This window comes from Diabrotica virgifera, chromosome 2 (genome assembly GCF_917563875.1).
Source record: "Diabrotica virgifera virgifera chromosome 2, PGI_DIABVI_V3a".
Lineage (NCBI taxonomy): Eukaryota > Metazoa > Arthropoda > Insecta > Coleoptera > Chrysomelidae > Diabrotica > Diabrotica virgifera.
Window position 1 is genome coordinate 146,181,170 of NC_065444.1, and position 72,089 is coordinate 146,253,258.

Below are 72,089 nucleotides of genomic sequence, written 5' to 3' on the forward strand. Positions count from 1 at the left end.
GGCAAGTAATTATTTATCAATAATTAAATATCTTGGTGAAATAAAAGCTTTCTTGGTATAGATTATAATTGCAGAAGCTGGTGAAATTTAAACGAATATCTATTTTAGCAACAATTCAATTGTTAATTAACAATTTACAGTCGCAATAACAACCAAAATAATCATGAGACATTGATCAAACTTAGAAAGATTATAAAGCCTATTTCATATTTTGTCGACAAAATATAAATTTTTAATTTTTTGCGCAATCTTTAAAAGTAAAAAAAATAGTTATAAACAAATTAACATTTCTCAAAAATTGTTTATTATATTATAATTTTAAAAAAATACTTAAAATGAGTATTTCAAAGGTCTTGAAAATGAATGCTTTAAAAATTTTTTCCAACCATCTGCAAAAAAGTTATGAAACAGAAAAGTAAACATACGATTACTCCGTTGTTTATAATTTATTTTAATTGTTTCAAAGCTTAAAAGTGAGTTTATGGTACAAACTAATTACTCTCAAAAAATAACAAACATTATTTCAGTGGTTATATTTTAATCAAAGATTAAAAATGTTTTTTTTGTAATTTTTAACGCGAAAGTAGGCTTGATACAGAGCCGGAAATGTTCACTCGAAGCGACTGACACCCTTTAAACTCCCGCGAGGTGTGTATGTGGACGGGTATAATACATAATACATAGCTACGGTACTGTATTAGTCTACTTTCGCGCGTGTAAATTACAAAAAAAAATATTTATAATCTTTAATTAAAATATAACTATTAAACTAATCATCGATATTTTTTGTAAGTAATTAGCTTGTACTTTAAACTCACTTTTACGCTTTGAAAGAATTAAAAAAATTATAAACAACGTAGTAATCGTATGTTCATTTTCCTGTTTCATAACTTTTTTACAAATGGTTGGAAAAAAGTTTTAATGCATTCATTTTCAAGACCTTTGAAATACGCAGTTTACCTATTTTTTAAAATTAGAATATAATAAAAACTTTCTGAGAAACGTTAATTTGTTTATAACTATTTTTTTAAACCTTTAAAGATTATTAAAAAAAATTAAAAATTTATATTTTGTCGACAAAATATTAAATAGGCATCTCATCTTTATAAGATTTCAAAGTTTGATCAGTGTATCATAATTATTTTGGTTATTATTGCGACCGTAAATTATTAATTAACAATTGAATTGTTGCTAAAATATTCGTTTAATTTTCAACGGCTTCTGGAACTATAAACTAAATCAAGAAAGCTTTCATGTCACCGAGTTATTTAATTATTGGTAGGTAGATAATTACTTATCTAAAACTTTATTTGAAATTTAAAGATTTTGTTTTGATTGATCGGGAAAAACATGTCTTTATGCAGAATTTAATTTCGGTAAATTTTTATTAGGGTGTTTTTGGTGTAAAGTTAAAATGTTCGGAGCTATGGAGCAAAAATTGAAAAACCACGATTTGGGGGCGCCATTTTGTTAATAACAAAAGTAGCACACTATCTGCGGACTTTGCATACCTATATTAGAGAGTTATTGCCAACGTCTTTTCAGTCCGCCTGTAATAAAAGATCCTTTATTTTGACATATAAGCATGCGCAGTATTGCGTCTTTTATTTTTGTCCTTTAATAAAATACAGGCCGCCTGTATTTAAGGAAAATTAGAGGACACCTTTCTTTTAATAAAAGTTCCTTTATTTTGACATAACGTGTCAAAAATGTGAATAAAAGTCTAACTTCACGTGTATTTTGAATATTTTGGGTTTTATTTATTAAAAAGAACCCTAAGTAATATTCTCAGATATAAATTATTGATGTTTTGACCCAAAGGAATATAAAAAAACAACATTTTATTGAAGCTTGACTGATTACAAAAAGTTGTAAAAAGGAATATTATGTAAATAATTTTAAAGTGTTACTAATTACAATGATCAGACATAGAATATCATTGCGTTTGCAATACAACTCTTTTAGACCCGTCCTGTATTTTTTATTGAAGTATCCTGTAATAAAGGATCCTTTATTTGCCGGTGGCAATAATTCTCTAAGATTAAGACTTCCTGATAACTAGTTATCCAGAGGTGAATAGAGAGCCATAATGGATCGTAATGAACATATTTTAAACGATAAAATATCAAACACCAGTAGCATGTATATATTTATAAATGTATTATTTAAAACCTGCTAATGATCATAAAATACTCAAAATCAGTCACCAATATAATATTTATATTTATTTATAAATTTATTAACAAACTGCGGTCCAATAAAAATAAAATTAGTTTAAACTAGCTTTAAATGTCGAACAATATTTTTATACAAACACACACACACACACACACACACACACACACACACACACACACACACACACACACACACACACACACACACACACACACACACACACACACACACACACACACACACACACACACACACACACACACACACACACACACACACACACACACACACACACACACACACACACACACACACACACACACACACACACACACACACACACACACACACACACACACACACACACACACACACACACACACACACACACACACACACACACACACACACACACACACACACACACACACACACACACACACACACACACACACACACACACACACACACACACACACACACACACACACACACACACACACACACACACACACACACACACACACACACACACACACACACACACACACACACACACACACACACACACACACACACACACACACACACACACACACACACACACACACACACACACACACACACACACACACACACACACACACACACACACACACACACACACACACACACACACACACACACACACACACACACACACACACACACACACACACACACACACACACACACACACACACACACACACACACACACACACACACACACACACACACACACACACACACACACACACACACACACACACACACACACACACACACACACACACACACACACACACACACACACACACACACACACACACACACACACACACACACACACACACACACACACACACACACACACACACACACACACACACACACACACACACACACACACACACACACACACACACACACACACACACACACACACACACACACACACACACACACACACACACACACACACACACACACACACACACACACACACACACACACACACACACACACACACACACACACACACACACACACACACACACACACACACACACACACACACACACACACACACACACACACACACACACACACACACACACACACACACACACACACACACACACACACACACACACACACACACACACACACACACACACACACACACACACACACACACACACACACACACACACACACACACACACACACACACACACACACACACACACACACACACACACACACACACACACACACACACACACACACACACACACACACACACACACACACACACACACACACACACACACACACACACACACACACACACACACACACACACACACACACACACACACACACACACACACACACACACACACACACACACACACACACACACACACACACACACACACACACACACACACACACACACACACACACACACAATTTAGTTGCATTAAATTAGCTCCTGGTTGAAAATGTACTGCCACAGCTTCTATATCAATATCAACAGTACACTCATTTGCCAGTCTTTCAACGTTTTCTCTACTATATACTGCAATATTATGTAAAACTGAACAAGCTGATATTATTCTTTGAACAAAAGGTAACTTGCATCTCATTACATATGTTAAAATGGGAAATCTCTTCAAAATACCAAATGTTCTTTCAATAACAATTCTTGAAGGGATTTGTGACTGATTATAAAACACAACTTCTGTCTGAATATTCTGCAATGGTGTCATTATGTAGTTGTAGTTGAGGACTGGATATCCACTAGTCCCTAATAATATATTCTGCAGAAATTCACCATTTTATATACCCATAAAGCAAAAGTATTTAAAAACTCCTAAAATAGTATTTCCAATTGCACTTCCATATTATTGAACGATGAGTATTATGGGATATTGTTGTTGTCTAAACATCTTTAAATAACAAAATAATTAAATTTAACGTTTTACTCTTTTCAGCTATCTTATTTTAATTTTTATCAACGAATGGAATTTTATAGGTTATTTTTATATTTACAAAAGACAAAAGTATTTCATGTCATTTGTCAAAATAAAAGATTCCTTAACTGTGTTTGCAATACCACTCTTTTATACCCGTCCTGTATTTGTCCTTTATTAAAGTATCCTGTAATAAAGGATCCTTTATTTGCCGGTGGCAATAACTCTCTATTATTAATATATAATCATAAGCTTCGATTTCAGCAATAAAATTGCTGGTAAATAACTTTTCCCAAAAATGGCCTATTCTCTGATAATCAGCCCAGACTATCTGGGTACATCCCAATATGGGAATAATTGGGAATGAAGAAGTAGATTTCTTGACAAGCAATGCAATAACTAACCAAAATAGTGTTATCATAAAACAAACATCTTGGACTGATCCCAACGTAAACATGAAAGGCCACAGCTACAGATCGTGGTAAACTACTTAAGATCACACTGCCACCAAACTCAAAGAACGTCTAGGTCAAGTAGAAACCACATTTTTACTATGTAATAGAAAATCATCATCCACTGACTGCAAATATGACATACTCTACTCATGCCCAAACATATCTAACAAGGAGACTGCACCGATGTGTACCAAGTGCAACACTCAATTATCAGTAAAACATACAAGTTATAGAATACCTCGTATACCAGAACGAAAGAATTGCGTGTGTCGTTACTGACAATTTAAAAAATTTGCTAATAACCCTTAGTGGTTGGTGCATTTTGCATACGTAGCGGCGCATTTTGTATGCAAAGGTGCATATTCAAAAAAAGGAATAACAGGAATTCCGCTTTATCAAGACTACTCAAACGTATAAAATTAATACTCTGATATTACTTGTTTATCATCATCATCACACGGTCTGTAGCGCTATTCATTCTTGCCACATGTCCGCCCCAGTTTTATTTCATATAACATGCTAGACTTTCTACAGCATCAGTAATCCCTATTATTCTGTTTTTTATAAAGACGATTATAGATATTTATGCTGTTGCTAGCGACTAAGTTAGTCTTGGTATTTATAAAATAATTTTTTACCTACTGTTACTTATTTTATTATTATTTATATTTTTTAACACTTATATTTAAATAAAACCACTTAATTTATAATCTTTTAATTACAAACACTTTGATTCATCAATATTTACAAAACAATTAATACTAAAAACAAACACTAAAACTAACTCATCTAATTGATATCTAATTACAATAGTTTATATCGCGCACTAAACATTTATTTTATATCTACCGCCAAAATTTGACTATTCCGTCTCAACACAAAAATACATTTATATGCCCCAAGATAATAAATCTAGAATGCTCGTGAACAAATATAGAAAAAAAGACATGCCGAAGTAAACAAATGAATAGGTCAGATGAGATTAATAAAGAACTTTCTGGTCTTTAAGCTAGGGTTCGCCGCAGGTAAGATCAGCTTTTAGGCCTGACGCCAAACCGTCTGGCCGGAGGGCGACTGGCGTAACATTGACCTCTCCTTAAGAGATCGTTCCTCCTGGAACCTTGTCAGGACCGGAACTGGATCTTGGTATCGGCAAATAGAGCCTCTTTTACAACTACCAGTTGTATAAAAGTGGCAAGGGACCGTTTTCTCTCCGCACGACTAAAACCTGGACGCCGGTGTCTTTAAAGATTTCTTCTGCTATATTTCGAAAAACCCTCCAATCTAATTAGCAAAATTCTAGCTTTTGGCATGTACAACTTTTGCACGTTGTACTCCAACACGTGCTCTCTCAATTGGAATAATGCATCCCATACATCTTGGTAGGTAGGTTGGTCATGGACAGCGTCTTTTGTTACCAGATATAAAAGGTAACGTGTTGCATCTTGGAGTTTCAAAGCTTTTCAGGGAGCTGTCAGTTGGCACTGAAGTTCTGCACCTTGACCAAACTTCCTTCGAAAGGCGGATGTCAACCCTCGTGCGTCTTTAATACCGGCCTGGATCGTATGGGCCAGTGAAGTCATCGGGAAGTACGAGTAGATCTTGATTTTCTACAGTGGTAACACCATGTCTTGCTTTCGAAGCAACCTCGGCCGCCGGTCTGGCAGTCAGGACTCGTTTAGGGCGTCGCGGGATGCTCGACGCGCAGGATGCTCCACGCGCTGCTCGCCAGGACTCTCGACGCCCTGCTCGCCATTCATCTCGTCGCGATTTTCGTTGCGATCGATATATTTAAGGGTCTTTGAAGTAAGTAATCCACCATCGGTTAAATCTTTAGAGATAATATTTTTCTAAGCGGTTTTAAATACAAAATGTGTTTCTACAATTTAAAAAATTACAAGATATTCTATTTTAAGGTTCTCCCCTACATTACCTTCAATTTCCAGCATTCTGTCTTTAAAATTATTTAAAATGATTAACATTATTATCATTTTAAAAGCAATAATTAGTCATTTTTTTGTGCTGTCTCTCTTTTCTTCTCCTTTCTAGTGACAGTCGCCGTTTTACTAATTTTGCTATTACCTATTTAATTTTTAAAGATTTCTATATATCTTAACTAATCTACTTTTTGCCCCTTTATAGAGCTTGTTCTATTTACTTATTATTAAACTTTCTATTTCTTGGTTTGTTTTTCTTCTACATCCAGTTTCTGTACATATTCCTCCATAAATTGCACTAACCCTTTGTGCAGATATTTCCAGCTGATCTACTTTGCCTTGAATCTATCAGCACATACCATTAAATTAAACTAAGAATTGACGGATTCGACCGTTACCTGAGGGAAGTTCATTTTATCTGATAATAAAACACTGAAAACTTTTGTTTTCAATACTCTGACAAAATTTATTACAAATTAATGTTACTACAGTTGTTTCGGCAGAGTGCCTTTCTTAAGTGATGTGATTTTATTATGCTCCTACACTTTATAGTCTTAACTGAATAAGTTGAGTAAGGAGCTGCTTGTCTAAAGTTGGTTTTACAAAATTATGTCTTTATTTTTAATTTATTAATTTCCACAGACTCTAATAAGGATAGCTTAAGGTCTTTATTTTAAATACGGATAACTTGAAATTGGTCATTAAAAGAATGATTATGATCTAGAAGGCAAACTGCGTACGTAGAATATGCCTTTATATAATTGACAGCCTTTTGTGTTCTGCTGTACGTTTATTAAAGGTTCTACTAGTTTGACCGACGTAAGTTTTTGGGAAATCACCTAAGAAATCATGTAAGTATATATACCACCACTGTGTACACTGTGTAAGTGCTTTTTCTTTTGGCTCTTGTTGTTCTTAATATATTTGCTGGAGTTGTTGTTTGGGCTGAAGGTTGGTGTTATTCTTTTCTTTTTTATGTGTTTGGCTAGTTTAGTTGATATTTTACCTGCAAAAGGTATCGATTTTTTTCTCCGCTTTCTCTGGTAGGGTAAAGACATAATTTCAGGGCGTTCTTATGCAGTTTTTGGTTTAAAATTTTGTTCATTATTTTGTTCCTTGAATCCATTGTTTACTGCTATTTGTTTCCCGATATTCAATTCTACCTCGTTTATTTTTTGACATGAAAACTTCTGTTAATCTAGCTAACATACTATGGTAGGCTTCCAACAGGCTACTTGGACATTTAATTTACAATAGGAACAGAACAGAATCAATCGATCCAAAATATTTGTTGGACTTAAAAGTTCTCAGACTTGAAAACAAACATCAGTTCTCCGTATTTCATAAACCTACTCATACCGGCACAATTATACGAAACTCATCATTCCATCCTACATAACACAAATGGGCTCCCTCAGGCATAAACATCTACTTGATACCCTTGGTACATAAATAATAATTATGCCTCCCATTAAATGAATTTATTGTTATCATTTGCTTCCTGACTTACTACTTACCAAGTAAGTCTTACTGTATTTACCTATTTTGTATTATTAATTAATTTTTTTTAATTACCAGAGACCGTCAGTTCTCGTCAGTGGCGCACACCAACACCTCCCTACACGCAACACTATATATACACGAAATTTTCAATTTTCTAAATCTGACTGATTTGAAAGATGGGTCAAGTCCTCTCTTAAAGTTCAGGAAAAGACTCATCCATTCCAAAGACTCAAAGAAATTGAGAATGTTTATACATTTTTAATTCATTTACTCTTTTGAGTATTAAGGAATCTTTCTTGTTGGAGCTTTACCATGCTGAGTAGATGAGTTGTGAATTATTTAAAATTCTCTCATCTTAATTTTCTCGGCACCTGTATGACTTATAAATTGTAAAAGTCTCAGGAGGTGTAACCAAAGAAAGTATTCCACCTGTTGTCAATCTGGTGGTACGGAGGCGATATTTATTGTCGTTTTCTGCGCTGCTTCGATTGATAACTTAGTTTGAAAAACTATACTTTGAAAATTTTGGTTTTTCGACAATTACTCAAAATTTCAACCTACCAATTGCGCCAATAACTGAGCGTTTGTAGAAGGACTCTAGACGAATCTAACGGTGTATACGTCATATCCGGGAAAATTCGAATTTTTAAGTTATAGGCTTCATAAGTATGATCAAATCTATTTCCTACGGGAAAAAAGGTTTCTCAAGCTCAATAATTCCTGTAATAGCTTTCAGTTATCATACTTGACCATAGATTCATCAGATACTACTGGTAAATACGTTTCAAACTCATGTTTACTGATCAAAATCGGTTAAGCCTTTTAGAAGTTATTAAGCTACAAAAGTATAATCCAATTAACGATTATTCCCGAAAGGGTTTATGTAGTTGTAGTGATTAAGACGCTTTTGATCTGGCAACGGGCAATCCGACTTCATTTACCGGTCATCTCAATATTTTTTTACCTATTTCGAATAGAAAAAAATCTAGTGTACATTCGATGGACATTAGATCATTTGGGAGATAATGCAACAAAGGTGACCATTTATAAAGCTTAACGAGTAATAGAGGAACGTTGCATTCAACTTCATACATTTAATTTATAAATTGTATCAGGAGTTTGAAAAACTCCTGATACAAGAATAAAAAACCGCTAAACGCCTTAAAAATGAGTGGCGCATACAATATTCCAGCTACAAAAGATCTGATATGAATATGACGTGGCGCGAAAATGTATTTTCATTTTGATGTAAAACAAAATTCTAGTTTTATTTTAAAATATTTTTCCATAATATTTGCTAAATTTGAAGTACTACTACTAAGGGAAAGGAGCTTTTGTTAGCCATTAAAGAACAGAGGTGTGAAGCACTATCAACTGGTAGACCAACCTACTGGCCTACGGATAGAAACAAGACCCCTGATTTAATAGACTTCTTTATTATTAAGAATATTTCAACTAATTTCATAGACATTGATGACTGTTGGGACTTAAATTCTGATCATTCCCCTATAGTACTAACCATGAGTGACAGGATTATTAAAAAACAAAGTAACCCCACATTAACAAATAAATGGACGGATTGGGATAGTTTTAAGCTAAGCCTTGAAGAGAGAATAAATCTAAGTGTACCAATACAAAACGCAGAGCAATTAGATAAAGAAGCAGAATTGTTGGTGAACAATATCCAGCAAGCAGCATGGGAAAACATTCCTACGCTGAAACCTAGGCTAAAAGGGAATAATTATCCAAAGGAAATAAGGAACATGACAATTGAAAAAAGAATACTGAGAAGAATCTGGCAACAAACAAGGTCTCCTCAAGATAAGACTAAACTAAATCGTGCAAGTCAACAACTCAAAAGAACTATCCTACAATTAAAGAATGACTCGATTAATTCTTACTTACAGGAGCTAACAGATGACGGTAGTACAGATTATTCCTTATGGAAAGCTACTAAAAGACTGAACAGACCTATTATGCACTCTCCTCCTATTAAACTAGAAAATGTTAACTGGGCCAGAAGTAGTGCACAAAAAGCAGAGCTATTTGCCATACATCTTGAAAATACATTCAAACCAAATAAACCTCAAGGGGATGAAGAAAGATGGGAGGAACCTGTTCAATTAGAGGAAGAAATTCGGCTAACTACACCAAAAGAAGTACTTGAAGAAATAAGGGAAAATATTAATCCGAAGAAAGCTCCGGGCTATGATCTAATTACGGGTGAGCTGTTGAAAAATCTTCCCCGAAGAGCTATCGTAAAATTAACAAACCTTTTTAACGGTGCATTCAGATTAAAATATGTACCAATGATATGGAAGATGGCGGAAGTCATTATGATTCCTAAACCAGGAAAACCAGCACATGAGGTTTCGTCATACAGACCGATATCTCTGCTTCCTGTAATATCGAAGCTGTTTGAGAAACTGCTCCTTAAGCGAATAAAACCAATTATTGAAGCAAGGAATTTGATACCGACACATCAATTCGGATTTAGAAATAAGCATTCAACAATTGACCAGGTGCACAGAATCACAAATATTATCGAAAGATCCCTAGAAGAAAAGAAAGTCTGTTCAACTGTATTGCTTTATGCTGCACAGGCTTTTGATAAAGTCTGGCATGAAGGTTTAACATACAAACTAAAATGTTTTTTACCTATACAGTACTCAAAACTTTTACAGTCATACATAAAAGAACGACATTTTAGAATTAAGCAAGAAGACTGTTTTTCAGATTTAAAAGAAATTAGGGCAGGTGTTCCACAAGGCAGTGTGTTGGGTCCGGTCCTATACCTACTATACACGTGTGATATACCTGTACTGGAAAACAACACAGTTGCCACCTTTGCTGATGATACAGCTATTCAAGCAGTAGGGACGACAAGTGAAGAGGCGACCAACAAGATCCAAATAGCAGTTAACCAAATCTATAAGTGGACACAAAAATGGAGAATCAGGCTAAATGAAGCTAAATCTGCCCATGTTAATTTCACCAACAAAAAAATACAATATATACCAGTTATAATCAACAATATCCCAGTACCATATGCAGATACTGCTAAGTATTTGGGTATAACATTAGATGCAAAACTACGCTGGAAGGTGCACGTTAAGAAAAAAAGGGAAGAACTAAATATAAGATATAAAAAAATGTATTGGCTAATTGGAAGAAACTCCACATTGTCGATGCATAATAAGTTACTAATTTACAAACAAATATTGAGACCTGTATGGACTTATGGATGTCCACTATGGGGGTGTACTAGACCAAGTAATATAACAGTAATACAAAGATTCCAGAACAAAATACTAAGAAATATTGTAGATGCTCCTTGGTATGTTACAAACAGTGATCTCCATAAGGACCTAGGAATGGAAACTGTGGATATAATCATCAAGAAGATGGCAGGAAGTCACGAGCAACGACTTCACATGCACGAGAATATTGAGGCAATCCAGCTCCTCGATACTACTGGGCAAGTTAGAAGACTGAAGAGGACAAAACCTTATGAACTAGTTTAAGTGATAGGTGATAGTGAAAAGCAGAGCATAGTGCTTGTGCGCGTTAGTGTGTATGCTAGAATAGTGCACTATCTTGTTAGGTTAGATAAGAGACGCTATGGGGCAAGCTCTTAATTTTAAGGAACAGTAATAATTTAGGTTAGATTAAAATTGCTCATTGGTCAAGTATGACCAGATTGTAATTGTAATAATCATCATCGTAGTGATGATTATGGGAGAAAAAAAAAATTTGAAGTAAACACGCCACAAAAGAGTTTTAAAATTCAAACTGTATCAAAGTTACTCTTTTGTGGCGCGTTTACTTCAAATTTAGCAAATATTATGGAAAAATCTTTTAAAATTAAACTAGAATTTTGTTTTGCATCAAAATGAAAATACATTTTCGCGCCACGTAATATTCATATCAGATCTTTGTGGCTGTAAATTAAAAAAAGCCACTCATTTTTAAGGCGTTTAGCGGTTTTTTATTCTTGTTTATTTATTACAGCAAATTTACAATCTACTCAGTATTACAGGAGTATTTAGCAAATATTCAGGAGCTTAGAGGAGTAAGGGCGAACCCGAAAAATGGTCATTTCAAAAACAGTCTCATCTTCCTCTCATACTTTTAAAGAATGCGTCTGTATATTATAACAGCATGTTTTGCCCTTCATACTCCTAAAATTTCGTAAGAAATAATATACTAATCCAGTGCTTCCCAAATTGTGCGCCGCGGCGCCCTGGGGCGCCGTGGCTCGACTACAGGGGCGCCGCGAAAGTTTTCTTCCAATATTAGACATAATCACATAATTACCTTCAAGTATTAAACATTAAACTAAAGTTGTTATGACAACTTTTTAACTTTTAAAATATACCTATATAAAAATGTTTCCCATGATAAACGAGTTCAGTTATTAGTAATTTTATTTGATGCCGACAATAATTATATCCTCGATATTTTAAATTCCACGAAACAATTCTCTTACTACTGTAAATTGACTTCGGACCGACAGGCCATAAATCACTGCCGGTCGGCAAATACAATCGTCTCTTTGCACGTGCACATTTTAAAACTATGAATTTTTACTTATCTAAATTTTAGTTAGTTGAATTTGTAGTTTCATACTGTTCGCATCGTTTCATTTATCAGTGTGAATATAAACAGGGTTCTTTCACCTACTTGTGTACAAAAGTTACTGTAAAAATGGAAAAGTTTTTGAATTTAAATAAACAAGGTGGTTCTAAAAATAAAGTGGATGCACCACAAACTAGTGGTAGAGTCGTGAAGAAACGAAAATACCGTAAATATGATGACAGCTATTTGGATTTTGGCTTTACATCAACAAACGTCAATGATGAAGGGAGACCACAATGTGTATTGTGCCTGAAACTTTTGGATCCAGAATGCATGCTTCCAAGTAAGTTAAAACGCCACTTGGAAGCCAATCATCCAAACTTTGCTGACAAACCTCGTAGCTTTTTTACCAGGAAGTTAAATGATTTGAAGCAGCAAAAAGGTAACTTTTCCAAGCATTTGTCGATACCTAAAAATGCTTTGCTGGCATCATACAAGGTTGCGTATAAAGTTGCAAAGTGTAAAAAGCCCCACACAATCGCAGAACAATTAATTCTACCGGCTGCTGTAGATTTGGTAAACATTATGATCGGAGAATCTGCGGGAAAACTTCTTTCAGCGGTGCCTTTATCTATTAACATCTTAATCTTAATGATCAAATAATTGAAAAAATAAAAGAAAGTGAATTTGCGTTACAGTTGGATGAGGCAACACATTCTAGTAGAGATGCACACTTGATTTGTTACATAAGGTTCTTGGATGATAATACCATTGTGAAGGATCTTCTGTTTTGTAAAAAAATCACTGCAAGTACAAAGGCGCAAGACTTGTTCGAGATCCTGAATACATTTGTGGTTGAAAACAATTTGGAGTGGACAAAGTGCGTTGGTGTTTGCAGTGATGGTGGTCGTTCAATGTCTGGCCGTTATGGAGGATTACAGGCGCTTGTTCGAAACAAAGCTCCGGATTCAGTATGGACCCATTGCATCATTCATAGAGAAGCGCTTGCATCAAAGAATCTGAGTCCTTCACTAAATTTGGTCTTAGAACGTGTGGTAACTGTGGTAAATTATATAAAAACTAGGCCGGTGAAAGCAAGGTTTTTCAAAAAAATGTGTGAGGATATGGTTGCAGAACACACGTCTCTGTTATACTACTGCCACTCACGATGGCTCTCTCGTGGTAATGTTTTGTCTCGTACGTTCCAATTACGGCAAGAAATGTACATTTTTCTTGAAGAAGAAAAACACCAGTATGCCAAGTACTTTGTAGAAACGGATTTTTTGATTCAACTAGCATACTTATGTGATATCTTTGAAAAGTTAAATGCGTTGAATCTGTCCCTGCAAGGCCGCAACACGCATATTTTAAAATTGGCGGAGAAGATTTCAGCTTTCAGAAAAAAATTAGAAGTATGGAAGAGAAAAATTAATGATAATAATATCAATGATTGTTGTCCCTTGTTGCAGGAACTTATTATCTCCAATGAAGTTAATATCTCTCGCAATATTAAATCTATTTTTACGGATCACTTATCAGAGCTTATCAAATGGTTCGAAAAATACTTTCAAGCTGATAATATCGACCAGTTTGCATGGATTCAAGATCCATTTAGAGCGGAAGCTCCTTCTGAATTTACTTCTTTAGAAGAAGAAAATCTCATTGATTTGGCTTGCGACAATACGTTGAAGACAAAGTTTGGCTGCACGGAACTAACTTATTTTTGGATATCATTAAAAGATGAATATCCGCTGCTGAGTGGTAAAGCTCTGCGCATCTTAATTCCATTTGCAACATCCTATTTGTGCGAAGCTGGGTTTTCGGCGGTCGCTGTAATAAAAAGTAAATACCGTGCGAAAATTAACGTGGAACAAGAAATGAGGGTAGCTGTGTCCAGTTTGATTCCGAGATTTGAAAAGTTGTGTAATGAACAAGAACAAGCTCATTTATCCCATTAATTACTGTAATTATTTTTTCAATAAATTGTTTGTGAATTTAAAGTATGTTTCATTATTATTAAATTAACCTAACCATATCAACTGCAACAGAAACCGTATTAACTACAGTTAAAGTTAGACGTTAAATCAATATTTTGACTCAGGGCGCCGCGGAAAAATTCTAGTTTATTAAGTGCGCCGCGAACTAAAAAACTTTGGGAACCACTGTTAATCCATTCATGTCAGAAACTGAACTGCATAATCGTCTATAAGAGTAAGGGCGAACCTTGCGTTTCCGTTCAAGGTTCGCCCCTTCTCCTCTGTTAACGCGCCGGTGTTTCTGTAGTTCTGTAGCTTAGTAGCTTTAACCCTGCTGTCCTGTTCGGGTCTATTTGACCCAAAAAATAATTTATTTCTTATTTTACAAATTATTACGCGGCGTAACGATTTGGTGTTTCGTGACTTTATTACCTAATATGAGGTCTTTCAATTGCATATGAGATAAACAATCAACTTCCTGATTTTTTTGATAAAAATGAAATTGTTACCTATGGTACGTTCGGGTCAATGTGACCCGAGTATTTAAACCGTTAAAAATTACTTGTGTATGTGTGTTTAGTTGGCAGTATTCTATATTAGCAGTACCTGTGTGTTTGTCAGCCGCATACGTCTGTAAATAAAAACAGGTTACTGCAAGCTAAAACTTGTAAAATCAACTGTAGTGTAGCTGGACGATGTTGCAAACCAAATTATAAATATGACCAACATGGACAGACAGCATGTATTTGGAACCAACTGGAAAGACATAAATAAAGTTGGTTTCCAAGCATACATTGGTTTTTTATTTTTAGCTCGAGTTTATAAGTCCCATGGTGAATCAACTAAAAGTTTATGGAATGAAGAAACGGGTCGTACTATATTTAGATCAACAATGTCGCTTGATCTATTTACAGAAAGTTTGCCAGTAATACGTTTTGATAACAAAACTACTAGACAGGATAGAAGACGTTTTGATAAACTTGCGGCAATACGTGAAATTTATGAAACATGGGTAGAAAATGTAAACAGAACTTTTAACCCTGATAAAAATGTTACCGTCGATAAGCAACTAGTTGCCTTTAGAGGCAACCGCTCTCCCTTCAAATGGTATATTCCAGCAAGCCAGCGAAATATGGCACAAAACTTTAGGGTTTATGTAATTATGAACAGTAAAACTTCTTATGCTCTAAAATTGAAGATCTATACAGAAATGCGTGTGATGTGTGACTTGAGTAGTGATTTGAAATGCCACAATATTACGTGTATAATAACTTTTTTTCATCGTAAAATTTGGGAAAATTTCTTCTAAAACAAAGTAGATACAACGCCTGGGATTATAAGTAAAATAAACCGGAGCTTTCAGCAAAAATCGCGAATAGAGAAGTTCATAGCTCGTCTTTTTTGCTTCATGCAAGATTTGACAATATTCCCAAAAATAATAAAAATGTTGTTCTTATGAGTACTTTGCATCATGAATCGAGGCATCATGCATCATTTTCATCAAATGAAAAAGCCCCAAATTATTTTAGATTACAATTCCAATAAGGGAGCAATGGATACTCTAGATTAGCTTGTTGGCACTTATATATGTGAGAAGAGATAAATCGCTGGCCAATGATTGTTTTTTATAATCTACTGGACATTTCTGCCTACAACGCGTTCGTATTATGGGCATCAATAAATATCCAATGGAATACCAATCAATTGGGAAAACGGCGAATTTTTCTTGAGGAATCGGGAAAAAACTAATGAATCTAGTCATCATTTCCAGAAAAAATATACCAATAACTAAAGGCTCTTACGAACTGGCAAAAAGGACACGAGAATGAACAAGTAGACAAGATGGAAATGCTAGTGAACCGTCTATTAAATCTAACTCCGCCTGCTAAACGAACACGCTGTAAACTTGCCGTAAAAACGATGACAAGACAAATTGTTATATTGGATTACATCACAAACATATTTGTAAAATCCATTCTTTTTATTAATGTCCCAGTTGTAAACTGAATTAAATTTTTGTAGATATTTGTTACTAGGCTTTTTTGAAAGAAAAAATGTCTTTTGTTTTTGTTAAGAAGGTTTAAGTTACATTAATAACATAATTTTTGTTTAGTTAACCATAATTTATTGTTAGTAAAGTTTTATTTATCACCATTAGCTTATTTTATTTCGATTAAGGAGCGTAAACCATAGTTGGGTCATATTGACCCGAACAGTACATTTGTGTAGTTGACTCGAACGGGACAGCAGGGTTAATTGGTGAGATACAGAAGAAAAAGAAACCGTAGACGATGAAAATCAACAATTGAAGCTTTATTTTTAAATTCTGTTAAAAACACTAGGGATGTTTATTTTTATAGAATAAGAAATACATATTAAACCTCTTTTTTTATTTCATAACAATCTTGCAAAATCCTCTTAAGTTTTTAAGATCTACCTGAAAGATTTCCATAGCATAGGAAAAGATTAGGGTGTAATTTGCATAATAGTAGAGAAACTAAATTTGCATAAAATTTATTGTATATTGTAATTTTTATTAGTACTTGGCGATAAACTTTCCGCTTACAAAGGCGCCTTTCATTGTTCTGTTCAACGCTTCTGGGAAAAGATTGTAGTGATGAGCCGATGTACCGATAGAACGTGACTCCGACAAAAACCATCTTTACAAAGTGAATATAAGGCATAAATAAGAAGGATTGTTATAGTAATTTTACAAGTTAATACTTTATTATATCAATTTACTATTTTAGTTGGGAACAAGCCGTAAAATTAAAATAATAATTCCTAAGATTTACACGTTTTATTCCCTTTGTAAAGATTTTTTGTCGGCATTGTAATAATACAGAGTATACGCCGTATCCCTCGGTAGACCGCACGCTATAGTAGAAATGCGACGATAAACCGTATAATCTAGTAGCATCACCTGTTCGCCCTTATTGTAGGGGAGCCCAAGCAGGGATTTTTGCAGTTACTCGAGCGCGTCAGATTAGCATATGGGGAGAAACCTGGTAACCTGCAGATGTACTTCTACCATATATTGGCTTTTAACAGAGGGGAGTTCGTTAAGGGGGCCCGAAAAAAAAATCTATCCTTAAAAATACTCGAAATTGTCAGATTAAGATAAGGTGTACATGCAACAGAGTGTATAGTGTATATTTAAAAAATCTGGCGATTTGAGCCGGGTGTAAGAAAATGGGTGAGTCCCAAAGTTTCACAATAAAAAATCGAATATTTCGCGAAATGAATGACAGATCGAAATACTAAAAAATATGTGCTCAATATATTTTTAAAATTTATCGAATGATACCAAACACGACTTTCCACGGAGTGGAGTGGGGGGTAAATTTAATATTTTAAATACGAATCCCGCGATATTTCGCGAAATAAACATCAGATCTAAAAATTGTAAAACACACTTATTCAATACTTTTGAAAAATCTATCGAATGGCATCAAACACGACCCCCCATGGAGGTGGGGTGGGGGGTTAGTTAAAAATCTTAAATAGGAGCCCCCATTTTTTATTGCAGGTTTGGATTCCTTGCGTAAAAATAAGTAACTTTTATTCGAAACATTTTTTCGAATTATGGATAGATGGCGTTATAATCGGAAAAAACGATTTTTGGAAATGGAAAATTAAATTAAAACTTTACTTAACTTTTTTTGGTTTTAGGACCTACTCTTCACAACCCAATAGGTCTCCAAAGCGCTCGAGTGACTGCACATTTAGCATACTTTGCTCTTCTACCATTTCTATTCTAACATGTTTGTAAACTTTAACTCAATTTTCCCGAAACATCGTTTTTGCAGTTCGCCTTTACTCCTCCAAGCTCCTGATTGACCGTCTATTAATGGTATCGTCTATTAATGGTTCTCCAAGTCTTCACCTATTCCCCAAGGTCTTCGGGCCAGGTTCTATGTAGACGTCTAGTAGGTAGTCGTGGTTGGTATAGTTCTCTGATGATTTGGCAATGGTTTGTGGAATTTCTTTATTTGGCTCTCTTTGCCTGAAGGTCAATGACTTCTTTTATGAATGGAATACCAAGATCATCGTATATGGTATGGTTGGAAACGTACCATGGAGCATTGGCTATTGTTCGTAGGGTTTTCGACTGAAAAGTTTGTAGGATCTTGGTATTGGAAGGTTTACTGCAACCCCAGAGTTCAATTCCGTAAGACCAAATGGGTTTGAGGATGATATTGTAGATCAGTAGTTTGTTCTCGAGTGACAGTTTCGACTTATTTCCAAGTAGCCAGTACATTTGTCTAACTTTTATATTTAGCTGTGTCCGTTTGGCTTTGATATGGGTTTTCCAAGTAAGCTTCTGATCTAGATGCAGCCCTAAATATTTTACCTCAAATTTTTGTGGAATTGGTATATTATTGATGTGTACTTGGGGACATGTTTGTCTTCTTGTTGTGAAAGTAACTGCTGTCGATTTTTCGGCGTTAACTTAATTCTTCCATTGTTCAAGCCAGGTTTGTAGCACTTGTAGGTAATCCTGAAGTTTGTTTGCAGCATTTTCAGGATCTGCGTCTGAAGTTAGAATTGCTGTATAATCAGCGAAAGTAGCCATTAGGATATCATTATTTGTAGGTATGTCTGCTGTATAGAGGAGGTACAGGAGTGGGCCAAGGACACTTCCTTGAGGAACTCCAGAATGGATAGGATGAAAGTTTGATGTTGAAGCGTTAACTTTGACTTGAAAATATCGTTCGTTGATGTAGGATTTGAGAATGAGATATATTTGGTGAGGCATGTGTGTTTTCAATTTATATAAGAGACCGTCGTGCCAAACCTTGTAAAATGCCTGCTTTACGTCAAGAAAAGCAGAAGCGCATATTTTCTTCTCTTCCAAGCAGCTTTTTATTGTGTTAGTGATTCGATGGCATTGCTGAATGGTGGAGTGATGCTGACGGAAACCAAATTGATGCTGTGGTATAAGTTCATCGACTTCAACAAGATCTTGAATTCTATTCAAAATTAGTCTTTCAAATACCTTAGACATAACAGGTAGTAAGCTGATGGGACGGTATGAATTAGGTTCAGTAGGTGGTTTACCTGGTGTAATAAATAGTGTGATGTTACTGTCTTCTAGGTCGTAATTAATTAAAACTCTCTTCTTAGTTCAAATACATTATATTATTTACACTCAACTCCATCAATGACTAACCATAACAATCTGTTTACATATATCAGTAGCGACCTACCTTACATTAGTACAATAATCTTTCTCCACCGAGTTAATGTTTATATACACATTTAAATAATAACAAAGCATGACAATTCAATGTTACTTGCGGTTATTGATACAAGAACAGATACTACATGGATTAATGACTTTGAATGAGTTTTAAACATATTTTGTACAGGGTGATATTATAATACCACACCTCCCCGTTTTGTTAAAATTACATATTTTTAAAATGTGATGCTCCTCTTTCCCTTTTACAAAAATGTTTATGGTTACCTAATACTATTTTGAAAAATTAAATTTCCTAACTATGCTAACTAACTGTAACATGGTACATTTCAGATCAATCAATTTTTCCCTAAACATGTATATTCTTTTTCCTATTTTACACAAAAGTTCATATTTTCCCTATACTAAAACTGGTATTTTATAACCTATTACTAGTTCACGTACTTTCACGTCGTGTCTTTTCGTCCTTTTTTTTTCGTTCACTAATTCACTTCATCAAAACAGTGTCCACAGTGAATGAAATTGATCCTAACTTTTAAATAGTCTTTTAGTGCCTATAAGCCGTAACTAATCTAATTGTAATAAAATCTCGACTTTAATACTTCCTACGCTAAGCTAAATATTACCTAAACTTCTATTAAATGGTATATAAAAAAAAAGAATTTAACGTTACTTTACTATTTCATCTTATTATTTCAGTCTTATTTTGATTTATTTATATACGCCTTACTAACTTTAAAATATTGTACCTATAATAGAAATGTAATCTCTCTAAAACTTTTAATATGTGTCTCTAAAAAAAACTTCTAATAACTCTCTTGTACCTATAATAAAGATTTAATCTCTCTAAGAACTTCACTTTTTGTGTCCCTTTGCTTACTATCTACTAACACTTATTGTAAGATATTGTCTATCCTTAATTCAAACACTTCCATTTTCCGCGAAAATTTAACCTGAATTCATTATCTACATTTAAAAATAAGTTATTTATAATTAACATTACTTTAGAAAAAAAAAAATTTACAGCTTTAATTCTTAGACATAATTCAATGATTAGCTACTTATTTGATATTATTCTTAATTTTGCTTCTTTTCTTGCAATTTTTATGTGTCTTCTTTCATTTTTCCCACATATTTTACTAAAAATTATCTTTTTTCTCTTCTTCTTCTTGTCTGGTACTACAACTATATTTCTTCATTTTCTCCACATAATAACACTTCTACAGTGTACATAATTCATCTTCATATACATCTTTCATATAACAATCATATATCATTTATCTCATGTATCATTTCGTATAACATCATAATCATCACTTCATATACTAGCTCCGATACCTTCGTTTTACCTTAATAAAAGAGGTTTCACTCGGATGTCTTAGTTCTCCGCCAATATTAACCCGAATTTTCGCCCTGATCTGTACGCACCATTAAGGTGGTATAGTTAACTCAAAACACGAAATAGGTATTTTATGCGGTTCAAATTCTTCTAAAAATATCACAACCTCAATCCCTTGCTTTGAGGCCGTTGTTTATTCACGAATAATCATGAATAAAATAGGTACCCTTCAAAACACAGAGTGGGTCTCTAATAAGCTTTCAAGCTTCTATAAATCACTTAGTACCTTCCTAATTTGACAAGAGCAGTGGGTTTCTTATTGTCTCTAGTTGCCTCATAATATTTAGCTTATAATATTGTTAGTTCTTCTTCTTATCTATATAGTCCTCCAGATTCTTTATCTCGACTCTTCAGGTCGGTTCGTTAAAAATATATCTCTTGCTTATAGCAATGTTTGTCTTAAAGCTCTTATATCAACGTATGTCATCACTAATCATTATTCATTAAAAAAATATCATTTATCGCTCAAAAAATATTAATTCAGGTTCATCTCATACAAAATTTAACACAAAATCGATGAAAATGTACTAAATACACTCAATAAATATCAATATGTAATAAGATAACTGGCTAATAAAAATTCAAGAATAGTATACATATTCGACAAAATTCGATAAAAATTCAAAAATAGCATATGCAAAAGTTAGATAAAAATATTCAAAATAAGTTTATATCTCAAACTTCGATAGAAATTTTTGGAAAAAATTCGATATTCCATAAAATATTCAAAAATAACCGTACTAAAAATCGAAATCGGATAGATTTTTCAAATAAATTCAATAAAAATTCAAAATTCAATAATAGCATATATAATAAACTTCGATAAAAATATTCAATTCAAAAATCACTTCATATTTCAAAATTCATAGATATTCTTAAAAAAAATCGATACTTCATAAATTATTCAAAAATCAGCAAAGATAAATATTCAATGTTCAACAATAATATAAAACGAGGGAAGCATTTTTAATAAAGATAGACATTCTTACTTACATTTTATCACTTGTGTCTTTTTTCACTGGGTTCTCTGCATTCTTCCTGTCCTGGTCTGGTCCATTTTCCGCCGTCGGTGTTTCCAATTTTTGTCGCCCATTGTCAGAAGATTCTCCTAATTATTTACAGGAACGCCATGTAATAAATAGTGTGATGTTACTGTCTTCTAGGTCGTAATTAATTAAAACTCTCTTCTTAGTTCAAATACATTATATTATTTACACTCAACTCCATCAATGACTAACCATAACAATCTGTTTACATATATCAGTAGCGACCTACCTTACATTAGTACAATAATCTTTCTCCACCGAGTTAATGTTTATATACACATTTAAATAATAACAAAGCATGACAATTCAATGTTACTTGCGGTTATTGATACAAGAACAGATACTACATGGATTAATGACTTTGAATGAGTTTTAAACATATTTTGTACAGGGTGATATTATAATACCACACTGGTTTAGCGGTCATAATAATTTGGGCAAATTTCCATTGTATAGGGTAATAACAAAATCGTAGAATTGAGTTGTAAATTATTGTTAGTAAGACGAGAGCATTTCTAGGCAAGTGTTTTATAAGTTCCCCCACTATAAGATCGTAACCTGGAGCTTTGAAAGGTTTCAAATTTCTAATTTCTTTGCGAATTTCTGTAGGTGAGAATGTTTTGACAGGAGGCGATAGTTGGAAGGGGGCGTTGGGGTGTTTTATAGAGGTAGTACCTTTTATGAGAACGGCCACATCGAGCGTAATATACAGGAGATGGTTAGAAATAACTGGTCCTCATAAGACATCCAACTGTCACTTATGGCTCCACGTGCCACACCCTGGGCAACTGCATTGGTCTCTAGGCTAAACTAAGTGAGGGTAACCACCGAGCGATTGCCGGTATAAGCAATCCCCACTAACTAGCCAACGGCTTCGGGTGGAAATGTTAGGGCACACTTTTGTCCTGAGACTGAGAAAAATCGGACTCGAAGGCGAATGAATCCTACAGAATGGTCAACGGCATAAGGATGCAGAAGGCAACGGGGAACCACTGCGTTAAGGACTCATAGAGTACCTCTAGTAGTAACCATCATGGTGGACAAGGAGAAGTACTGATCATGGACATCGGATACCAAGATCCGGCAGAGGAAGACAAATAGATAAGCGCAAGGCTTCCTCGGTCGTAAACCTACGAAACCCTTGTAATAAGAAAAAGTCAACCATAAAAATTGCTACGTGGAATGTCAGGAGCTTATTCTCTTCGGGAAAATTAGATAACGCCGTTTTGGAAATGGATCGTTTGGGTATAGACATATTAGAAATAAGCGATACACAATGGCCAGGAAATGGCAAATGCCCCACAACTAATCATGGTATGTTTTATTATGCCGGAAGTGACACCACAACCCATCGATACGGAGTTGGAGTCATCATCTCAAAAAAATGGAAAGATGCTGTAGCAAATTTTACTCCATTCTCAGAGCGCGTGATGTTAATACAATTGAAAGATAAGAAGAACATAATAAACATCATACAAGTGTAAGCTCCTACAGCAGACAAAGACGAAGAGGAAATAGAACAATTCTATAATAACTTAGAAGAAGTGATGAGAACAACAAAGAGACAACACATTGACATAGTAATGGGCGATCTGAACGCCAAGGTAGGTCAGGGTAAAGTTGGAAAAAATGTCGGTGAATACGGCTTAGGTAATAGAAATGAAAGGGGTGATCGTTTAGTTCAGTTTTCTCAAAGCGAAGGTTTAACAATAACTAATACCATTCTAATACATTCTTTAAATTACCCTTAAGGCGGCTGTATACGTGGACGTCACCTCAACACACACAAGAAAAAGTAATCAGAAACCAAATAGATTACATAATGGTGACAAAAAGATACCGTAATGCCGTGAAATCTACTAAAACTTACCCTGGAAATGATATCGGTTCGGATCATAATCCAGTAGTATCTGTGTTAGAAGCTAGACCAAAGAAAATGAGAAAAAAAAAATCATCCCAGCGTTAGACTTAAGCCAGCTTAAAAGTGAACTTTGACGACAAACAGTGCGAGAAGAAATCAACACCAGCGTCAGTGTAGCAGAAAACCAAATCCGCAGAACAGACAACATAGATGAAAAACTGAAGTATATAAACACTATAATAAGAACTACGGCAAAGAAACACCTAACCAAATCTACAAAGAAACATAAGGTGTGGATGACACCATAAATACTAGAACTAATGGATGAAAGACGCAAATTGAAGAATAATTCAGAAAAATACAGAGAAGTTAATAAGAACATAAAGCAAATAGTAAAGAAGGCCAAAGAATCATGGATTAAAGAACAATGTGTAGAAATAGAAGACTATGAAAGAAAGTATGACACATTCAATATACATAAAAAAGTAAAAGAACTTACAGGAACCCAAAGAAGACATCAAATAAGTTTGCTTAAGGACAAAGACGGAAATATTATTATAGACTTAACAGAAAGAATTAATGGATGGAGTGAATACATAAGAGAATTGTTTGAGGGCAACAGAAATAACATTGACCATGTAAATGGTGAAACGGGACCTGAAATCCTAAAATGTGAAGTAGAAATGGCACTTAGAAATTCCAAAATTGGAAAGGCAAATGGACCCGATGAAGTTCCTACTGAATGACTAAAGCTCTTGAATGATGAATCAATAGGTATAATATTGCATTTATTTAACACAGTATACAATACTGATATTATACTTCAAGAGTGGCTGCTGTCTACATTCGTTACACTGCCAAAGAAATCTAATGCAAAAGAATGTTCAGAACATCGATCAATATCTTTAATGAGCCATCTACTAAAGATATTTCTAAAAATCATCCACAACCGAGTTTTTCAAAAGTTGGAGTCAGATATTAGTAATATGGATTAGTAATATAGATGGGGTTCAGAAAAGGACTAGGTACTCGAGAAGCTCTCTTCGGTTTGAATGTTCTTACACAAAGATGCCTAGACGTTAATCAAGAAGTACATGCATGAGATATCAAAAGCAATAGAAATACGTAGAGGAGTAAGACAGGGATGCATTTTGTCGCCACTCCTATTTAATGTATATATAGTGAAAGCATCTGTCAGGAAGCCCTTTTGCAAGCAAATGAAGGAATCGTAATCAATGGAGAGGTTGTAAATAATATTCGATACGCAGACGACACTGTACTAGTTGCAAGAACAGTAGAGGAATTACAACGGTTACTTACAAACATAAATATTGCTTGCAACAATTATGGCATAAACATTAATATCAAAAAAACCAAGTATATGGTCTTCAGTAAAATCGTGACACAACCAGCACATATTAGTATAAACGGCATTCAAATTGAAAAAGTATATAGTTACAAATACTTGGGAACTTTAATAAACGAAACTAGAGACCAAAACAATGAAATAAAAAGACGTATCGAAATTGCCAGGGCCACCTTCATAAAGATGAGAAAATTCTTCTGCAACAGAGATATAAGCATCCCTCTACGATTAAGAATGCTAAGAGGCTACGTATTTAACACGCTATTATACGGTGTAGAGGCCTGGACTCTCAAACAGAACAACATAAAAAATATTGAAAGTTTCGAGATGTTGTGCTACCGTCGAATGCTGAAGATAAGTTGGGTTGAAAGAATTACAAATCTTGAAGTAATACGAAGGCTAGGAAGAGACCCAGAAATTTTGTTAACGATAAAACGAAGAAAACTCGAGAATTTGGGTCACCTGATGAGAGGTCATAAATACGCATTACTTCAAAATATAATGCAAGGAAAAATAGAAGGAAAACGGAATCCAGGCCGTAGAAGAATGTCATGGATGCGGAATTTGAGAGAGTAGTTTGGCTGCACCATTAATGAACTTTTTAGGTCAGCTGTAAACAAAGTCAGGGTAGCCTTTATGATTTCCAATCTCCGATAGGAGTGGCACAAGAAGAAGAAGAAGAAGAAGAAGATAGTTGGAAGGGAGCGCTTAGAAGGTTTTTGATCGCTTCGTCATTTGCATTGTCGAAGAGGTCAGGTGTAAAAACATTTGCAAGGTGTTCTTAAAACTCATTTGCTTCTTCGTTGTCAGATTGAGCCCAATCTCCGTCGGATTTTCTAATTGGTGGTATGGGTGTAGTCGGTCTTTTAAATTTTTTAGTCGCTCGCCATAAAGAGTGATCTTCAGGAGATAGATTTGTAATGTAGGATTCAAAGTCATCGTTTCGAACTTGTTGCAACATTGTGCGTAGATGATGTGTTAATCTGTTTAGCACCGTTTTATCCAATGGGTTCCTCGTTCTTTGCCATTTAGCACGTGCTCTTCTCTTTTCCATTATTAGTTCTCTTATATACAATGGCATGTTGAGATCTCTTTGCATAGTTTTTTTAGTTGCAGGAGTCGATTTCCAGGCAGCGTCTTGGATTAATAACGTATAATATACAATTACATGCTCAATATCTCTGGGGGTTTTGATTTGATGATCAGAGAGATATTTTGATTTATAATGCTTTGATATTGGCCCCAGTCTGTTTTCTTTGAGCAAACTTTTGGACTTGGTTCCCTCCAAATAATGGATGTACTTAGGGTGACGATTATGGCACTGTGATCCGAACTTAGGTCAAAGCTTGATTCAATTTTAGTATGTATATCAGAAATTCCTTTTATGATGGCAAAGTCTAGTAAATCTGGTATTTTATTTCTATCACTAGGCCAGTAAGTAGGTTGCCCTGGGATTGTATTTCTACCTCGACGACGGAGGGAGGGCCGAGTAACCGGTCGTGGTCTCTAAAAATTTTGAGCGGAGCACGAACGGTGAAACCAAGAACAGTCCCAGCGTCCAGCGACTGTGCATCGGGTGGGCGCCGGACACCGCCGCTGGACGCTAAAAGGCGTCGCCACTGAGGCGAGCAGTTGCGACGCCTTCGCCTTCAGCAGTTGCATTTTACCCTCCAACACTCCTACGGCAACTCTGATCCCTAAAGTTAATCTCGTCCACCCCAGCATTGTGGCCCGGGGTCGATGGGGGAGCCTCAAGCACAGTGCGGGAGGCTTAGCCTTCGGACTCCGATCACAAATCTCTTCTCGAGGTCTTTCTCGATATCCCTACTGCGAGTAGCCGACATGTCTCCCCGTCAAATTACCTTTTCCCGTCACACATCCTTTCCAAATCCCGCGTAACAGGGGAGGCAGCAGTTACGCGGAAGCACCAAGCAGCCTGTGAACACAGACTGCTACTGCATCCTGAGGCAACCGTGATAAAAAGCCTAGAGGAGTAAACCTCAATAAAATAATCCCCACTATCACGGTGGAAGGCATCGTGCCAAAGATATGAGGGATGCGAGGGTTAGAGCATCACAAACGATCCCTTCGGGATATCTGGTAATCCCGAAGTAATCTAGTTTTAGCGCGGTAAGGGCGCACTGCCGCGCCGGACACGTAGCACGTCCCGACTCGTGGAACTTACATGGAGTCTACAAAAACAAAAAAAGGAATAGTAAAACATGAAGAGGATTACAGGCAAGGGAATAAGGACGATGAAAAAAGTAAGAAAAATGAGAATGGGGAAAAACGGCCGCAAGACGGCAGACTACAAGAGGAGGAACAAAGAAGATTCGAAGAAGAAATGTTGGATTGGAACAGTAGGCAGCCAAAGATGAACAGGTCGGGTACTCAAAAACACTCGACAATGGCAGGGGATGATGTGTTAAAAGAAATAAAAAGAGCAGAAGAAGAAGAAGGAGGAAGGAGATACAGGGGAAGAAGATCTCTCGGTGGAAACAGTAGAAGAGGAGGAGACAGAAGCTGAAGGGAAAAAAGAAAGGCAAAGGAATACACAGTGGCAAGACATAGAAGAGAGCATCTTGTCAGCTCTCCTGTTTGATGAGGAGGACAGAGAAGAAATGAAACAAAATAAAAAAGGGGATAGCCTCGAGATAAACGAAAAATTTAAGAAAGAGAAGCGAGAAGAGGATTCAAAGGAGACTAAAGGAGGTACTAGACATCCTAAATGCCAAAGGATCCATAGAGGGAGAACAAAAGACCAAAGCGAGAAAGCTAATAGGTGAAATAACCGCCATACAAAACAATACTAGCCAAAACCAAAACCAAACGACACAAGGGGAGGAGGAAGACATTAAATGCGAACAATGTAAACTTAAAATAGAACAGTAAATGCAGAAAAAAGAAACAGAAAAAATAATAAGAGTCTTAAACAAAGGGGAGGATATTAATGACTTTAGTCAAATATATAAAAAGAAATGGGAAGAAAAAGTTTACGAAAAAACGAAATGGGAACAGGGGGGTCTACAAGAGACGATAGAGAAGAAGGAATGCTTGATAGTAACGAGGAACAATATAAAAGAGGGAGGGGTAGAAAGTGTTATACGCACAGTTAGGGAAGAAGTCTATGAAATTATTGAGGGTTGCAATGAGGGAAATGTAGAATATATAGAAAATGTGAAGAAAAGCTCCATGGGCAGCCAAAGAAGGCAATGGTATACGTATGTAGTAAAAATTAAGAAGCAAGGCATGTATGAAATGGCCGAGAGGGCACTGAAGCAAATCAAAGAGAGGGAGGAGCCGCCGGAAACAATCCGCGTAGTAGTAAATAACGAAGTAAATAAAGAAGAGGTGCGGAAGGCACTAGAATTCGTGGGTCGGGGAGAGAACATAACGTGGAAAATCGTGATAAGAGGGAAGAAAATGGACAAAGAGTCTAGATATGAACAAGAGGAAGCTCTCCTTATCAAAACGGGAGGGAAGACATACAACGATGTCCTGAAAGAAATGAATCAGAAGATAGACATCGGAAAAATAGGAGTCAAAGTAAACAGGATGAAGAGAACAGAAGGGGGGATCTAGTTAAACTAAAGGGGAAGGGAGCCGCCGAAAAGTTAATGAAGAAAATGGACACGAGGATGTCCGGGATGAATATTTCAATAAGAAGGAAAGAAACTTACTTTACGATAACTGGACTAGATCCCGGGGTCACGGAAAAAATATTACATAACGCCATAAAGACCTACACAGGAATACCCAAAGAAGAAGTCGACGTAAAAATGCTTAGGACGAACAGACACAGGGAGCAGGTTGTAACCATAGCCGTTCGCCCTACAAAAGCAGAAGAATTACGAAAATATAAAACGATAGCGATAGGCTGGGTGGACTGTCCCATAATGGAAAGGTACACCCCTACAAGGTGTTACAAGTGTCTCCACTATAGACACAACACCTACGAGTGCAAGGGGGAAGCAGGGTAGCGTGCTGCTACAACTGCTTCAAAACCGGACACACAGCGGCGAAGTGTAGCAGCGCCTCATACTATTTATCGTGTAAAGAGGAGGGACACCGAATGGACCGAATGCGATGCCCAGCCTACAGGTCGTGGCTGTACGGCAGAGGAGGAGAAAGGGAACCCCAGAGGGGTGCTTAAAAAGAGAAAGAAATGTGATATGGTGAGAGGTGGTTTCCCGGAGAACGGGAGTGGGCTATTATACAGCCCACCAGCGAAACAGGAAGCCACTTCTCATAAGATTTTACGGGAGGTAGGTTATATTACGAATCGAGCACCAAATTATTTTAATTATACAAATTTTATTTATATATTTTATTTATTTATTTTTTTATTCTATTTCATTTATTTTATTTATTTATTTGTATATTTTACTTATTGACTAATTTTATTTATACAAATTTTATCTATTTATTTATTTTATTTATACCTACTTACTTATTTATTTTAGAGATATTTTAAAGATAATGGAAATAACGTGGCGGTGCTCATTAGAAATGGGGATGTGGGAGTGCAGAGCATTGTCAGGGATGAACATCCCTATGATGAGATACGAGACCATCGTTGATGAAATAATGAGCGCCGCCATAAATTAAAAACAAATACTGATCGCCGGGGACATCAACGCGAAATCTAGATTATGGGGTTCCCCCATCAATGATAAAAAGGGGGAACTCTGGAACGAATGGATAGCCCAGGCTGGCCTCCAAGTATTAAATAACGACAAGACAACCTTCGTAAGGGGGGCCAGCCAATCACATATTGATATCACATTCGCGAGCGAAGGGCTATCCAGAAAAGTACATGGATGGGATGTCCTCGACGATCAGTTGTTCACCTACCACCGCTACGTAAACTTCGAAATAGAGACAAGGGAGGGTAAGACGGCCGATAGGTCACACGGAAACTTATTTCAACAAAATTAAGTAACTATCGGAGGTCAGAAAGATAAACGAAGAAGAGATTTCTGACCTTGGCCAACTGAGAACAGCTCTAGAAAAAGCAAAAAAATTGGCCACCGTGAAGAGAAAGAACAATAAAAAATTCCCCTATTGGTGGACGGATGAGATAGATGGTCTACGGGAAAGATGCCTCAGAGCTCGAAGAAATTACATGAGAAGCCAGGGCAACCTCGAGCTCAAAGAAATATACAAAGAAACAAAGAGAACGCTAAATAAAAAATAAAACAAGAAAAAAAGGAAAAGTGGCAGACCCTCATAAAAGCATTGGACGAGGATATATGGGGCGATGCGTACAAGATCACAATGAAGACGTTGAAGATAATCGCCCCATATAGACTCGACGAAGACCAGCGGATGGAATCAGCTGAATTCCTCTTCCCCACTAAGGAAATAAAAAACTTTATCCAGATATTCCCAACGATGGTCGAGGAGTTCACGGAAGAAAAAATAAAAACCGCTGGTCAGGAGATGAAGACAGGGAAAGCTTCCGGCCCTAACGGGCTGCCACCAGAGGCAATAAAGATTATAGCAACAGAGAAACCAGGTTTGATCAGAAGAATATGTAACGATCTACTGCAGAAGCAAGAATTTCCCAGGGACTTAAAGGAAGCAAACCTGGTTCTACTTCTAAAGCCTGGGAAACCCCCGATTCAGCAGCCTCTTATCGGCCAATATGCCTCCTGAACTGCCTTGGTAAATTATATGAAAGACTTATCAAGAGGAGACTGGAAGGCGTGTTGGAAGATGAGAGAGTGCTATCAAATCAACAATATGGATTTCGAAAAGGCAGATCGACAGTCGATGCCGCGACCTGGATAAGGGACTCGGCTAAGTCAAGCAAGAAAAGATGGGTGGTCCTTGTTCTGTTGGACATAAAAAATGCTTTTAACTCGGCTAACTGGGGCCTCATAGTAGATCGAATCGGAATTTGGGGCTCCAGAGTATGTGTATAACATAATAAAGGACTATCTATCTGAAAGATCCGTATGCATATCAAAGAAGAAAAAGGAAGAAATGACTGAGGGAGTACCCCAGGGGTCAGTCCTGGGACCCTTACTTTGGAATATACTATATAACGGGGTACTAGAAATACACAGGAAGAGAGGAGTAAGAGTGATAGCATACGCGGACAATCTAGCCCTACTGGTCGAAGACGATACGAATTGGGAAATAACAGAAAAAGTAAATGAAGCGATATGAACGACCGCGGCGTGGATAGAAAAGAACGACCTAAGACTAGCAGTAGAAAATACAGAAGCAATAATCTTGAGGGGACCAAGAAAGAGAAACGAGATAACTTTTAAATATCAAGGCTACGAAATACGACCCCAAAGGACAGTTAGGTACCTGGGAATAACGTTAGATGACAGACTCTCTTTCGGACAACATGTGCAAGAAGCATGTCGGAAGGCGGAAAGGAGGACCTCAACACTAAACAAAATAATGCCCAACATCGGTGGGCCCGGATCCCAAAAGAGAACAGTAGTGTTACAATCTATATTATCTATAATACTATACGGGGCCCAGTGTGGCACGAGGTCCTTCGGATGAAAAAATTCAAAGATATGCTTCTCAGGGCCCAAAGAAAACCCCTGATTAGGGTGTGCAGTGCGTACAGAATTGTATCAACCATTGCCTTACAGGTGGTAGCTGGTTCTGTGCCGGTGCACATCCTAGCCAGGGAGAGAGTACGATTGTACCGGAGGGGCAACGGGGCGATAGGTTCAGGGCCACAGGAAAGAGCTACAAGTCTAGAGATATGGCAGAGGGAATGGGCAGCCGAAGTCGGAAAGGCGGACTGGACGAGATCCCTGATCCCGGACGTAGTGAGGTGGTACGGGTGTCGGCATCGGCGCGTCAACTATTACTTCACACAGTTTTTGACGTGGCATGGATCGTTCAGGAAATATACCCACCGTATAGGGAAAACCGAGAACGATCTATGTCCTGAGTGTGGGGTGGTAGATGACGCGCGGCATGTCGTGTTCGTATGCCCCGCATATCACGCGGGGCGTACCGAGCTGCAGCTTGGCCTGGGATCCCCTCTAGGCGATCCTGGCGAGTTATTCGATAAAGCTATAGACAGCAAGCGAGACTTCGATCTGATCATTGCTTTTGTCACAAAGACCATAAATCATCAAGAAGAAAAAGAGATGCGACTGCAGGCGGGATGAGCGTTTACTTATTTTATAACGGTGTCTTGTGTCGTAGACGGCAGCCAGCGGAGGCATAGACTTTACATCTAAACTTCGCTGTCTGCCTATGTACATACATATATATTTTTTATATGGTTTTACTTATTAATTCATTATTTTATTGTGCTTTATTTATTTATTTTATTTATTTATTAATGTAATCAACATTATTTCTATAATTTTCTTTTTTTAACAAATTTTATTCATTTATTTATCTATTTATTTGGTGCACGTCGTAACAGAAAGCCAGTATGGGAAAGACTCTCTACATCTGGTCCATGCCGACTGTCTTGGGTATTGTTTTCGTTCTGTCTATTTTCTGTTTCTTTGTTATTTTTTTTTGTTTGTTCTGTCCTGGGGCAGCTAGTGGGGGAGGATATTTTACATCCCACCTCGCTGACTGCCTCTCTTTTTTAACCTGGAGTAAATGGGTATGAGTGCGAGTGTGAATTGATGAATGTATGAAAGATTGGTGTTACTCGTAATTGCCAACTGGTTCTGTTTTGCTAGTTCCATCGTATATGGAGGCCCACTGGTCGCCCAGCCCGCACATGGGTTGCGCGTGGACGGTCGCTTCACCGGCCGGTCTGGCGCAAGGCTTGTGCGGGAGGGGGGAGCGGGAGGCCATCCAATCCATGGAATGCAGGCGAAGAGTGCCAGAGGGGAGTTAGGAGTAAGGTCAACAGGTCAGACATGCTCTCTATGAGCGGTTCCAGACTCGCCGGCTGTAGAAAGAGGGGCTGGGTTTAGTCGGTAGGCGGCCCGTCAAGATGAAGTAGGACGGACTGAATCCGACACACCTGGGACACCTTCCCAGGCGGTCTTGTGAAGAAAAAAAAAGGTTGCCCAGTAGAAAGATGGTTTAGATTATTTTCTTGTTTGGATTGTAGTAGAGATGTCTTCCTTCCGTTGTTATTATTATTTTGGAACCCCATGAAGTATGTTTATCATTCCAGTCTCCTACTGCTAGGAAATGGGCACCAAGAACTTGGAAAAATTCATTGTATTGATCTACTGAAATATTATGCCGTGGTGGAGAGTACATATATGGCTGATATTGTTATTTCGTGTTGGCGGTTATTTACCTTTATTTGGGTTCCTTGAATTTCAGCTGTACTATATGGTTGTAGTGCATGGTGTTTAATCGAAGATTTTATTAGAACAGCAGAGCCTGCATGAGCTGTTCCATCAGGGTGGTGACAAGAATATATGTTATAATATGGAACTTTAATAAATGTTCTTTCTGTCGAGTGACTTTCAGATATCAATAGGATATCTATTTTATTTATATTCAAGAATGATTTTATTTCCTCTACATGGTTTATTAGCCCGTTAGCATTCCAGGCTGCAATTCGAAGTGTGGAAGCCATTACAAAGAGGTTTTATTGATAACGGTAGTAAGCATGGTTAGTATCATACTGTTTTGATTTAGAAGTTGGTTAAACATATTCTTAAACTCATTTAGAAAGGAAGTTAACATATTGTTAAAATATCGTTATCACTGTTATTGGTGTGTCGTTTAACTGTTTGTGCATAAGTCTGCTGATTGAAGTTTGCATTGTAATTTTGTTGCTGTGTATTTAGAGTAATTCCTGTGTTGGAAGTAGGAAACACGTTATTCCTAGGTGAGTAATTAGGACTTGATTTGTTTCTTGCGTTAATTAAATCTCTATAAACGGTGCAACTCTTGTAGTTCGCTGGATGAGCTCCATTGCAATGCACACAAGTAGCTGGCGTTTCATTAGATTTTTTATAACTGTTTGTGTCATGTGGACCTGCATATTTTACGCATTTAAATAGTTTTGTACAATAACTTTTCGAATGCCCGAAGGCTTGACATCTCGTACAGTGAATAATAGAGTTTTTTTGTCTTGGCGGTTCAACTTGTATTTTGGTATGTTCGATGAATTCTAGTTTGAATATTTCTTTGTTGTTAGTGTTTGGCTCAAGATCAACGAAGAACAAGGGTAACGGTTTCTCTGTGTACCTATGCCTGACATTTACAATATTTCGTACTTTGTGACCATTTTTAGATAGTTCCTTTCTTATATCGTCTAATGGAACAGAGTAATGAAGTATTCTTATGACAATTCGATATGCCCTTTCCTGTCTTATTTGATAGGTGTGTAGCAGTGTATTATTCTCAGAAAATACACTACTACTTATGCAACCAAACTTACCGCACACACACACACATGCTCGTATCAACCCCAGCCCCGGGGAACATGTGTGTTCCAATGGAAAAGTGGAACCCACATGTCCGAAGATCAAACCGGTCACACCCCGTAATGGAGTGGTACCTATCTGACCCCCAAGCTATACCTCCACCCCTCCCCATCGAAGGACATACCGAATGGGGAGGCGTTGATCTTAATGTTACTTTGGATGCCCTGGGTAATGGGACACCCTTTGTATTACTTCATGTGGTTAAGCCACCTGGTTTTAGGGGTAGCTAGAAGAGCTTTTCTCCCTATTAATGACTAAGTTAATTTTTTACTTACCGAGAACTTACCAAACTTACCGAGACGCCGAGAACAAGACGGTCACTTTTGACGTTTTTGAAAAAGGCGAGAGGTCTTTCAGTTATGATGGTGGAAGTTTTTGGTCAATTTTTATAGAAAAATAAGTAAATGTCGTACAGTGGATGATCTGGATCATTTAGAAAGAGTATTCTGGTTATTGAGTGGAGAAGAGTATTGGTTGGTGCTGATCTTTTTTTAAAGACAAGCAAATCTTTGTTGGAGGTTGTGCAAAGGATGGATTAGTCTACACTGTAAGCCCAATGTTTTGTCAGTTTGTCAGTTACCATACCGTGGAGGCTTTTAGTAGCAGTACGTTTGCATGAACATATTATTTATTTGGAAAGTGGTTAAGTAAAGTGCCATATCTCAGGTAACAATTTTGACTTGACTTTATCTCAAAAATAGTTTGGTGGTTATACGCGATTTTTTTAGACTGAGCGTTTCATAGATATTGCTAAATTTTATCAGTTAAAGTGGGTGGACTGTTCCAATAAGTACAGAACAAAAACCTTTTATTTTGGTGCTAGATTCGTATAAAAAAATGATAACGTCTCTGTATTTAGTTTATGTTTCATTTATATCATTAATAATATCCAGTGCTGTTTTTGTAACAATATAGGTTCCGGTACGCAAGGTTCCAGGAGTCTGGGGGTATTTAGAAGGGGGATCAGGCCCCGGGAAAACTTTGTAAATTCAGCCTCAAAAAGTGCGTATTAAAGCTATTTGGGAGCAAGGAAAAAATTTAAGAATTTGTGTATAATTTGACCTGAATACTATAAAAAATCTAAGACCATCTCTACTTGGCTACATCATTGATAAAATAACAGTACAAAGATTATTTTTCTCAGAAAACTTGAAATTTTTTACTACTATTAAACTTGTGGTTTCTTAACAGGTATGTCTGCTTTTACTGGAAAAAACTGTATTTGCTAATTAACTGGCCTACTGTAGAAATTTAGTCTTGTACACATTTCAAGGGCATATTATAAAAAACGCACAAAATCTTAGTTTAAATGTTTTATTGCATAATTTTCCAAATAACAGTTCAAAAGTAACAAATTAGTTAGTATTCAGTAACAAATTAATCAGTGTAAGTTTTTAGATCATAGCTACATTGTACAAGAAAGAAAGCAATAAATTTGATAACTTACAGTTTATAGAACTGTCCAAAGTTTGGAGAAGTTTTTGTCGTAAGTCTCTTCTCTGCCTCTTTCCTTGCTGTTTGTGTCCAATGCTGAGTGCCGTCCCCGAAGCAACCACGAATTCACGTACTTCGAGGGTTCAAATCGAGTAAGAGGTGGGCCGTTTAACTTCACAAACATTAATGAAGAAACAGTTTTTGTGAGTAGGGAAGCTCTGCTACTCATCAGTAATTATCAGGTTCATTTGGGAAAATCCCCTTTCACACTCACTGGAGGATATTGGTATTTTCTTTAAAGCTGTTGTCAAACGTAGCAAATTTTCTGGGTAGCTATTGTTCTCACAATTTTTTCCCAAATTTCTACAATTGTCAAAAACATATTCTCTGAAGGATTTAATTGCCTCTCGTTTGTTCACTTGTAGACGAACTGCTAGCGCTTCAATGTCTCTTTCCCAAAAGTATTGTCTTTAATGTTTTTGGGCCAAGCGCTTTTGTCAACTATGCGGGCACAATTGGCCAACACTGCATCGTCTCCACTGAGCATCCTCTTTTCGATTGATTGAGCAAGGTGGTCATAAAACAGCATGATAGGGTCTTCTTTAGATTTCACATACAGTTCGATTCCCATAAAACTTCCGTTGTTGACAGCTGTCTCAGCTTGCACATAAAACATTCCAGGACTACCTTTTCGAGAAACAAACGTGTTCATCAAAATCTGAAGTTTCTTGTTAGCTCGAAATAGGTCAAGGTCTCGATGTTGTAACTCCTCACTAACATCAGATAGTTTTTGCAGTGCGTCGCACATCAGTCCCTAATTAAAAAAGAAACACCTTAATTTCAGCTTTCTGTGTAGGCCTTCGTATTTGGATCTTTCCAAAGGATCACGCGTCTGGTCTACTTTGGCTGCTGCAAAATGGTTGGCTAAGACCTCATAATTTTACCAAACGGCCGAAACTGTGCGAAAACTTGATGCGACCCACCGTGTGTTCAACACTCTACCGATTTTTAACAGTTGTACACCAAGCTCATCGTGCAGCTTCCGACTGTTCTTGGGCGAGGTGTAATACAGTACGTATAGTTTGTCTATAAATCCCTTGATCCGGTTTATACTTGCCATTTTCTTTACCACGTCACTCACACACAACTCAAGTCTATGATTACGGCAATGCCAAATAACAATAGATGGAAACTTCTCTTTCAACAGTACACCAACCCCAGACTTCCCTTCAAGCATCACTGCTGCTCCATCGCATGCCAAAGCAACAAAAAAATCTACTTTTTAAAACGTTTTCATCTATTTTGTGCCCTTCAGGGCATTTCATAACAGCATTAAAAATTCCACGAGACGCCACATTTTTCAGTTCCACAAGGTCTAAAAACAAGTTTACAGGTGACTCCATATTTAACTTTTTTAGGCACACTCTAAGGTACAAAATAAATGTTGATTTTTTACTTAATGTTGTTGACTCATCAATAATAACCGCAAATTTATCAATCCCTTCTACAATTTCCTGTACAACTTGTTTCTTCATTTCTGAACTTATGTGAGTAATTACATTAGCACAAGCGTTCCGTGAATGTAAAATTCTGCCCATATCTTAACAGCAGCTTCATGAGCAGCACTAAATTTGTGATCAAATATCTTTTTTCTTAGTGAAGTTTGTTGCTGAGCTCGACTCTCTACAGACATATTCAGTCCACTGCTTGACCATTTTTATACCATTTTTTTTCTACACCCAGAGATCCAACTTTTCTACAAACGTCACAGCCTAACCACAGTATATAGAGGTTCCACAGTAAAACTACTCCTCTGTCGGCGCTTTGATCTCAAGAAGTAATACCGGCAGTACGCAATTGGTAGTTCACCAGTGGTGGATGCGGGTTTTCCCTGATAAAATCCGTACATTTCTATGCGACTGGCAATGGGAGAGTGAGGCAAAGGCGACTAAGAACATTGCGCGGTCGCCATGAGCGACTACAGATTTTACTTCCAATTTTTCGGAGAGTGGTTCTACTATCCCTCTTTATACTGTGGCCTAACTTTTTGTTTTGTACAATAAGCCAATCGTTTTTCCTACGATGTTCACTCTTTTGTTCAAAAGTCCAACAGTCTGGTCAATGTTTATCACCTTCTTTGGACTAGACACTAGTGAAGGCGTTTGGTCCAATATCACTGGCGATGTTAAGCATTTTTGAAATTGTTCATCTAGTTTTCGTTTTTTTGGGATGGTTAAAATAATTAGTAATCTTCTGCATTTTTTAAGCAACACAACACTTTCATACTAAATGAGCGGAAGAGGGTAGCAGATTAGGGCGCACAAATAGGGCAGTGGCAAGTACCTGTCACTTTGACCGCGGTCACTGAACTGAGTAAAATATGGAAAACAAAACAACACACGACCTTGGATAGTGCAATATTGCCGGCCGCGGGGGCGGAGAGGGTAGAAGAAAGTACAGTGGTGGGATTACAATGAGTAGAATTCTATTTTGCTATGTTGCCTAGCAACCGTCGATTCTCGCATTGTAAAATTCGTTTTGTGACGTCAGCAAAATAGAATTCTACCGATCGTGATCCCACCTGTCTCGCGTTAAATACAAAGTTGTAAGTTCTACATCGCTTCAATCGCATAATGGCTCACCTAAAGTTACAAAATATTTGTTGTTTTTTTTTGCTTTCTTGTCCCAAAAGGTGCCGGTACGGCGTACCGGCGCGTACCGTCACAAAAACAGCACTGATAATATCTATAATTTGTTGAGCTCAGCATCTCAGGTACCTACCTACATAAAACCTAAAGTGCTGACTTTTTTTTGTTCAGTTTTTATAGTTTTTAATTCGGTCTTTATTAAATTTAATTTGGGTTAAATAGTAGTATAAATAAGCGTTCTCTACAAATAGTACCTTTAGGTTTTAAAAGTTAATTTTTTTATATATTTAACGGGTTTGTGTTTTCTATCTTGTTTGACTATTTTATGTTTAGTTTTTTTTTGTTTCTTTGCTACATTATTGTTAAGACTTCTTTATAAAATAAATTACCAATATTTGTCATTTTTTTACGATTGTCATTTTTTATTATCTTTAATTTTTTTATTTAATCCACCTACATTTCAGATAATTTTACAGAGTAATTTGGCTATCAGTTAGTTCCTGTTCGATTGTATCTACAAAGTAAGGTAAGGTAAGGTAAGGTAAGGTAAAATCCTACGCAAGTAGGTTGGCGTCCAACTTTTCGTTTTCTTCTTCGTTTTCTTTCCAATTTTCTTTAATTTTTTTATCTACCGACCCCGACCCCTCCGAATACTGTAAAGAGCAACGGTGCACTTATTCATATATGTCGGGACCTTCAGGCTGTAGCCATTTTATAGGCACCTAAGGTTGCCGCAGGTGTGATGTACTATTTTTTCATCTCTCATGTAAGTAATAAGTTTTCTATACGTGTCTGGGACGTGGGCATTAAGCCTTACTACATTATTAGGGAGTGCTTTCGTATAATACGTTTCTTCTGGTGTTACTGTAGCCAAGCTATTCAACATCATTTTGTAATCTTTGACTCCGTAAATGTATATAGGTGGTGGTTTGGGGACTTTTTGTGGTGTTTTCTGTTGCAAGTTGTTCTGTCCACTTGAAGGATTGCTACTGTTGGCTTCATTTTCTTGTTCGTTATCGGTAGGTAGGATTTCAATTCTATTTGATATTTCAGTCTGTTGGTCATTTTCAGTAGATTTTTGTGCTTTAAAGCGTTTTCTTTTATGAGCGACCTCTTGCCACGGGTGCGATTTCTCCGCTTCTGTCGAATCATTGCTATCATCCAACATGTGTTCCTCATCGTCACTAGACGGTAGATTTGGCATTTCGGTCATTTGAGTACCTATTTATGTTTCTTTGGGGAGGATTTGGATAACTGAGGTGATAAGTATTATTTATATTTGAGGTTGATGGTAAGATTGGTCGGGAATTTTAAAATAGAGTATTTTGGTTTTGGATCAAAGGAAATGTATTTTGGAAATATGGCTGTTGTTGATCGTTTGGTATCATTGGATTTATAATTTGGTACCCTTGCTGAGGTTGCAAACAATTTCCAGTTTGAACTGGTTGCATATAAACTTACGTGCGTAGAAATCGGCCCACTTAAAAATTTGGTCATTTTTGATGTCTAATATTTCCTAAACCTGTTGGCCGATTTAAGTGATTTTTTTAACATGTTATAGCCTTATTCTTTAACAATACCACTGTAATAATATTGTTGCTAAAGAGGTAAATTTTCATTGTATACCGGGTGTACCAATCAAACTGTGTTTTTTTTTCTCAAAGTTCGCGTCACCCTGTGGAATATTCTAGCATTTATAAAATACTGAAATTAAAACCCAACTATAGCCTCAGGTATTCTTAACATTCTGTTTTTTGATTCATTCGTTTATGTTGGACAATAAAAAAGTTAGGTACTTTAACAACTAGACATGTTCTTCATCAATACACGGTGTTTCTAAATAAGTACGACAAACTTTAAGGGGTAATTCTGCATGAAAAAATAATGACCATTTGCATCATAAACGTATGTTCGCAAATGTTTCGTTTACGAGATACGGGATGTTGAATTTTTTTTTACAAACTGACGATTTATTTATTGTTTTAAAACTAGTTAAGATATGCAAATGAAATTTGGTGGGTTTTAAGACGTAGTTCTTGCACATTTTTTGACATACAATTAAGAATTTAATATTCACTATTAGCGCGCATACGTGTAATATAACCGAATATACAGGGTGTCCGAAAAGATTTGTCATAAATTATACCACACATTCTGGGGTCGAAAATAGTTCGATTTAACCTTACTTACCGTAGTACAAATGTGCTCAAAAAAAAGTTACAGCCCTTGGAATTTACAAAATGAAAATCGATTTTTTTCAATATATCGAAAACTATTAGAGATATTTTATTGAAAATGGACATGTATCATTCTTATGACAGAAACATCTTAAAACAAAATTATAGTTTATAGGTTTATCCACCCCATAAAAATTTTATGTGGGTTTTGTTCCCTTAAACCCCCCCAAACTTTTGTGTACGTTCCAATTAATTCATTATTGTGGTTCCATTAGTTAAACACAACGTTTTTAAAACTTTTTTGCCTCTTAGTATTTTTTCGATAAGCCAGTTTTTATCGAGATGTGGCTTCGTTTTTAATATATTTCCATAAACATTTTATGGGGGTTTTGTTCCTTTAAACCCCCCAAATGTTTGTGTACGTTCCAATTAAACTAATATTGTGGTACATTTTTAAAACTTTTTTGACCCTTAGTCTTTTTTTGATAAGTCCCCTTTTATCGAGATTTGGCTTCTTTTTCAAAATATAATTATCAAAATTTTCAGATTATTAACAGGTCTCTTATAATCGTACTTAACCGTATAAAAATATGTGGTGGATTCGACAAATATTCAAAATATCTCGATAAACACTGGCTTATCGAAAAAGTACTAAGGAGCAAAAAAGTTTTAAAAACATTGTGTTTAACTAATGGTGCCACACCAATAATTTAGTTGGAACGTACACAAAAGTTTGGGGGGGGGGTTTAAGGGAACAAAACCCCATAAAATTTTGATGGGGTGCACAAATTGCACTTTAATTTTTTTTAAGATGTTGCTGCCATAAGAATGCCACATGTCCATTTTTAATAAAAAATCGTTAAGAGTTTTCGATATATGAAAAAAAAATCGATTTTCATTTTGTAAATTCAAAGGGTTGTAACTTTTTTTGTGTGCACTATTGTATATAGGTAACTGAGGTTCAATCAACCTATTTTTGACCCCAGAATCTGTGGTATAATTTATAACCAACCTTTTCGGGACACCTTGTATTACCCTTATGCACGCTAATGGTAAAAATGAAATTCTTAATTTTATGTCAAAAAATCCACAATAACTATCTTTTAAAACTCACCAAAATTCATTCGCATATCTCAACTGGTTTTAAAGTAATAAATAATAGTAATAAATAGTCAGTTTGTTAGAAAAATTTCAACATCCCATATCTCGGAAACGAAACATTTGCGGGCATACATTTATAAAGCCAACTGTCATTATTTTTTCATGCAGAATTACCCCTTAAAGTTTGTCGTACTTATTTAGAAACACCGTGTATTGATGAAGAACATGTCTAGCTGTTAAAGTACCTAACTTTTTTATTATCCAACATAAACGAATTAATCAAAAAACAGAATGTTAAGAAAACCTGAGGCTATAGTTGAGTTTTAATTTTAGTATTTTATAAATGCTAGAATATTGCACAGGGTGATGCGAACTTTGAGAAAAAAACACAGTTTGATTGGTACACCCGGTATACAATGAAAATTTACCTGTTAGCAATAATATTATTGCTGTGGTATTGCTAAAGAATCAGGCTATGACACGTTCAAAAAATCACTTAAATCGGCCAACCGGTTTGGGAAATATTAGACATCAAAAATGACCAAATTTTTAAGTAGGCCGATTTCTATGCACGTAAGTTTATAGTCTAAGAGCTAGAGCTGAAAAATCATCGTCATAAGTCATAAGTAATATGGAAGTAATAAGCATGTGAAATGTCCACTGACACCTCAGTGGATACAGGAAGTAGCAATAAGGCATGAAAGGGGAAAGTTAGTGTAGTCTTTAAAGGTTTTCACCTCCTATTTTGTTAAACCTCCATCGATTTGCATGAAAATTGGTGACTAGTTAGAACATACCTCAGGAAATAAAAATGATTTGGTGCCAACTTGCACTTTTACCCTGGGGGTTGATACCACCCCTTCTCGGGGGTGAAAACGATTTTATTAAAAATAACCCCACAAATTGATAGAGGGACAAAGTATAAGTAAAATTTGTTATATCATGTTATTAAAATAAATCAATACTTTTTGAGTCATTTAAGATCAAAGATTTGTCTGTTTAAGAGCACATGCGTGAAGTTACGGATGATAAAAAGAACATATTAATTAATCGTATGTTACTAAAATACAAATTTAGCAAAAGTGTATTCGAATATGTCAAATGTACCCATTATCTGACACCCCCAGTTCTGGACATATTCAGTTTATAATGAAAAAAAAATTCAATTAATATCGAAATAATATAAAAATAATATTTTACTAACATACAATTAATTAATATGTTCTTTTATCATCCGTAACTTCACGCATATGCTCTTAAATAGACAAATTTTTGATCTTTAATAACTCAAAAAGTATTGATTTATTTTAATACCATGATATAACAAATTTTACTTAAAATTTGTCCCTCTATCGATTTGTGGGGTTATTTTTAATAAAATAGTTTTCACCCGCGGGAAGAGGTGGTATTCACCACCAAGGTAAAAGTGCAAGTGGCACCAAATCAGTTTTGTTTCTTGAGGTATGCTCTAACTAGTCACCAATTTTCATGCAAATCTATGAAGGTTTAACAAAATAGGAGGTGAAAACCTTTAATGACTGCACGAACTTTCCCCTTTCATCCCTTATTGCTACTTCCTGTATCCACTGAGGTGTCAGCCTGAAAGGGGTCATAATTGTCAATATACAATGGACACATTTCACAGGAAAAACTCCATATTATTTATGACGATGATTTTTCGGCTCTAGCTCTCCGTCTATTAGTACCCGTTTTGCATACTGTTGCTTGTACCGGGGCCACTTCCCGTCGGAAATATTTACGTTCCGATTATACTGGGTGTCCAGAAACTCTACCGACAAACGAAGACAGAAGATCCTTCAGATAATTTTAAGACAATTTAGCTGAATTCGCCTAGTCCGAAAATGCTTCCTAAAGGAGCTAGAGCTATTTGAAGATGGCTTCTTGTAATTAGTTTTTCTTAAATACCTCCAGAACGCTTCAATTTAGAAAAACGAAAATCGGTACGTATATTTATCTTCCAGATATAAATCGATTCCATCCATTGCCAATTTCTAGTACCGATCATAGGCGTCCGTTTTAGGTAGGGCAACGGTTATTTTATCACATAACTTTCTTGTCTTTAACTTTTAAGCATTTTTGACACTGGATTATTAAATTGTGAGGTATTCTAGTACCAAAAGATACTCTTGGTTTAAGTCCGTAGGACACACAGTTTTCTAGAAAAATCGAATTGAAAATTTTTCGGTTTTTGAGTTTGAATAAAAATTGAAAAAAATTTTCAAAAAAAAACGGTGTATTTTGTCAACTTAAAGCAAGAGTAACTTTTAGTACTAGAATACCTCATAACTTAATAATCTAGAGTCAAAAATGCTTAAAAATGAAAGACAATACGCATATAACCGATACTAGAAATTCGCATTTAATGAAATCGATTCATCTCTGAAATATGAATAAACGTACCACTTTTCAGATTTCAAAATAGTTTTTTTTTTTAATTTTTTTTTGCAAATTCAAAAAAAAAATTTTAAATTGATTTTTCTAGAAAACGGTGTATCCTATCGACCTAAAACAAGAGTACCTTTTAGTTGTAGAATATCTCACAATTTAATACTACATAGTTAAAAATGCTTAAAAATTAAACATAAAAAAGTTATGCGATAAAATAATTGTTGCCCTACCCAAAACAGATGCCTATGACCGGTACTAAAAATTCGCAATGCATGAAGTCGATTTATCTGTGGAAGATAAATATGTGTACCAATTTTCGTTTTTCTCAATAGTAGCGTTCTGGAGTTATTAAAGAAAAACTACTTACAAGACGCCATCTTCAAAGAGCTCTAGCTCCTTTAGGAAGCAATTTCGGACTAGGTGAATTGGGTTAAAATATCTTAAAATTATCTGAGGAATCTCCTGTCTTCGTTTGTCGGTAGAGTTTCTGGACACCCTGTATATCTACGTAACGTATCTGTGCAGTTTGTATACACTCGAATTATAAATAATTAAAAACCTGCCTTATCGGTGAACTCACTAATGATGTTTAAAAGTAAGTCTATATTTAATGTAAACAAATCCGGTTTTCTTCCTGTTAAATGCATAAGTGTAGGTGCAAACACTTACCACCATGGGCGCCCATACCCATGGGCAAGGGGGGCCGTGCCCCCCTAGCTTTTCAGGTGCTGTATACTATTTATCCAAAGTATACAAAATATAATGTGCAACATCTTCACGTCTGCCCCCCCTGAAAATTTTTATATGGGCGCCGGTGCTTACCAGGGCTACATTATGATGTTATTGGAACTCGCTGAGACTTTTAATAATAAATTTTTGCAATAACCCACTATTTTGTAAGAACTATCACAGAGTTGAATTATTAGCTGTTGGCCGGGTGTTGGCTCAACCGCACTCTGTATTATTAATAAACATAAATATTTAAACATAGAACTGTTTCTTTGCTTTTAGTTTCGGGTTTAAGGTTTAGGATTTGGTTAATTTTTATTTATTTAGCTTAATGCCTCGACAACTAATGGCCATTGGTATGGTATAGTGGATTTTTTTAATAAGGTACCTAGTGTAATATGTAGTGTGTGTGTTGAGTAAATGCCTTGTTACTTAGCAAAGTCGACGTCATTGCCTTTGCAAAGAGACGCTAATTGTATCCGAACGTCTAGGAGGTAGTAGATGTTCGATTTATTTATTTACTAATATACGGGGTTGCCCCCATTACAAAATAAAATATACGTTAACGTTACAGTATAAAAATCAATCTCTGTAATTGCTTACAAACTAATTAAAATAAAAATCTTCATTATAAAACAAAATATTACCTAATTATATGTAAAACAAAATTACTTAAAACAAACAAAAAATTTCTTTAATTTATCAAGCCCTTTTGATCCGATTTTTAAATGAAACCATGGAAACACCAAATATTTCTAAATTGTTCCTATTTATATTTCAGTGACCCCTCTGTGGCTCAGTGGTAAGAGCGCCTACCTTTGAACCCAAAGGTCGTGAGTTCAAATCTCACCTGGGTGGAGAATTTTTCATTTATTAAAAATTAATGAATGAAAATTTCTATCTTTGTGGGATCGGTGCTCACCGGAGGGACCGCAGACGTTCGGATACAATTAGCGTCTCTTTGCAAAGACAATGACGTCGACTTTGCTAAGTAACAAGACATTTACTTAGCACACACACTACACATTACACTAAGTACCTGATTGGAAAAATCCACTGTACCATGCCAATGGCCATTGGTTGTCGAGGCATTGCTAAATAATAAAAATTCAAAAAAAATCAGTGTTAGCTCAATGGGCCAATACATACTATAATTTTTACGTTGAAAATGTATATGTTACAGTTCAAGTTGATTATCCAGTTGGAGTTGACTCCAACTAGTTGGCGTCAACTCTAACGACTGGTTTCAGTAAAAGTTGATTATAAATATAAAATGAAGATTTATATTCAACATTTACTAGTAAAAGTAGATTCCAACTAGGAAAAGTATACTCTTTCCAATGCCATTTAGTAAAAGTTGATTCTGATTCACACAAACAGCCGATTCTAGAAATTAAATGTTACTGAATATGTTCAAATTAGTCTAGGCTGTATCGTCGCCCCCTTAGGTAAATTACTCCGATTCGAATTTTTTGCACAAACTTACTCAAAAAGAGGTCCTTATAACAAATCCAGGCAGTACCTTGATCGATAAATTGTTTAAACAATTTTTTGTAGGAAAATTCACAAAAATAATTTTTTCACTTCGAACTATTTTTTTTTAGATCATTTGAGTTATTCTGAGCAAAAAAAGGTATTTTGTGATTTTTCTCTAAAATTGATTGTTGTCGGGTTATACGCGATTTAAAATTTGAAAAATGCGAAAATTACCATTTTCAAGGCTTAATAACTCGTAAAATAGTTATTTATGTAACAAGTCAGTACAGTGACTCTTTATCGAACAAGTCTGATATTACAAGCAGAGGGAGCTAAGCGAGCGAGGCGAGTAACAGACGAGTTCGATAAAGGGTCTTTACTGACGTGGTGCATACAAAATTTTATCGCCAATCGTAAAAAACATTACCTATGCAATTTAAGATTTTTTTTTATTTCAGACGAAATAAAAATTTTGGGTGACAGTAATGACAGATGACTTTTGCACGATGGCTGGTTTCGATGTTTAATCGATAATTATCAATATTGAATAATTAATTACTAAATCTGTAAAGTATTTACTTATTTTAATGAATATAATTGGAAAACACTACAGAATTTCAGTTTTTGACATAAATTTAATTAACAAGTAATTGGACTTCGTAAGTCCTAGATTTTCACCCAAAGTAATCTAAAGTAGAACTAGAAGTCGATATTTGAACTCTTCGTTTAACTTTGCGTCGATTGGTATACGATTTTACTAATATTGAATCATCTTTACTAAATTTTGGTTGATAATTGTTTAAGCAAAACCAAAAAGTAGACTCCAACTAGTTAAAGTATACTCTTCCCAATGCCATTTAGTAAAAGTTGATTCACGCAAACAACCGATTCTAGAAATTAAATGTTACTGGATATAATTATGTTCAAATTGTGATATTTATATTCCAGGCTGTATCGTAGCCTCCGTTACGTAAATTATTCCAGTTCGATTTTTTTGCACAATCTTACTCATAAAGAGGTCCTTATAACGAATCCACAGGGTGTCAGATGGTAGTGTGGTCGAAAAATTGTTTAAACAATTTTTTTAAACAAACTCACAAAAAAAATTCATCTAGGACAATTTTCTTTACATCATTTGGGTCATTCGGAGCAAAAGAGGTATTTTTTGATTTTTCTGTAAAATTTATTGTTCTCGATTTATACGCGATTTAAAATTTGCAAAATACGAAAATGACCATTTTCAAGGCTTAATAACTCAGTTAAAAATTATTATTATGAAAGTCCGAAAGTCACCAAATAAAATTTTAACGACCCCCCTACAAGATACTGAAGAAATTTTTGTTATTATTTTATTACTTAGCGGTTATTTTTAATTATTAACAATGAGCGCTAGGAGCGTATTGACGCAGCTATCAATGTGAGTGCGAGTGAGATGCACCATTGCAACATTTTGACATTTAAAAATTCAAACTTCTGTCAAACCACAAAACTGTCAAAACTTTTTTTGTAATTTATTGCTCACACGTCATCACCATAATAAGGCAAAAGTTCTTCTTCTTGTGGTGCTTTCTCCTTTAGTGGAGGTTAGCGACTACACTGGCAAATCTGTCTCTGTTAAATGCGGCTCTAAACAAAGATGTTGAATCAAGGCCGGTCCAGTCTCTGATATTTCTAAGCCATGAAATCTGGCGCCTACCGGGACCCCGTTTTCCTTCAATCTTACCCTGGATGATCAGTTGCGTGAGGCGGTACTTTTCGTTTCTCATTATGTGTCCCAGGTAGCTAACTTTTCTGACTTGAATGATTTTTAGCAGTTCCCTACCTGTACCTATTCTCCTCAGAACATATTCGTTGGTGGTGTGGGTTGCCCAAGGTATTTTCAAGTCTCTTCTATAAAGCCAGAGTTCAAAGGCGTCCAACTTGTTCATCAGTGTTGTGTTGTGTCCAGGCCTCCGTTCCATACAAAAGTATTGACCACACATAGCAATGCAGAAAACGACATCTAAGGCTGATATTAATGCTACTGTTACAAAATAAGCTTTTCATTTTGATAAACCCCTGTTGGGCTACCTCTATTCTCGCTTTTGACTTCTTGTTTATAATCAAGTTGATTGTTGAACCAGCAACCAAGATATTTGTACTGGCTTACGTATTCAAGCTGTTGGTGTTTCACATATTTATTGGAAGAGGTAAATTTTTGTTCCTTGATATTCTTATAACTTTGGTTTTCGCAGTATTGATCTTCATCTCCATTTTTTCACACAACTCTCAGTAACCCTATCCAACAGTATCTGCAGACTATGGTCCGAATCAGTCATTAATACTGTGTCATCTGCATAGCGGATGTTATTTACTCTCTGACCGTTTATCCTGATTCCTTCTGAAGAGTGCGATAAATAGTTCGCAAATATTACCTCAGAGTAGACGTTAAAAGTATGGGTGATAGCACACAACCCTGTCTAACACCTCGTTGTATTTCAATTGACCTTGACGTATTACCATTGGTCTTTATGATTGCTGTCTGATTCCAATAAATAGCCTGTATAATTTTAGAATCTCTTTTGTCGACTCCGATGTCGTTCAATCTTTCTATCAAGGTCTTGTGCTTCACCCTATCGAACGCTTTCTCAAAATCTATGAAACAGATAAAAAGGTCTGCTTGCTGATCTTTGTATCTTTGTGCCAGAGTTTGAAGACAGAATATTGCTTCTCGTGTCCCCATACCTTTCCTGAAGCCAAATTGTTCTTGACCGGTGACCTCATCACATTTTTTATAATATATTCTGTTCTGTATGATACGCAAGAAAAGCTTCAGAATGTTATTTAATAGACTTATAAGGCGGAAGTCCTGACATAATTTGGCGTTCTTCTTTTTAGGTAGTGGTATGAAGACTGATTCAAGCCATATTTTAGGGATAGGCCCTGTATTGTAAACATTATTAAATAGTCCAAGAAGAAGGTCTAAGTTTTCCTCGTTGATTAACTTCAATAGCTCAGCTGGTATTTCATCTTTTCCTACAGATTTGTTGTTTTAGTTGACCTAGAGCATATTCCAGTTCGGACTTCAGTGTTGGAAGACTTTCGTCGTTTTCGGTATTTAATGTAGGAGGTTCTCTAATGTCATAGAAGAGTTCCTTTATATAGTCTTCCCACATGTTTATTTGTTCTTCAGGGATTGAAATCAGTTTGCCTTGATTGAAGTCATCATGTTTTTTATATAAGTTTTCGATTTATTCACATTGTTCTGTTATCCATTTTTCTTTTGCAATTTTGATTTTTTGTTTAATGGTTCTATTTCATGCTTTGTACATTGCTTTGTGCTGTTTGCATTTTCTTCTTTCATCCACTAAATCCAATATTTCCTCTGTCATCCATCTGTACAAGAATTCATCTGTACTCATTAGATATCTTTTAAAAACACCCTTTAATTATCTACGCTAATTTCTTTCGGTTATTTAAATGTCATCATAAACAATTCCAACCTTCTTTCGTTACATAAACATTATTGACCTTGATTGTGAGGTGTAAGTATACATACAGCCACTATAAACACTTTTCAGGGTCGACGCTGACTTTGCACTTTTCAATATATTTATACAACCAAAACATATAAGGGAATCCTCATTACACATTCCACATTCGTCATTCTATTATTAGATGTAAGATTATTCACATTAAAAGAGACTGTCATCTACACTCCGCGGGGACGACGTTACGTAAGTTGCTACCAGCTTGTACTCATGCGAGTATAATAAAACAACTTGAACAGTGAAACGACTAGTAATCATTCCACCCCTCGGATAAGGGTTAACCACCCTTACCGGGAGAAGATAGCCCTAGTAATCCTGGACCATCATATGGCGATCCAAGACCAGGGAAGAAACTGAAGTAAACTGGAACGAGAAATGGAAAGAAAAACGTCTATGGCTGAGGATCTGGTACCTCGACCACCCTAGAATACAGTGTGGTATCTAGAAAGGATGGAGACAGCAGGCCTGACATGGAGCTAAATGGACAATGGTATGGAGATGGAACATCGTGGGACAATGGACAATGCCAGGGAACGTGGATCGAGAACTTTTGGTGATACGAACACAAACGTTTAAAGTGGTGAGTCTATATTTTGTTCTTATAGTATTTCCACGATATTTCTTAACAAATGAATGAAATAGCAGTAATGTAATTAGTATTTTTATCTATTTATTTTTAATTATCTTTATGGGTATTATTGGAATTTTTTTTAACACATATTAAAGTTATTCACATGGCATATTACCATTATTATTTGAGGTATATATTATTTATATTATTTATTACGAGGGTACATTTTTGCAATTTTTTTTATGATTTTAATATTTGCTATCGTAAATATACACTATCAATATAAATATACGATATAAATATATAACAAATATACGCTATATGCATAATACATTTACATTATTACTCAAACTACTTATTTACAAGGGTAATATAACGTTATTTATTTTTGAACTATTATTTATTATTATTGCAAATTTTTTTTACATATTTTTACCATATATTGACGTATTATTTTATCTCGTTATTTTTTACTATATATCTATATACCACATATCTATATACACCGTAAGACTATCGAATTTATATTTTCGCTAAGAAGTGCAGGAACTGAGGATAGAATATTATGTATAAATAAGTAGCAACAAAGTTACTTGGGAAGATTTTGTCAAAATAGTTGAGGAACTTGCACAAGAAGTAGGAAGACAGAGCAGAAGGGTCTTAAAGAAAAAAGTACCGAAATCTAAGGACATACAGGAAGAAGTAACGACACAGCTAATTAAATCCTATAACAAGTTCACGCACTTAACTAAGAAAAACTGGGAAGCACTTTCGGACAAACAGAGGGAAGCGTGCAACAAATATTTTGGAAAAATCAGAGACAAAGTTATACGCTCATTTCAAGCAGTAAATGTAAGAACAGTGGTTCCAAACTCAATACATCAACCAATCGACGAGGAAGTTGAAGAGGAACAAAGCGACGAGGAAGCAGAAGAAGGAAAAAGCGACGAGGAAGTAGAAGAAGAAATAATTAACGACGAAATAAAAGAGGAAAAAGGTCACATAAAACAAGATATAACAATATTAAACATGGCTCTGACAATCAATGAATTTTTGAATATCGCAAGCAAGATATTGCCCAACGAGTTCGATGGAAGCGCAGGGAAATTACAACCATTTTTGGACGCATTAGAACTACTTGGAAAATTGGCAGAAGGTCATGAAGACACAGCTGTAACGCTAATAAAAACACGACTTACCAATAAGGCTAGGAACTTAATAACCACGGAAGATACGATTCCACGGATAGCTGAAGCACTAAAGAAAGAACTAAGAGGTGATAATCCGAAGAATTTAATAGCCAAATTAGCCAAGAAAAGGCAAGGGCATAAAGATGCAGCAGTGTACGCATCTGAAGTGGAAGAGTTAGCAGAACAATTAAAAGTAGCATACATAGCGGAAGGAATGCCACTGGAGTTAGCGAAGAAATATACGACGGAAAAAGTAGTAACAACAATGAAACGAAACGTTAATGCAGAGAAAGCTAAGCTAATACTGGAAGCAGGTAACTTTACATCACCGCAGGAAGTAGTATCTAAATTTTTATCGATCGATACGACTGAAGAAAATGCACAAGGAAGAATCTTAAATTATAGGACAAACTACGAGAATAGGAGAGGACAGCAGCAATACAGAAGAGGATACCATAACAAGTATGACAGAGGAAGAAGAAATAACTTCGGACAACGGAACGAAGGAGAAGCAACGGACAATCAACGAAATTATTCGAACAGAAGATACAGACAATTTAACAATCAAACATACAGAGGAAACCAGAGAGGAGGACGTAACAGGAACGTAAGGTTACTAGAGATAGAGGACAGTCAAGAAGAACAAGAAAACAAGCAGTAGGGGTTTTGAATGAACAAGAAGTTGGAAGCACACAGGCAGAAATAAAATATAACATTTACAACTTCGACCTGAACCTAACGAACTTTGTACGAATGAAAACAGGAATCCTTGAAAACACAAGCACCTTTATCATAGACACAGGAGCTGATATTTCAATACTAAAATGTTCACAAGATTTTATGAAGGAACAGGTGAAACCAAACACAAAGGCGAAAATAAAAGGAGTCACTAAAGGAGAGTTGCAAACAATGGGAGAAGTTGAGACAACACTAGAAGTAAAAGGAACTCGATTCGAACACAGCTTTCAATTGGTAGAACCTAACTTTCCAATTCCAACAGACGGAATCATTGGGAGAGACTTTATTTCTAACTTTCAATGTATACTGGACTACGCAAACCTTAAAATGCACATTAAAGAGGACAACGATTGTTACATTAGTACGAAAATTCTGGATAATATAGATAATGACACCATAATAATACCACCCCGATGTGAAATTTACAGAATAGTCAAAATTTTTCAAACGCTAAGGAACGACAGGATAGTGGAGCAACAGGAAATACAACCAGGAATATTCATAGCAAGAGCAATTATTTCAAGTAATAATCCATGCATCAAAATTTTGAACACAACATACGAAACAGCAAATGTAGAGGCAAGCACAATCAGGACGTTGGACATTAAACTATTCAATATATATAGACTAGTCAACGACAGCAAGGATAGGAAAAAAGAATTACGAGAATCACTGAAATTAGACATACCAGAATATATACGAGATAACTTAGTATCGTTATGCGAAGAATATGCAGACATATTCGCCCTAAGGCATGATATGTTAACCTGTAACAATTTCTACGAACAGAAACTAAGAGTTAAAGACCAAACTCCGGTATATATCAAGAATTATAGGACACCTCATGCGCAAACAGAGGAATTAAATCGACAAGTACAAAAACTAAGAGACCAAGGAATCATAGAACCATCTACATCCGAGTACAACAGCCCAGTTGTACTGGTACCGAAAAAAGCTATGGATGGAAATAAAGCATGGAGATTATGCATAGATTTTAGACAACTGAACAAGAAAATAGTCACAGACAAATTCCCATTACCAAGAATAGATTCGATATTAGATCAACTAGGAAGAGCAAAATGGTTTTCAGTTATAGACTTAATGTCAGGTTTTCATCAAATACCATTAGAAAAGTCATCGAGAAAATACACATCGTTTAGCACGGAAAACGAAGCATTTCAATTTACCAGATTACCTTTTGGATTAAATGTAAGCCCGAATAGCTTTTCAAGAATGATGTCAATAGCATTTTCGGGATTAACACCAGATAAAGCATTTCTTTACATGGACGATATAGTAGTGATAGGAATATCCGAAAAACATCACCTAGACAACCTGAAAAAGACATTTGAGACATGTCGAAAATTCAATTTGAAACTTAACCCAGGAAAATGTCAATTTTTTAGAAGGGAAGTAACATATTTAGGACATGATCTTTCTCAAGAGGGAGTATCACCCGACAAAGCGAAGTATGCAGCAATTGAACAATATCCGACACCTAAGACAGCGGAAGAAACAAAGAGATTTGTAGCATTTTGCAACTATTATAGACGTTTTATTAAAAATTTTGCTGAAATATGCAGACCACTCAACAGATTATCGAGGAAAGGAGTAGAATTTTTTTGGTCTGAGGAGTGTGAAAAAGCATTCAAAAAGCTTAAAGCATCTCTGACGAAACCACCAATTTTAAAATATCCTGATTTCAACAAACAGTTTATCCTAACAACAGACGCATCCAATGAGAGTTGTTCAGCAATCCTAAGTCAAGATTACAACGGAATAGATCTACCTATAGCATATGCATCAAGAAGTTTTAGTAAAGGAGAATGTAATAAACCTATAATCGTTAAGGAATTACTAGCGATTCATTGGGGAATTAATTATTTTAAATGTTATCTATATGGACCACCAACATTCAAAGTAAAAACAGACCATAAACCTTTGACACACCTATTTGCAATGAAAGAACCAACCTCAAAACTCACGAGGATCAGATTAGACCTAGAAGAATATGACTTCGAAATAGAGTATATAACAGGGAAAAATAACTACGCAGACAGCCTTTCAAGAATAACATTGCACCAACTAAAGAACCTATACATAGACAACACCCATATACTAGCTATAACAAGAGCTCAAGCAAGAGAAAAGGAGAAGGAAGCAAGACAAACAACGGCTGAAAGTGAACTTGCACTACAGCCAGAAGCCACCAAACAGACAGTAAGGAAGGTACTAAATAATTTAGAGGCGCATAGACTACCAATTTTGTCCTTTGGAGCAGAACTAATCTCACCAAGACTGAGCATTAGGGCCAAAAACAAAATAAAATGCAGCAAAAGCATAGCCACAGGATTTGATCGTTTCGATTTAAACCAAGCGTTGGCACAGCTTGATAAGCTGGCGGTAGAGAATGCAGTACGTAAAGTAAAGATATACGTAAATGATATTATTTTTAAATTGTGCACAATTGATGAATTTATTAAAGAAGGAAATAAAAAATTGAAGAATATAGAAATATACATATGTGAAGTACCAGAAACAATAAAAGATGACAAAGAAAAACACAGATTAATAGAAGAATACCATAATCACCCGATGTTCGGAGGACACGTAGGGAATAATAGACTAATAAAGAAGCTAAAGGCAAGATTCCGATGGAAAAATGTGGAAAAAGACGTAACAAAATACGTTAAACAATGCCACAAATGTCAAATTAACAAACCGAAAAGAACACATGTCGAAGAGTTCGTGATATCGGACACATCTTCCAAACCATGGGACATAGTATACATAGATACAATAGGTCCATTCACTAGAAGTAATGAAGGTAATAGATACTGTATCACAATGTTGTGTGAACTGACAAAATACGCGGTCAGCATACCAGTGTGCAATAAAGAAGCAGAGACAATAGCAAGAGGAATCTTTGATCATTTCATACCAACATACGGACTCATGAAGCAAATAAGAACAGACCAAGGCACAGAGTATAAGAACGAAGTAATGCAGGAATTAACAAAGCTATTAAAAATAGAGCACAACTTTTCAACGGCATACCACCCACAGTCCATTGGAAGTTGCGAAAAACTACACAGAACGTTGAACGAGTACGTAAGAGCATTCATAGACGAAGACAGAGAAAATTGGGATGTGTGTTGCAGAATGTTCACATACTGCTACAATACAACCCCTAACGCGTATCATGTATACACACCGTTCGAACTGCTATATGGCAGGAAGGTTAACCTACCGGAAGACCTTACACAGGAGATTCAACCATGTTACAATATAGATGCCTACTACAATGAGTTACGATACAAACTACAAAGCGCACACGAGAGAGCCAGAACCTTCTTATTAAAACACAAAAGAGAGCGGCAAGAAAAGAATAAGCTCAAAGCAACACCTCAACACTTTAAAATAGGAGACCTAGTCCTAGTAAAAATGGAAGAGAATGGTAAGTTTGATAGTCTTTATGTAGGTCCTTTCACAATAACAGAAGTAAATAACGTTAATTGTAAAATCAGAATAGAAAACAATAAAATCAAGGAAATACATAAGAATAGATTATATGCTTACAATCCGAAAACACAGTGAGTGACAAGTGTGATGAAACAATGTTGTTAAACGAACATTTTTATTTTTATTTATGTATTTACGTAGTTTTAGGAAGTTTGTATATAAAATAAAAATTTTTGTATTGATTACAACACAGTATGGGCTGGTAGCACCACTTGCAAAATTTTCTGCCCGTAGTCAGAAAATTCTTAGGAGGGAAAGGTGTACAAGAATTCATCTGTACTCATTAGATATCTTTTAAAAACACCCTTTAATTATCTACGCTAATTTCTTTCGGTTATTTAAATGTCATCATAAACAATTCCAACCTTCTTTCGTTACATAAACATTATTGACCTAGATCGTGAAGTGTAAGTATACATACAGCCACTATAAACACTTTTCAGGGTCGACGCTGACTTTGCACTTTTCAATATATTTATACAACCAAAACATATAAGGGAATCCTCATTACACATTCCACATTCGTCATTCTATTATTAGATGTAAGATTATTCACATTAAAAGAGAGTGTCATCTACACTCCGCGGGGACGACGTTACGTAAGTTGCTACCAGCTTGTACTCATGCGAGTATAATAAAACAACTTGAACAGTGAAACGACTAGTAATCATTCCACCCCTCGGATAATCCTGGACCATCATACATCCTTGCTTCCGTGGTCGCTGTTTTGTGAGCATTTCAGTTGCCGTTGCAAGGGCGTGTCTGATTTCCTTTCGAAGGCGAAAGTTAAGGATGTTTAATTATATGAAAGTGTGCTAAAAAACACTGCGAAAAAGTAAAACCCATTTAAAATACATTGTTACTTCAGACAGACTTTAAGCCCTTCATGTACTGCTATCTATATTTACTATTTTCACACAATAAAACATTTACTTACATAATATGAGATAGAGTAGATAAAAATTATTTTTGTGAATTTGGTAAACAAAACTTGGTTAAACAATTTTTCGACCGCGGTACCGCGTGACATCTTGTGTATTTGTTATAAGGATTGTTATACGGAGGTATTTCTTTGAGCAAGTTTGTGCAAAAAATCGAATCAGAATAATTTACCTAACGGGGGCGACGTTACAGACTATACTAATAAGTACTTGAAACGGTCAAAACAAAGAAACGCACACTCATCAAAAATGCACTTGAGATTCTCGTATAATCAACATTTACTGAATCGATCAAGGAAGAGTAAACTCCAACTAGTAAAAGTTGATTTAAATTTTTAAAATCAACTCTAACTGAGAATCAACTTGAACTGTAACATATATAAACCAAACCAATATGTCTGAGGCTTCTGGAGGGAGCATAATAAACTAATAGATTGGAGAAGTGCAGAACAAAATATTTAACCATTTTTAAACACAAATACTAAATTCGAGTTGTTCCGAGGAGTATTTAATAAACTCATGGTGAGTGTTTTTAAAATATCTTTATAATCATGATTAATAATGCCTATGTTCAGGGGCGCAACAGAGGCCCCCGCAGCATGAAACTTGCAGGAGGCCCCAATCGCTCAGGGGCCCCAATCGATCGTGGGCACCATCTTGTCGTCTGATATTAGGTAAACATCTGTTATTGTTATGTTATTTTACGTTGTGTGTTTAAATTTAAGAACGTAAATTTCTCAATAGGCATGTTCGGCAAGTGAATCATCTCACATCTATAAACTTAATCCTTTCCGGTCTTCCGAAACTTCTATGGTGACAACAATAAACTATAACCGAAACTTTTATGGTGACAACAATAAACTATAATGCTTTGTACGTGACTATTGATAGATTTGATAATTGCACTTTGCCGAATTTTAGAACAATATTTCTAAATCTAGAAATGTGCTTTCTCTTTACACTAAATGCTAAATTTTAGTATTTCGATACAATTATTATCGGAATCAATATTGCGTCGTCTACATAACAGAGTATTTTTACTTCTTTGTTTCCCACTCTGTATCCTCTTCCTTTGTTGATGCTGTTGGCGATTTCATTCACGATTAAATTGAAGAGAATTGGGCTCAATGAGTCCCCTGCCTTATTCCTTTGCCTATATCTATAGGTTCTGTAAGTTGTCCATCTATTCTACAGGAACTTCTCTATTAATCTATTATACAGGAGATGGATTACATGTTTAAATCTTGAAGCTTGCGGGGGACCCCATATTGTCGTCTAAGATATGTAAAAATTTGTCATGTTTATATTATTTTACGCATACATACGCAACTTTTTTTAAGCAGTGTAGTACTGAAAATAAAGTTGTCCATCAGATAAATACAGTCGGAAAAATGAAAGAATACCCATGAACGAAAATATAAAACACGCTGTATTTTCCTGTCACCGTGTCACACAAAAAATTGGCCAGCGCAAGTACATGTAATAATTATTGTTACATGTACTTGCACTGGACAATTTTCTTTGTGACACGGTGACAGGAAAATACAGCGTGTTTTATATGTTCGTTCTTGGGTATTCTTTCATTTTTCCGACTGTATGTATTAATAAAATTGTAGATATATTCGCTGATAGTAGTGCACGAAGAAAGTTGTTCCTCTCATCAATAATACTATGCAATAATGTAATAACTTATTAATTTTTGTTCTATTTTATTCTTTACCAATAAAGATGAAAAGTGTAAGTTGTCATAAACAGTACATGTATACACAGATAGTCCAGTAAATGACCGTTTTGGAGTGTAATTATCAGCGTCACGACGGATTTGCTTGAAAATTGGGATTTTGATTCTACTTACCCTCCACTTGGGAGGTAAAAAACATACGTTTAAAATAAGCCCGGAAATGGTTAAATTGGCTAATTATAAGCAATAGTCCACAGTGCATCGTCCTTTATGGAAGATGATTACAAAAGTCTTAATTATCTTAACTGCTTCGTTTGAGCGAGTCTACCACTTTCTGAAAAAATTCGGAGTGCAAGTTGGACGCGTTTTCATGTCCCGCGTCATTAACATATTTACGTGTCGGACTAACGAAACGCGGCTGTAAATTTGTCGGACAAGAGATGGACAATCTTTATTATTTATATATAAATACTTTAAATTGAAAATTAAGAGTTTTGTGATAACAAAATCGTAAAGTCCGACACCCGCAAGATATTATTCTATACTTTATTTCACGTTAATAATAGAACATTACGCTTATGGAGATCAGTGTTGACAAACCTCCCGGGCACGGGTGGCTACTTGACTGCCGATATATGATTCATTTATTACGTTGCATCGGCGCGCCTCTATCGTTCAAAAGAAATGCATGGGGCTATCTTCACAATGTTCTATTCTTAACGTGAAATAAAGTTTAACGCGGTAGTTTTGTTATTACAAAACTCTTAATTCTCAGTTTAAAATACTTACATTTAATTAATAAAGATTGTCGATCTCTTGTTCGACAAATCTACAGCCGAGTTTCGTTAGTCCGACAACGTAAATATGTTAATGACGCGGGACGCGGAAACGCGCCCAACCTGCAATCTAAAATTTTTCAGAAAGTGGTAGACTCGCTCAAACGAAGCAGTTAAGAACATTTTTAAGACTTTTCTAATCATCTTCCAAAAAAAAAATGATGTACTGTGGACTACAACTTTTGTTTAGTATTTTTCGAGTTATTGCGAATGAAATAAAAACAAAAATAAACTCAAAAATGTTTTTCGAAATAAATATTATCGGGTATCATATCACAAGAGAGTGAGAATAAATTAAAATAATGCGACAGTTTTTCGAAAATTTGTTGTCTGACAATAGACACGAGAGCCCGCAAAGCTCGAGTGGCTATTGCCCAATGACACCAAATTTGAGTAAAAATGAAGCATTATTTTCTTATTTATTCTTACTGTCGTGTGATATTCGTAAGACTATTTTTTAATACACACATACAAAAGTTAAGTCTTTAGTAACATTAATTTTATTGTATTAAGTATATTACAAAAGACAACAGAACATGACAAGAGAACTAAGAACTAAGAAGATGACAAGAGAACTAAGAACGTATACAAAATCAAAATGAATGAAAGTTTTGAACATGAAAACACAATTATTAAAAAGATTTTGTCCACAATCAGTGGACTTTGCAATATTGGACTGCTCTGTTTTGTTAAGAATTGGAACTTCCCGTTTTTCTCTTAAATTATTAATTATATTTAAATGATGTTGATTATCCAGTTAAAGGTACGGTTTTAATGATCTTGATGAACTATGGCCTGTGATTTTTATAATTTCTTGTTCATTAACACCTTTTTTGGCAAGATAGGAAACTGCAGTTGACCGAGCAGAATGATTTGTTATTTTAATTTTTTTAGTATCTATTCCTATTTTCTCAGCTGACTTTTTCATCCACTTCGACATTGTATTTATACCAAGTGGCATATTTTTGTACCATCCTGAAGAACCCGGTTTATCCCAAGCAAGGTTTACAGTTAAAAAGTCTGTCAGTTTTAATATTTGCGTTCCGCTTACTCAGCAATTTTTTCAGCAATCGAAGAGGACATATATCAAGATTTTCAATATTTGGAATTAACCATTCACTACTAGCACACCTTTGTGATCCACCTTGTGTTGTTTTTGAGAAAATCTGATTATACTCAATTCTTCCAGTAACATGACCCGCATTGTCCAATTCATCTTTAAAATAATGCACTAAACATTGACAGCCTTCTCCTCCGCGCCAGCTAATTCATATGAAGCAATGTGGTAAAATTTCTTTTGCAATTTAAAAGGTGTGTCTTCGGAATAGCATTTTATAATCTCGTATCATTTCTTGTTTCGATAACGTTGCAGAACTTAGTGACCTTTTTTCTGGTTCCTTTTGTAAAATTTTGCGCTTTGTGTTTCTAGCATCTCGCGAGGATTTAAATTCCACATCCTTAAAGGGGTCTATGACTCGGTTAAATTCGTTATAATATAAATCTTGACTAAGTTTGGCGATTTTGTTCCACATTGTTTTAATCACTGCTTCTTTATAGTCTTTACCATTACACCTTTTCATATTGAATGCCCAGTCTTTTAAAATGAGGGTCAATTTTGGGACAGTAGTATCTTGTTCCAGTTTGTAACCCCTTTCATCACAAAATTCTTGGAATTGCTTCCAAATTGAATTGTTGCTAAGTAAAGTATTCTTACTTTTCTTACATTTGCTGTAATTTCTTTGTTTATTTCTTCCACGGATGCAGAATCCAAACGTTTACTTTCGTTCATTTTATTAAATGTGACAGTTGTCAAAACTAGAAAACGTCACAGTATAATGAGCGGTTGTCATGAACTAGAAACAATCTACTTAAAAAAATTCTCAGTAGTAATTGCACAAGAGCTCTAAAATTATTGAATTTTTCACGAGTGGCACTTTGACAGTTTTAATTTCACGAGACGAAGGCGAGTGTAATTATGTCAAAGTGTCACGAGGGCAAAAATTCTATAGTAATTTTAGAGATCGAGTGCAATTTGTTGCGATTATTTCATCAATAAAACTGTTCAAAACCAAAATTTTATTGTAATTTATTTATGTAAGTACAAATTAGTACAATTAAGCACACAGTTATAAATATTTTACGGCTAAAAGTCATCACTTTTATGATTTTTAAAACATTAATTGTCATTAATGTCACTGAATGTATTTTTTCATAGCAACGAAGGGCATCTGACGTAATATACTTGACGACGGGAAATTATCAAAAATTATCAGCTTAATTTAGATTTCTGTAGCTTTCTATTGGTCAGAATCTCCTATGAATGAAATAATCACCGTAATTTTCTACAATAGAAAATTACCGATGAAATAATAATCTGATTGGACAGAACTAAGCACGTGCTCAAAATCTTACTACACGATTGGAAGTTAAAATCATTAAAAAATAATCAAAAAAATATTTTTAGGAAAAATGTAGCTTATAAAAAAATTGTATATTCATGAAGTCAATCGATACAATAAAAGCAAAGTTAAATCTCATAAAAAATTGTTCTTATTCGTCAAAATAACCAAAAATTAAGCACTTTTCGGGGAAAACTCATTAAAATTTTTTTTTAAATGTTTAAAAAAAGCTTTATTTTAATTTTTATTAACGTTTCTAGGATCAAAACTAAGCGAGTTACGCTCAAAATAAAGTGGGCCCGTTTTTTTGGTAAAAAAAAATCGTGAAAATCTCCCCCTGTTTAGCACCTCAAATACAATTTATTGTTAGCACTTTACCATTTACTTTGTATATGTATTGTTTTTATGATCTGTAAGTTTGACCGGTTCAAAAGTTTGACCGGTTTGTACACAAGTCGTATTTAGTAACTTTTTAAAGGGGGCCCATTTCTAATCCTGTGGGGGGCCCCGACGGAGTTTGTTACGCCACTGCGTAGTATGTTTAATTTATATGCACAATATCTTAAAAAATTGTTCTGGAATCTCACTGTTGTAGAATGAACTTGGTATTGTGTAGATCATACAATAGATGCATATTACAGTTTAGATACGACTAAAGCATAATACATAAATTGTTTTTAAAGCCCAAACAGATAGTCTTAGACAGTTGCGAATGATAAAGCTTAAATATTTTAATGAATTTACTGTTGCATTATTTGCAGTCACTGAAGGTGGCTATGAGCTGTTACCTTAGATTTCGTTGAACATCCATCGATTTTTAAGAAAATTGGTAAGTGGTTAGAGGATACCTCAATGAACAAAGGTGACATAGTGCCAACTTGCGCTTTTTGCAATTTAGGGGTGAAATTCACCCTTTTTCTAATGGTAAAATGCAGATATCAGCGTTCTGGCGAAAGTAATCTCGTTTAAATAAAATAAATATTTTTTCTACGAACGTGCAAAAAAGTCCACTTTTCCGCACGCGTTTTAGTGTGAAAAGTTTTCCTTTTCCGCACTGAATTTAGATATTTTAATATGGCTTTAAAATAATTATAATACATGCAATAAACTAATTTTTAGATATTATTTACTAATTTATTTCAAATGTATCTTATTGTGTTCATGTTTTAATAAAATTAACGCGACAATTAGATGAAATAAAATTATATTGACATAATATTCGAAAGTCGATTCAGTAGACAATAACAGTGGTTTTGAATCGTCGTCATGGAAACCAAGATCGTCGTCATGCTAACCAATTATATTGAAAGTTTGGTTTTGACAACCTTGTCAAAGAATTAATTTGTGTATGTATTTTCAGTAGTAATTGCACAAGAGCTCTAAAATTATCGAATTTTTCCCGAGTGACACTTTGACAGTTTTAATTTCATGACCCGAAGGGGAGTGAAATTATACCAAAGTGTCACGAGAGCAAAAATTCGATAATAATTTTAGAGATCGAGTGCAATTTGCTGCGATTATTTCTTGAATAAAACTGATCAAAACCAAAATTTTATTGTAATTTATTTATGTAAGTACAAATTAGTACAATTAAATACACAGTTGTTATAAATATTTGACTATTGAAAGTCATTACTTTTATAATTTTTAAAACATTAATTGTCATTAATGTCACTGAATGAATTTTTTCGTAGCAACTAAGGGCATCTGACGTAAAATACTTGACGACGGGATATTATCAAAAATTATCATTTTAATTTTTATTTCTGTAGCTTTCTATTGGTCAAAATCTCCTATGAATGAAATAATCATATCAATTCAATTAATTAATTAAGAATTGGTAATTTTATAACGCTCGTAGAAAAAATATTGTTCCAAACTCTTGCGGAAAGCCTCTTTTCGGCACTCGACTGCTCTTCGCGTCGTTCGGCACACTGCAATCGCGTGCGGAAAAGTATGACTTTCCGCACTTGCTAGGAAAATAACTATTTTCTACGGCCGTGCTAAAGGAGCCATTTTCAGGCACGCATTTCGTTTCCGAAAGTTGTACTTTCCCGCACGGCGTGCGTGAAAGTAGATTTTCCTGCACGGCGTGCGGGAAAGTAAAATACCTTGTAATATGGCATTATAATGTATTATAATACAAGCAATAAACTAATATTTAGATATTTTAATATATCTTTTACTTTTTTAATATTTAGATATTATTTACTAATCTATTTCAAATTTATCTTATTGTGTTCATGTTTTAATGAAATTAGCGCGATTATTTCATTCATAGGAGATTCTGACCAATAGAAAGCTACAGAAATCTAAATTAAATCGATAATTTTTGATAATCTCCCGTCGTTAAGTATATTACGTCAGATGCCCTTCGTTGCTACGAAAAAATATGACAGTGACATTAATGATAATTAATGTTTTAAAAATTATAAAAGTGATGACTTTCAATCGTCAAATATTTATAAAAACTGTGTGTTTAATGGTACTTACATAAATAAATTACAATAAAATTTTGGTTTTGAACAGTTTTATTCATGAAATAATCGCAACAAATTGCACTCGACCTCTGAAATTAATATAGAATTTTTGCTCTCGTGACACTTTGACATAATGTCACTCGCCTTCGGCTCGTGAAATTAAAACTATCAAAGTGTCACTCGGGAAAAATTCAATAATTTCAGAGCTCTTGTGCAATTACTACTGATAATTCGATGAAATAAAATTATTTTGACATAATATTTAAAAGTCAGATCAGTAGACAGTTACAATGGTTTTGAATAGTTGTCATGGTGAAACGGTTCAAAAGAACGCAATTATTTTGCCTTATGCAGAAACCAAAAATTGTAAATTTATCGTAATATATTTTTGTCTCATCCTGTAGACATAAGAATATCGCTTCATATGCTAAGTAAATTCATTGAATTTATCTCTGTTCCAAAAAAATACGTGAGAATTTGAGTTTATCCGTCTGGTTAAAAGAAAGACGTTATATTATTTTGTAGACATATCTACATTCGGTTACTCAGTGTTTAAATTATCGCTCGAAAATTGAACTTTTACCGTTCAGTTTGCGATGTGAAAAATCGTTACATTGTATATTATAATGGCTTTGGCGCCGGGTTTTCGGAGTTTAGGTACACAATACGTGCTTATATCATTATTAGGGAGCACATGTGTTAATTGTGGACTTAGCAATATCTCTACTTAGACTGTGGAACTGGAGTGAGTTTTGCTGACTTTGCAAACTAATTTCTGTTTCCCTATTATGTAGGTTGGACTTTAAAGTGTTTCGAATTTCCTATTGGTTAATACAAAAGTGTAGGAAGCTTAGTTATTTTTTTATTAGTCAATGATGAAAGAGGGAAGGATTAAACTTTTTTCTTATTGGTTAATTGGATGAGTAGGGTAGAATGAGAAATGGAGTGGGTTTTTGGAAGGAAGCGTTTTGGTTTGGGGAGAGACATTCAAGTTGTGAGATTGAATAATTCAAGTTCGAGCTTTCAAAGAGAGAGGTTTGTTGAGCCTCGGCAGGAGCCGCCACGGCGCGGTTTTCTAAAGAGTTTAGTTTTCTGAGAAAGTTAAGTTCGACTATTAAGTTCCGACATAGCTCTTAATCAAGTTTTTAAAGTTCCTGAAAATGTAGTGTTAGAAACGGTTCTCCTTTCGTGACTTCCTAGTCGCAAGCCAAATGCCGCTGTTAGACAAAGAGCCAGTTTATTTTAGTGTATACTACACTACCTAAGTTTCTTTTTGTAAGCAGTTATGGATTAATTACCAGAGTCATGGATAAAGTCATGCGTTAGGTGCCAATATTAATAATAAATACGAAACCGTAGATTTTCTTATTTTGTTAATGCCATACTCTGCATAGTGTACAAAGACTCGTTTCATATGGGCTCTCTGAACCGCAAAGTGGAATGTTTTCCTGGCGGTGCCTTTTGGTATGTTTATACCTGGGTTAAGCAGAAAGCTTGAATTGAGTCGAAATTCATTTCGCTTATTCCCCGTTAGAGGGCGTTCTATCCATACTGCGATATAAATTATTGTAATTTATATCGACAATCTACGGTCGGAATGGTAAAAATCTGTCTTCCTTAGAGCCTCCTTGACAACAGGTAGACCTAGAAACAGTACTATCGGGGGATGGAGAAAGACAGATTTGAATCAAAACGAAACCGTAGATTTTCTTATTTTTTAATAATAAATACTTCAAGAAGTTAAATAGAAGTTATTTAAATATTTTAAAAAGTCAATATGAGCAGACTCATTTCGAATTTTATTTATATTGGAACAATTATTTGGAAGTTTATTTAATTTGGCTGAAACTTTTCATAAATAATAAACATTTTTGTACTACTCTTTATCTAAATTCAGTAAAAAGTACGTGCTTTGGACATCCACAACGTGAAGATAAGGACAGGACTATATGACAAGGTATTGTTTGTAAACCTTTTTAATGTTTTTGTAAACAGAATCTCTTTTATTGTCTACAAGAGATCCATCATTTCATTTTTTTTATTTTTAAATTTTAATAAAATTTATTTCATTTTGCAATAATGTTTTTTGCTTGATAATATTATTATTTGATCCCTTTCTCTTGTTCCTAAATGATATTCAACTAAGAACACTAAGGTAAGGTCATGATATATTTATGTTTATGTAAATGTGTTTGTATTTTATGATGACTATATATTTTTAATAACTTGTTACTTTAATTATTTTTTTTGAAGTTTTAAGTATGTTTCGTCTTTTATTTTCTTTTAATTATGGCGCCCCCGAGCAATTGAGTTTCTATTATATTTAAAATCTGTAAGAATCCACACCCCTAGATCTCCGAAGACTTAGAGCTACCGAGGTACTCGTAAAGTTACGTTGCACCAAGTATATTTTCATGTTTGTTTAATTTGTCGAGTTATATATTATCTTTTCTTTGCCTTTGTTATCCACGCTGGGGCTGTTATACAAAAATGGCTTCCACCGTCGAGGCTTCGGCATTTGACGTGTTAATGTTATAAAATAGCGTCCATCCATGACGCTAATGCCACAAAATGACGCCCTTTCGTGGAACTGCTACAAAATAGCTTACATTCGTGACGCTGGTGTTACAATGGAAACCAATATCGTCGTCGTGGTAACCTATTATATTGAAAGTTTGGTTTTGACAACCTTGTCAAATAATTAATTTGTGTATTTTCACTTCTAAATAAAAATTGATATAACTCTATTTTTTGTGGCTTTTTTCCAAACGTATGGCCCTAGAAAAAATATTGTTCCTAACTCATGCGGAAAGTGTCTTCCCCGCACTTGATTGCTTGCCCGAACTCCGCTATCGCGTCGTTCGGGTCAACGGCAGTCTCGTGCGTGAAAGTATCACTTTCCGCACTAGTTAGGAAAATAACTATTTTAACATTTATTATGCATGATTTATTATTTTGAATAATTTTTCAGGCCTTTTAGCAACCATCCCTGTAATCAAAATCATGAACAAAATATTTTTGATTGAATATTTTCGCTGGCAAACTAATAAAATTATGAAAATTGAAAATGGTTATTCATTTTTGATAAAATTTCACGTAATATTATATTGTTGCTGTAATTAATGTTTGGCAAGAATCCACAATAACTCACAAATAAAAGCAGTTAGGTACATACCGTGTGTCAATTTGAAAAGTTGCCACCCCCTATAATTTGGTCCCTATAGAAAATCTAAAAATATGCAAAAACACGTCAAATTTATTTATGAGGAGGACATTTTGTAGACAGTTTTCAATTAAATTACATCAACCCTATAGCGGTGGCGGACACAACCCCCAAAATCTTTAAAGGAAAGGGGAGTTGAGTGATACCTCATTTTAGTCATTAAATTACCTGTTTAAAAATACCACATGGCTTATATTCCTTTTTAGTACTTTTGCAAAAATCTTGGACTCTACTCTAAAAAATTTTGGCGTTCTGAACTCGATACTGAATATCTTTACGGTTTTACTTGATTTTTCCAAAAATACTTAAAAAAAATACTCTAAATACATCAACACCCCAAAAAAATTCAATTTGGAGTTCAATACTTCAAAAAAATTTTTGGAGTTCTCAACTCGATATTTAATATCTGTACGGTTTCACTTGATTTTTCCAAAATTACTGAAAAGAAATATAATTTATGTGGTATTTTTGAAAAGGAAATTGAACAATCTTTAAAATGAGGTATCACTCAACCCCCCTTTCCATTAAAGATTTTGGGGGTTGTGTCCGCCCCCGCTAGAGGGTTAGTGTAATTTAGTTGAAAACTGGTCTATAAAATGTCCCTCTCATAAATAAATTTGACGTGTTTTTTTATATTTTTAGATTTTCTATAGGGACCGAATTATAGGGGGTGGCAACTTTTCAAATTGACACCATATTATGTGGAATATTTTGAATACAGGATGTGAATATAGCTATGAAATAAACAAAAAAACGTTATCTTTTAAACCACTTCGTATAACATTGCAAAACCTTATATTTTAAGAAAAAAAATATCGACTAGAATCCAAAAATGGAAAATATCCAGGGTGTTCCATTAAATAAAGGTAAGTTTGTTTCAACCTTTCAATACGGGTGGCCCTTTATATTTGGAAATATTTTTAAATTCTTATCCTATCTATGCCCCAATCTCATCTAAATAATTTTTTTCGTATATTTTACTACAAACGAATAATTGGGCTTCTCCGCACCCTTTATACATACAAAATCTCTCCTAAAAAAATTGTTCCAAAAAATGTTTTTGATTTTTTTAGAACAACTCCGTTAATATTTATGATATCAGGTTTATCCGATAACCATTTGAAATATAATTTCAAGGGCTATAACAGCGTATTAAACTTAATCTTCTAAATCTATTATTTTTTAAAAGACAAAAGGTTAAACGGCCCCGGTTACGTATTTACAGATGACACCAGGGTTTTGAAATCAGTTAGGGTTTGGAAAAACAGTAAGTACATTGGCAAATACTAACAGATTGGGAGACCAGTGTAGAAACCAGCGAGCTTTTGTAGTGGCTATACATGCACAGGTGGTAACGGCTATTGATACTGATTATAAATAAGTACCTAACAGTGATTGCAATTGCTGGATCCAGCATCCAGCAATTCAGCTGGATCCAGCGCTTTTTTTTACATGCTGGATCCAGCAAACCGGGCTGGATCCAGCAGCGCGGATCCGTAAACGTGTCAAATTCGAAATAAGTTACTGAATGTCTTCATTAGCCTCTTGATACAAAGTCGAAAGTCGGCAACTTGCCATTATATCCCCCTAGGAGTAGCTCAGTATGCTGGAAAGTTTCTACAGCCTAAAAGTTTGCATCGATAAGGCGTTGATAGACATTGATTCAGCGATAAAATTCTGTGCTGGCGAGTGGTCAATAATCAAAGAGTTGATGGCCGCTCTCTAACCGGTAAAACTGGTTGTAGAAGCTCTTTGCAGAAGAGAGTCCACTTTGATAACGGCCGACACAACCATGACATTTTCCTTAGACAAACTAAACAGCCACTCTAGCCTTAATGCCAATATTTCGGAAGCACTACGCAACATAATTGCGGAACAGTATCTCTCTGAAATTACAGGTACATTAGTGTACTTACAAAATCAAAAAAGTATGACGAAGGACTAAACAATCCTGGTTATTTCCCCATGCCGAAAAAGAATGTAATACTGTAACAAGAATTATACTTGGCAACCCTGCCGACCAAGTGACGTAGGTTCTCCCAACGGCTGACAGATGACATGGCGGAGACTGCTTCAAGAGTGCCTGATTGTGCTCCGAGCCATTGAACTATTACAGTTTTAATAATGTAGTTTGTTTCTATCTCTTTCGGTGATTATACCGCTCACAGTAAAGTTTGTGCTTATTATTATTCAACCCCGATGTGTAAGGTGCTTCCCATCATTTACAGCTGAAGTTCGAGTACGAGCAAAACCCCTATATATATATATCCTAACTTTCACACCCTAAACCCTCATTCCCTTATATTTGGCGTCCCAACTTTGTGGCCAGGAATTATAGACATTGTTTCGTAAGTGTTAAAGTGCTTTTTAATACCAGAATTTCGCTGTAAGTACTATTTTAACCCTACTTTTTCATAGCGTGGCATGCATTTTGCGCGGTTATTTTCATGTTTCACCGGTATATCGATTTTGCATTCACGATCTGAGTACGGGGAATCGATTTTGTATTTCGATTATTCGAATTGATGTTCGCTTGCTCATGGTTCTGCGCGGTGTTGCCTATGTCGAACACTGTTTCGTAGCTCTTCAAACTTTTTCAACATTTTGTTGCCAAATTTAAAATTTTTCCGAATTTGCTCGGATTTTAATTAAAATATAATTATAAAACCTTTTCAATAAAATAACTTTATTGCATATAATTATATAACCTTTCAATGAAATAACTTTATTGCATATAATTATATAACTTTTCAATAAAATAACTTTAGTGCATATAATTGTATAACTTTTTTCAATAAAATAACTTTATTGCATGTAATTATATTACGATTTCTCAATAAAATAAATTTTATTGCATGTACATATAACTATTTAATTTTTACAATAAAATCACTTTTATTGCATGTGTCTACATATTTAGTAATATTTGGTTATCTGCTATACTTTGTACAATGTCAAACGCTAATTCAAAAAAATCCTACAGCAGGAGAATGTTCTGCTGCCGCTATGGTAACAATGTCACAAGATCAATTTGATTCATTACTTTCGGTACCTGCTAATTCTAACAGACAAGTATCTGAAGATATTCTGGTACAAATCAGAGACCTTAATAGAACTCCTACAAATACGTCAGGAGGAAACTTCGTTAAATGTACTGCTCGCTTTGATGGTACTGTTAACGCTGATGTTGAAGCTTTTCTCGACAATGTGATCACTTTTAAGGACTGTTCCCAAATAAGTGATGAAAATGCTCTTCGTGGTTTATCCATGCTTCTTAATGGTAGTGCTGCTACATGGTGGAAAGGTGTCAAAAATACCATTCTCACATGGGAAGACGCTGTACAAGCCTTGAGAGATGCCTATTCGAGAAAACTTCCTCCTCATTTAATATTTCGAGAATTATTCTCGCGTGAACAAAATTCTAAGGAACCTACCGAACTGTTTGTTTCTCGTATTCGAGCTTTGCTCGCATAATTACCTTATACCCTAACCGAAGAGGTTCAGTTGGATATGGTTTATGGCTTAATGGCGCGTAAAATACGAAAAAGGTTACCAAGGAATAAATTTCGAGACTTTAAGGAACTTTTAAGGGAATCTCGATAAATCGAAGCATCCTTAAAGGAAGGTTTAGTTGCTACCGACTCTAATCAACGACAAAAACCTCAATCGAATGAAGAAAATGATTCTGTGAAACCAAAATTTAGACCGAAGTGTACATTTTGTAAAAATTTTGGCCATACTCAGCCAGAATGCAGAAAATTTAAGCAATCTAATTCTAATGATTCAGTTAGCACCTCTGTACCTCCTAGTCGTCCAAATGCAAATCCTAGCACTTCAAATGTACCTTCTCAACGTTCTTCCAGTGTAGTTTGTTACGGTTGCAATACTCCTGGTTATGTTCGCACAAATTGTCCTAACTGTAAAATTTCTGTAAATCCTATTACCACAGAAGCAGCTTCTTCTGTAGAGCTTCTTTTAGCAGAAACTAACAATTTGAATAATCGTCCCCTCTTACCAATAAGTGTCTTAGGTTTGAGTGGTTGCGCATATGTTGATACTGGAGCTAAATGTACTATAGCTGGAATTA